The sequence below is a fragment of the Benincasa hispida genome, chromosome 7 (genome assembly GCF_027475165.1).
Source record: "Benincasa hispida cultivar pf3 chromosome 7, pf3_genome.v1.1, whole genome shotgun sequence".
Taxonomy (NCBI): Eukaryota; Viridiplantae; Streptophyta; class Magnoliopsida; order Cucurbitales; family Cucurbitaceae; genus Benincasa; species Benincasa hispida.
Window position 1 is genome coordinate 55,700,456 of NC_143484.1, and position 72,089 is coordinate 55,772,544.

At 33.2% G+C, this 72,089-nt stretch overlaps 5 protein-coding genes and 1 non-coding gene across 13 annotated transcripts; 2 read left to right on the forward strand and 4 right to left on the reverse strand.

The window, feature by feature from the left end:
* Window positions 1–12,416: 12,416 nt before the first annotated feature.
* LOC120081634 (uncharacterized) lies at window positions 12,417–18,982 on the reverse strand. The gene is made up of 4 exons (XM_039036670.2): window positions 18,233–18,982; window positions 13,894–14,496; window positions 12,897–13,188; window positions 12,417–12,801 (listed from the first exon to the last, which is right to left on the reverse strand). Exons 1-4 carry the CDS (start codon window positions 18,839–18,841, stop codon window positions 12,767–12,769), a joined length of 1,539 nt encoding a protein of 512 aa, XP_038892598.2. The 5' UTR covers window positions 18,842–18,982; the 3' UTR covers window positions 12,417–12,766.
* Window positions 18,983–21,812: 2,830 nt separating this feature from the next.
* CRR28 (Tetratricopeptide repeat (TPR)-like superfamily protein) lies at window positions 21,813–25,103 on the forward strand. 2 transcript variants are annotated; one of them, XM_090315311.1, is made up of 2 exons: window positions 21,813–23,886; window positions 24,929–25,103. In XM_090315311.1, the coding sequence occupies exons 1-2, from the start codon at window positions 22,073–22,075 to the stop codon at window positions 24,987–24,989; spliced, it is 1,875 nt and encodes a 624-aa protein (XP_090171437.1). In that variant the 5' UTR covers window positions 21,813–22,072; the 3' UTR covers window positions 24,990–25,103. The 2 variants fall into 2 exon arrangements, with proteins under 2 accessions (XP_090171437.1, XP_038892628.1); XM_039036700.2 differs by lacking the exon at window positions 24,929–25,103 and having other exon boundaries at window positions 21,814–24,194.
* A 5,879-nt stretch (window positions 25,104–30,982) lies between these two features.
* Window positions 30,983–33,533, forward strand: LOC120080744 (Protein kinase superfamily protein). Its single transcript, XM_039035368.2, has one exon. The coding sequence runs from the start codon at window positions 31,438–31,440 to the stop codon at window positions 33,301–33,303; it is 1,866 nt and encodes a 621-aa protein (XP_038891296.1). The 5' UTR covers window positions 30,983–31,437; the 3' UTR covers window positions 33,304–33,533.
* A 1,241-nt stretch (window positions 33,534–34,774) lies between these two features.
* LOC120081188 (Tetratricopeptide repeat (TPR)-like superfamily protein) lies at window positions 34,775–39,591 on the reverse strand. 6 transcript variants are annotated; one of them, XM_090315904.1, is made up of 15 exons: window positions 39,223–39,591; window positions 39,008–39,134; window positions 38,742–38,894; window positions 38,562–38,660; window positions 38,174–38,275; window positions 37,725–37,868; window positions 37,431–37,525; window positions 37,211–37,340; window positions 37,029–37,133; window positions 36,182–36,288; window positions 36,049–36,100; window positions 35,551–35,640; window positions 35,367–35,451; window positions 35,223–35,278; window positions 34,775–35,136 (listed from the first exon to the last, which is right to left on the reverse strand). In XM_090315904.1, exons 2-15 carry the CDS (start codon window positions 39,098–39,100, stop codon window positions 35,047–35,049), a joined length of 1,401 nt encoding a protein of 466 aa, XP_090172030.1. In that variant the 5' UTR covers window positions 39,101–39,134; window positions 39,223–39,591; the 3' UTR covers window positions 34,775–35,046. The 6 variants fall into 6 exon arrangements, 4 of the variants coding, with proteins under 4 accessions (XP_090172030.1, XP_038891808.1, XP_038891807.1 ...); XM_039035880.2 differs by having other exon boundaries at window positions 35,223–35,287; XR_005482704.2 differs by having other exon boundaries at window positions 35,223–35,287; window positions 35,551–35,633; window positions 36,049–36,288.
* A 1,830-nt stretch (window positions 39,592–41,421) lies between these two features.
* TRNAG-GCC (transfer RNA glycine (anticodon GCC)) lies at window positions 41,422–41,492 on the reverse strand. The gene has a single exon. It is a non-coding gene; the product is annotated as a tRNA-Gly (tRNA).
* Window positions 41,493–42,217: 725 nt separating this feature from the next.
* On the reverse strand, window positions 42,218–46,069 carry LOC120082138 (hydroxyproline O-galactosyltransferase GALT6-like). 2 transcript variants are annotated; one of them, XR_016530437.1, is made up of 7 exons: window positions 44,758–46,069; window positions 44,203–44,435; window positions 43,817–44,107; window positions 43,603–43,731; window positions 43,349–43,522; window positions 42,735–42,997; window positions 42,218–42,619 (listed from the first exon to the last, which is right to left on the reverse strand). XR_016530437.1 is itself a non-coding variant. In XM_039037377.2 (7 exons), the coding sequence occupies exons 1-7, from the start codon at window positions 45,629–45,631 to the stop codon at window positions 42,410–42,412; spliced, it is 2,019 nt and encodes a 672-aa protein (XP_038893305.1). In that variant the 5' UTR covers window positions 45,632–46,069; the 3' UTR covers window positions 42,218–42,409. The 2 variants fall into 2 exon arrangements, 1 of the variants encoding a protein (XP_038893305.1); XM_039037377.2 differs by having other exon boundaries at window positions 42,735–42,842.
* Window positions 46,070–72,089: the final 26,020 nt, after the last annotated feature.

Sequence of the window (72,089 nt, forward strand, 5' to 3'; positions counted from 1 at the left end):
ATTTTGCTGAGGAGATTCAAGCTCCATTTGAAGATTAAGAGAGTTCTTCAAAGGTATGTATTCTAAAACTCTATTCTACTTGATGAACATGCTTATTTAGATGCTAAAATTGATGAATTAGAGTGCTTATTGATCCTGATTTCTTCTGTTAATTGCTTGCTAACTCCATCCCAAATAATTTCATATCTAATTCTCACAAAAACTAACAGTTCTTATAAAATAAAAAGAAAATTTGATGAATGATTTAATTAAAACTATAATCAGGTGAAGAAAGTGAATGGTGAGGAGATTTTTACCTTAGATTATCCAAAATAAAAATCTGGTGTTTAAATTTTCCCTTTGATTCGTGCAACAGTGGGTTCGTTGGCAACAAAATCATCAGCAGCCGAAGTGTAGTAGCACGACCAGCCGTCGGCTCAATAGCAGCACCAGTCAGACGACGTGGACTCTCCAAAAAGGATGGTGTGGGCTCTCCGGTCGGCGTGGGTTTACAGAGAACAAAGGAGAAAAAAATAGGGTAGAAGAAAAGGGGTCTCAGGCGACTAATGAAAAAAGAAGAGTGAAAAGATAGGATTTTAATTTACCCTATCCCGACACCCTTAAAAGCTATCGTGCTAACGGTTGGGGTCGTTGCCGTAAATCTTGTAGGGTCCTATAGTTTGTAAACATTGTTGAACAAACTTTTTATGTAATTAATAAAATATTTGATATTTTATTCCTTGTCTATAAAATATGTTATATTTTAGTTGCATGAACTACAAAACAATAAACTAACATTCAAGGTTATCTTTGTAAATTAAACATGTATGTGGAGACATATGAATGAATCATATTTAAATGATAACCTAAAGGGTCTGTAGTAGATGGATAAGGATGAGTACTTTATCCTGGAGACACTACGAGTATGGCCCGCTTTGTAGGTGTTACAATTGTTGTAAAGTGTTACAAATGATTTGATCATGATCATTCATGTATTAGACTTGCGAGCAGAGATATTCTATACAAAGGAGCTTCTATAAGACCAGACCACGAAATATTTAGTCTGATTATATAACACTGTTCATGATAGAGACTTACATTTCACCAAGATAACCATAGATAACATGACATGAATCCTGAGTGAGTTGTGCACTCCTGCCTATGAGGGTGGTCCTTTGATTTTTATGGGTGAAAGTGGCCAGATCGCCAACTCAACAAGCATACCATTTTGGGATTTCATTTGATTGAGGAGCTGGAAACACAGCTACACAAGATGGAATTCACTCTTTCCCTGAAGCAGGGTAAGTAGATAAATTGCTCCCTTAAGGGTTGATTTCGAGTCTTGAACAATGTAGTGTCACACCTTCTCCTGGCTCGAGAGGGGTTTAGTCATAATAGGACTATGATCTATTATTTATTAAAGGGATCAGTTATACTTAAAGAGTTAGATGTAACTACAGGGACAAAACGATAATTTGGTCCAACTGTACTTATGAGCAATTTGTGAAGGGTCATCGTACTGTTGATTGGTTATATCCAATGGACACGAAAATATATCTATAGTACGAAGAGTGCAACTATCGATGTTTAGTAGAGTGTCCAACATTTAATGGATGGTGAATAATGTAACTACAGAGTTTAATTAATTATTCACGTACCATTGGAGCTTCAAGCTATAGGTCCATGAGGTCCCCTTCGTAGCTCAAAAGGATTTAGTTGAGAATCAATTTTTGGATTAGTTTGAATTGTTCAAATTAATAGAGAGGTTTAATTATATATGATTTAATTAAATTGTTTCAATTATATATAATATAATTGTAATAATGTATTTCATACATTATAGCTTATTGGGAGGAAATAAATATTTGTATGAGATTCAACTATATTTTCTATGAATGTGATTCATAGTTGTTAAATTTAATATAAATATGATTTATGTTAAATGCCATAAAATAGAGAAAAGAAACTATAATTTATATTGTATGTGATACAATATTAAAACTATAGGTTATATGTTATATTATATAACATATAATTTAATATAAATATAATATGATAAGTTAGTTTCATATTTATTTATATTTTATTATTATTATTTGAATAATAAGGAACTATCCTTTTCTCTCCACTCATATTAATGGGTGATGGTTATGTTTTATGGTAAGTAGATTAAAAGAAAAAATAGTTTTTCTCTTTTAGATTACTGAACAATTTGCGATTGAAGGATTGAGAGTTTTTTACAGAAGTGTTCTATGTTCTTGTGTTCTTGAGAGAATTCTCAATCCACCTCCTCCATCCAAACTTTCCCTCAAACCAAAATAGTCAGAGTCTACCATTCCTGGGTTCTCACCCCGAGAATACCAAGTACTCCATTGTGGTTGTGTCTGATTCCAGTTTGAGGTTTTGTTGAAGAATGTCTTCAAGAGGTTCGTGACTGTTCCAGAGATTCGTGAAGAAAGGTTCTTCAAAGGTGATATTTCTTGAACTTATTTCTTGTAAAAGCATGCTGTAATTTATTTTAAATGCTCACTTGTATATTTACTGTAAATTTTGTATTCAATAATTATGGAATTTGGACGATCCGCTTCCGTTCAAGGTTCTCCTCACCCGAGTTCCTTCAATTTAAACTACCGTCAAAAGAGCTTTAATTAAAATTTCCCATTTTTCTAAAACTCAATGCCTCTTTTATACCGTCGGAATAAGCATTATTTCCTGACGTCGCAATCCTAGCGTCGGGAGAGGCTAACAAATTTTTTTTCAACGTGTTTTATGCCGACGGTCCAAGAGAACAGTGTTGAGAGAGCGTATTTTTCCCAACGTTATTAAAACTTCCATCGAAAGATCATCTTTTTCCCGATGCCAAAAAAAGCATTGAGAAAAATGGGTTCTCCTTACGCCTTTTTTGGCATTGGGAAAACCAAAAATTTTAGTAGTGCAATTAAGCAAATCAATAAAATTTTTGCTAGCAAGTATTTTAAACAATAATTTCATGCAAATAAATTCAATTTAAAATAATCAAAAATTTAATAATAAGACTTTAAAACACCCTATTTGATTTTGATAACAAGATTGGTAATGTATGTAGAAGTGTACGAACTATCAAACAAAAAAAAAAACAAGTATAATCAATTGATTTCAAGAATAAATGTTGCAATTAATTTCATGCAATAGACTATAACAACATATTAGTTACAAAATTAAATAGGAGAGGGATAGAGAAATTGACACCGATAATTTTATAGTAGTTTAGCATAACTCGGTCTATATCCACTTCTCAAGCTCCTCTTAGATACTTCACTAGAAGACTTTGATTCTTTTCACGACGTAGAGTCAAACTATTACAACGTTTTTTCCTGATACAGAAATAAACCCGATCTTTTCCATGGTTGAGGATCAAACCGTTACAACAACTTTTTTCCGAGATCAAGAGCAACCTTTACAAAAGTTTGAAAAAATTAAAGAGCACACTTACAACTCTCTCAATAGAGTGGATGTACAATTATAATACACAACAAATCAATCCTCACAACATAAAATATCTCTCTCAAGAAGAAGATGAAAAGAAAAAAACTGAAGTTTGGAGAGGGCAACAATGGAGACTTTGTGTTTTTGGAAAGGATTGAAAATTAATGAAAGTTTGTTATTGAAAATTTGGAGAAGAAGATGAGATTAAATAAAGAGAGAGGTAAGTGAAAACTAAATTCAATTTGTACCATTGGATGTTGGTAAAGAAAATTGAATGACAAAGATTTAAACTCAACTAGCCATTAGACATAAACATAATATAATATTAATATAATATAATATTAAATTCATTTTTTTTAAAAAAATCAATCCAAAAATAAAATACCCACCATGTGTTACTCCTCCATTGCTTCTAGTGGTACCTTTCAATCGGTTCACTTTGATGGAAAAAAATATCATCAACTTGAGATTTTTTTATTAAGCTTGTTTGGTGATATCTTCTTCATTTGAGCTCTAATATGAGTACTCCAAATTATATTGAAATCGTTATTCCGAGCTCTACGCAATGGACTCTTCAAAACACTCAAACTGTTGATAAATAAAAGCAGATTTATTATCGTCAAAATATTAATTAATAAATTAATTAATTTGAGATTAAGGGGGAAAAAAACCAATAAATTATTACATTTGTTTTGTGGTATTGTAAGATATCCAAATATCTAGAGATTTTCAGACATCCTATGTAACATCCCGAATTTCAGGAAAATTTAAGTTAATTATCTAAGATTATTGAGTTTAAATTTCCCTTTCATTTGGAAAATTGGGGTTCAATTGAAATAATTGAAAAAGTTTTATTGGTTAAATTGAATTTAATTGATTAGATATTCAAACTGATTATCTTGAAAATATTGAATTTTGCTTCCCTTTGATTTTGGATTTTATGGTCAACTTAAAAAAAAATTAAAAGAGATAATTAATTTCATGTGGTTTTGAATTGATTTAAATATTTGGAAGGATTTAATTTGTATCGATCTTATACCCTCTAATTTTGGTTTTTGAAGCCTAATTAAGATAATTTGAAAAGTTAATTGATTTCTAAATTTAATAGAATCTTTGGAGATTTTGGAGATATTGTGATAAAATATTTTATCTATCGTTTCAAAATTTGGAAAAAATAAAGAATTGAGATTTTTTTCAAAATTAAATGAGAGTAAAAAAGGTAAAAAAATTGGGGAGAAAGCAATTCGATTTTTCAGCGACAGCTTTCACAAAATTGTCGATTTTCAGAGTTTGAACTGTGCTCAAATTTGGTCAGTCTATTCGAGACATATAGAGTTTCATTTTGAACGATTGGATCATTGTTTGAAGCTCTGATTTGTTCGTAATCGCTGCTGAATAAAAACTATAAACTAGAAACTCCCCTTCTCTCCCATTCTCGCAAACCCTCACTACCAACGCTAGCCTAAACAATTTATGCCATCCGACAGCAACACACGCTGCCTATCTATGGCAGCCACAGGTCGACGCGCCGTCGGCCGCCATTGCCCCAATCTTTGTCGGAATTTTGAGAAAAACATTGGGTAAGACTTATTTTTCCTTATAATTTGGGAGGTGAAGTTCACTCTTTTGGGTTAAATTAGTAACCTCTCTTTGGTTTGAAACTTAGATTCAACGTTTGGAAGTTTTGGGGCATTGACCATCAAGCTAGATACTATTTTGTTTTGCAGAAAATTGGTGAAGATCGTTAAGTTTTGTAAGTTGTTGGATGTTTATTCTTTTGGATTGAGAGTAATAGTGGGAAAATTAAGTTATTGATTTTGGATTTAATTCATTATTAGATTGGCTAATTAAATCGAGTATTGGAATTTGTCTTGGATCAAGCCACAACTTTAGGTTTATTCAAGAGTGCTAAATAAGTTCTAAGGAGATTTTGTTTTGCGCTTTTTTACCAAGTTGAGGTAAGCAATCTTACTACTGGAAATGCCCTAGTGCCTGACAATAACAATTATGATTTATTGAGGATTATTAATTAGCATGATATTTATGTCTGCCTTCATTGACTGAGGTTTGAAATGCCTGGAGTCAAGAATTGACAAATATGATTTACTGAGGATATATTGATAGTTTGATGTTTATGTATGTCTTGCTGATATGAGAGTTTAAAAGGCTAGTTGCGCATAGAGATATTTGAATACTAGTATGATTGGAGTATATTATTTTTATTGAAGATCCTACTGAATCTGAGGAGGATGAGATGCATACATATGTTGTAAAGCTATGATGAAGAAATTTATATGTATATTGTAGAATTATGATGATGAGTTGTATATGTATATTATAGAACCATGTTGAGATTGTGATAGTGATTTTACTGAATGCCTACCGGTTTGTGTTTCTTTCGAAATTCACCAGTCTGTGTTTCCTTCGGGATTCATCAGTCTGTGTTTCCTTCGGAATTCACCAGTCTCTGTTTCCTTCGAGATTCACCAGTTTGTGTTTCCTTCGAGATTCACCAGCCTGTATTTCATTCGGGATTCACCAATTTTTGTTTCTTTCGGGATTCACCATATTGTATTTCCTTCGAGATTCACCAGAGGTAGTGGGCATATTTAGCTACAGTAGGATAGAACTCAGTTTTTCATGTATATATGTGTCCCATGAGGACTAGGACAGTTTATATGTTCCATCAGAGGTAAGCAACTAGAGGACATAGATGTCTAACCTGACCCCAATAGTGGGGTTACTTACTGAGTATTTTATACTCATTCTTTCTCTTGTTGTTTCAGGTAAGGGTAGAGATGCACCGGCGATGGACAAGCGAAATTCGTGGTCGAGCCACTGGGACTAGTTTTATGCTTCCACTCATGAGATTTTGATTTCTTTTCATGTTTTTCTTAACTTTAAGTTTTGATGTTTGAAACTTATTATTAAGAATCGTTTTCAGGCTTATTTATTATCATTTATGATTTATGGGTATCCTATTGTTGTTTTTAATATTTGAATTTAATGAAAGCCTTTTGCACTTACCTTATTTATTTAGTATTTATTTCACCATAAAAGAGTATGGTTTTAAGTTCCATGCATGCATGTATTTAGTAACAGTCTAACTTAAATCCTAGAGGATCGGGTCGTTACATCCCAAAATGCCCATACGAAGGACATTTCGAGAGTTTTGGATGTCCTCCTAAAACATGAGTTTTCCAGATTCCTGAGTTAAGAGCATCACAATTTACTTTTTTGTCATTCCTTTTTTCTTATATGTATGTGTGTATAAATATCACTCTCCATTTACCATTAAAATAAATATTGTCAACCATATATATCACTTTTCTTTTCTTTTCTTTTTTTTTTTTTTTTTTTTTTGGTTATATCGTAGTTCTTATTATTTTTAAGCAAGATATTCAAATTTAATTTTAAACTAATATTTATTTTATAAAAAAAACTTAAATTATGATAAATTATTTTGTTGAGAAAAATAATTTATAAAATGATATAAATTGTATTAATTTAAAAAAATTAAATAAATGAAAATAAATATGTTATATAAGTTCAAATTATATCAAATTAATATAAATTAATAAATAGTCATAAGAGCATTCTTGGAACATTATGCAAATTGAAGACATTCTCGGATGGAAATCCTAAGAAATAAACACAATTATCAAAATATTTTTAAATATCTGCAAAAATATTCATACAAACCAAATATGGTTATCTAAAGATGCTAGACATTTATAACTTCGTATATTTATATCTATGGCCATTTAAATATTCAGATTATGTACCTTCCTTAAAAAAAGGGCCCCTTAAACTTTTTTTTTACCTAGTTGAGTGTTGGCATTACAATCTAAGTATAGATTTGTTATCTTTATAATTATGAAAATTGGAAACTAAAAAAATATATATCAATATGAAAAAGGTCAAAGAATAAACAGATGGGATATCTTCAAGGTGGATATGCCAGAAGTGTGTACCATAATTTCTTTTTAGAAAAAATATAACAAAAAAAAGATATCATTAAATGGTTTATACAAAATTGATTAATTAAAAATAAGTATATAGTATTGCACAATAGGATTGTATAACATAATAATATTCTTCATCTTCACTATCTTATCCCCATTCTATATGATAATTTATGTTATTATGCAATGTATTTGACCTTTATAATGAAGAGCAAGAAAAACAAAAGCTTGTAAGAAAAAAAAAATTAATGTACATAATTTCTTTAGCTTTAATGCTAATACAATTATAAGTGAGTTTCTTTCACTTGGAGAAGATTTCTTTGATGATAATTTAAAAATGGGTAATATTTGGTGTTAGATGAGTGAAAGATGGATATGAAATTTTGCCATTTATCTCGTAAAAATTGTAAACTTAGTCTCTTTATTTTGAAAAAAAAAAATAGAATTTAGTCTGTATGATTGGATAAAACATTTTTAAATAGCCCTAAAATAGATTATTTGTAAGAATTTAATCAAACTATAGAACTATTATTTATGAAATTTTGTCAAAATATAGAGACTAAATTCTGATTTTTTTCAAATTTTTGGGACAAAATTTATAAATTAATCTAATTACTTGAGAAATAATCTTTTTATATGGTTTATATACCCTCAAATCATCTATGTATGATATTAAGTCAAAGATACCACTCTTCCAAGATCAATATTACATTGTTTTTCCCCTCCCAAGTTCAAAAGGGAAGTTTTCTTTGTTTAGGTATGAAGAAAATCTAATAAATATGGTCTCTTCCATCTATTTAACAATATCCAACAACCATTTATCTACTCTATCATACTAAATTATTGTCGTTATTATTATTATTATTTAAAAAAAATCACATTATTTAATATTCATGTATCACAATTCTCAAATAACAATATACGTAAATGAAGTGGGTGAAATAAACTTTCAATAGGAAGAATGCATTTAAAAAACAAAGGATGTGTTTTTTTGGAGGAGACAAAAACACAAGATATAGAATGAAGAGTATATTTGGGTGCATTTAACAACACTACAACGGTAGATCTAGAAATTTTGTTGACAGGAGTTTTATATAATTTAATAAAAATAAATGTAAGTGGGGCATGAACTTGGATTTAAAAGGGTTATAAGATAGATTTTTCATTGAACTAATTAATGGTTTTAATATGATGTGTAACATCCCGAATTTCAAAAAAAATTTAAGTTAATTATCTAAAATTATTGAGTTTAAATTTCCTTTTTATTTGAAAAATTGAAAGTAAATTGAAATAATTGAAAAAACTTTTATTGGTTAAATTGAATTTAATTGATTAGATGTTCGATTTGATTATTTTGAAAATATTGAATTTTGCTTCCGTTTGATTTTGGATTTTAGGGCCAACTTAAAAAAAATAAAGAGATAATTAATTTCACGTGGTTTTGAATTGATTTAAATATTTGGAAGGATTTAATTTGTATCAAATTGATGGATCTTATGTCCTTAATTTTGGTTTTTGAAGTCTAAATTAAGATAATTTGAAAAGTTCATTAATTTCTAAATTTAATAGAATCTTTGGAGATTTTGGAGTTATTATGATAAAATATTTTATTTACCTTTTCAAAATTTGAAAAAAAAAATAAAAGAATTGAGATTTTTTCGAAATTAAATGAGAGTGAAAAGATGCCAAAAATTAGAGAGAAAGCAATTCGATTTTTCAGCGATAGCAAAATTGTCGATTGACGGAGTTTGAACGGTTGGATCGTACTCAAATTTGGTGTTCAAGACATATAGAGTTTTATTTTAAACGGTTGGATCATTGTTTGCAGCTCTGATTTGTTCATAAATGCTGCTGAATAAAATCTATTAAACTTGAAATTCTCCTTCTCTCACTCTCGCAAACCCTCCTCATGCAAGACCCTCGCTACCAGCTGCTAGCCTAAACAATTTATTCTGCCTATCTATGGTAGCCACGAACCAACACGCCATCAACCGCCACTGTTGATCTTTGCTGGAATCTTGAGAAAAAAACTTGGATAAGACTTATTTTCCTTATAATTTGGGAGGTGAAATTCACCCATTTGATTTTTGGTTAAATTAGTAATTTCTCTTTGTGTGAAACTTAGATTCAAGATATGGAGGTTTTGAGGACCATCAAGCTAGAGACCATTTTTCGTTTGTGGGAAAATTAAGTTATTGATTTTGGATTTAATTCTTAACCAGATTGGCTGATTGAATCAAGTTTTGGAATTTGTCTTGGATCAAGCCACAACTTTGGGTTGATTCAAGTTTTCTAAAGTGGACTTTAAAAGCATGATTTTGTCTTTGTGATATACTTGTTGCATGACAGTTATAAGTATTATGAGCATGTTCGATTTCTAATCAGTACTGAAATTATGTATGTGATGCATGAATAGACCAATAGGACAGTTTACCTTCTCACCTTGATGCATGTTTTATTTCAGAGGACCGACGGGTCTAGTTTCATATTTGACGGTGTGCCTACGGACCGCTAGACATGTGTGGGCCGAAAGGTTTACGTTCATGTTTTTTTTTCATGTTTCATGTTTGATAGTATAGGCACACTAGACATGCGTGAGCCGACAGGTTTACGTTTATGTTATTTTTCATGTTTGGCGATGTCTATGGGCCACTAGACATGCGTGAGCCGACAGGTTCACGTTTATGTTATTTTTCATATTTGACGGTGTGCCTATGTGTCGCTAAACATGCGTGTCAAGGTAAGACAATACGTCTTTTGGTTTCTTTTCATCATAAAAAATTGATGTAGCTATATGAGCCACGGGCCATCATTCTCTTCTCGTGGATGCATAGCCTGATCTTGATAATGAGATCACTTAGAGTATTTTATACCCAACCTTTCTTAATTTATGTTTTTCAGGTAATGATAGGAACGGACCGTGGGTGATGAGAGAGACCTGTGATCATGCCATATAGGACATGTAAATCACTTCCGCTTAGTTTACATTTTCAAGCTATTTAAAAGTTTTGATTTGAAACTCGATGTTGGTCAAAATTTTATTTGTTTAAGTTATTTTTTTTCTTCATTATTTTAGGGTCTCGAACAAAGGTTTTTTTTATTTGTTATTTATTTTGGAAAACTGTCTTTATTATTTTATTGAAAATTTATTTTCCTCAAGGTCAAAATGTTTTGAATGTAGATGTGTAATTATGAGTAACGACCCTTATCAAAATACTCAAAAGGTCGGGTTGTTACATGATGCTAGTTTATATATATAAAGAACATAAAGTTGAGGAGAGATTCGAGTACCTGATTCCCTACTCTAGATATACCTAAGTTTTCTTTTTTCTTTTTTTCCTATTTTTTAAGATAAGTGATAATAAATGGAGAAAAAAAAAGGGTAGCTGGATGGTTGAAAAGATGCATAAATCATTATGATTTCTTTTTTCTTTTTGGAATATGGATATTTTATCGCTTGGCTTTCCTTTTCTTCCATAGTCTCATCCTTTAGGATGAGAATTAAATTAAAAATAATTGAGGTGGCTATGCTAGCCGATTAAGAAGTCTATAGCCATATTTTAAGTCAAAAAAGAAGCCATTGGACGATTTCTGTGAAACCACTAGATGATTGTAACTTAGTCAAATAAGGTGGCTCACATCCAATACTTGAAATGAGCCTAATGAGGTTATACACTATAAGAAAATTGGAATAACTTTATAGTGCCTTACCTTTCAATTATACGTGAGATGGAAATAATTCACATTTGTAATATCTTAGTAAATGATATATGCATAAATCAGTTGAACTATGTTTAAGTTATCGTTTCAATATAACCTACCTACTCAATTACAATTACACTTTTGAGAAAGAATCTTTCGTACAAATGACCAAAATGAAATGTCCCATCTTTTAGAACATCATTTAGAAAAAAAAAAAAAAAAAAAAAAAAAAAAAAAAAACTTTTGCGTACATCATATTAGCATGAAATTAGTTAAACAAACCATTGTGCACATTGATTAAGATCCTTTCTTTTTCTTCTTTGGACTTTGAGTTTAGGTTTTTCGCCTCATTACTCTCTCTATTTTCTCTCGCTCTATTGAGTTTGGATTTTTTTTGTCTCTATTTCTCTCGCTCTCCCTCTTTGCTCTATAGTAGCAAGAGTTTAGCAAGTGTGCAATAATATTGTTTTGGTAATTTCCATAAATAATGACATAAACAAAAGGTTAAAAATTTTAAATTTTGAAAAAGTGGGGTATAAACAAAATCTTCTTTTTTCTTTGATAAACAAATATAATAGAAATGGATTAAAGGACTCCAGACATCTCATTGTTTTTGCAATCGACATTCTATCAATCTTTGTCCTTGGAGACAAGCTTCAATCTGGATTTATTATGAAATGGGAGACATGTTGGGTTTTAGATTTGTCCATTTGTAGCGCTTCCACTAGCTCTTTATCCTCTTCGTAAAGTTCATATCCATTTACTTTATCCATACTTCCGAAACTATTTCAAATTAATTATACTTGTCGGTGGAAAATGCCTTTACCAATCCCACCAACTGCACAGTTTATTCCATTGGAAATCAAGCGCTAACTGATTTTGAGTATAGCATTGAAGCTGTTTGAGAAAATGCCTCACAGAAGTTTGGTTTCGTGGGATGTGATGATTGATGCATATGTTCAATGGGTGGCTTTCTGGAAAATGCTCTCAAGCTATTTACTGAAATACAGAACAGTTTTGAGCCCGACGGGTATACAATGCGTTATTGCTTGGGCTGGTATTGGAGCTTTATCTCTAAGGATGTGGGCTCGTGCTTATGTGTTGAGAAGACCAGTGGCGCTATGGCGAGCAACCATGATAGACTAACCCTATAACATCAAACAACAATTGCGCTTAAGTTGCATAGTGAGAGACTTGCCATTACTTCTGGGTTACTAAACTTGAAATCCAGTATGCCGATGCACAGTGCTACCTAAACCCTATACTTTGTCAGAAGGTCGAGGCTTCAAGAGTCTTATCCCATCATATAGCAATTCGAGAAGTTGCAATTTTTTCTATGAATATCAATGATACAAAAAGCTTCCTAAATTTGGCTGCAATTACTAATATGAGAAATTACGTCAATTCACATTTTCTAAAAATCCCTAATTAACTAGTTGAACATTACACACGCAGAAATCAACTTATATGGTCTTCCACAAATGGCTTCAAGCTTCTTTTTGTTGTAATTATTTCAATGTGGCCAAATGAACAATGAATGAAGAATCTCAATGGCTAAGAACTAGGGTCATCAGGCACCAACCTAAGACTTGTCTGAGGAATGTAATGGCCACAATCTCTTGTTCACAATGTATCAGTATTCTCCTCTATAGATTTCATATTAAACGTTGTTTTGCAAGGTCCTTTCCCACTGAAAAACAAAAGATGTGAAGATTGATGTTAAGGAAAAAAGATCAAAACAAACAATAATGTCAATTCAACAATAAAAAGGTTTGAAGATCTCACATTTGGATGACTCAGGAACAGCAACCACATGCATGATTGCATTGTTGGGAGGAAGTTGCAGGCGAAGGGGATAAAGATTCCCATTCAATGGATTGCGAGTACACACAATGATACCTTCAATTCCTGTTTCTTCCTTCAATTTAAGAGTCAATTCCTCCACCCCATTTCCTTTGAATGTAAAAGAAGAACCCTCCACTGTATCTTCGTCTACATCTCCACTTTCATCAGCCACATGATAGTAAATGGTTCTTCCTTCAGATTTTGGAGGCAAACTAACAGTCGAATCAGTAGACTACAAGCAAACAACCAAAAAATCGCGATCAAAATTTGAAGGATGTTCGGGAAATTATGATTTATTCTAACTATGGATTTTTTTTTTGTACGGATGGCTCATTCACATACCATTTATGATTAATTACTCGTCCCTACAAATGTATGAAATCTAACATTCTATTTAAGTCGGAGTGTTCTACTGTATTTTATAAAGTATCACATAAGGGATGATCGTGTCCATCGTGTAGCACAATGACCATCTTTATGGCAATCCTCAATTTTTTTAAGGAAACCCCAACAAAGTGTGAGAAAAATGGGAAAAACATAACAAACATTTTATATCATATTGCGTTAGAGATGAACATGTAGCCCTAACGCGATGACCATCAATCTCTATGGTGTCCTTCATTTTTCTCACCTTCACAATAAATTATCAGAAAAATAGGATATCAAGTTAGGACTACGATAGACAAGACTATCCTTAACGCATTATGTTATAATGAAGTAATACAATTTGACGATTTCATACGTTTGTGGGGCGGAGCCATCAATTATAAAGGCCATTCTGAAGGGTGATTCGTCTCTTTTCTTTTCTTGTATTTTGGTGTCTATTTATTGTTTGATAACATGTTCATTATGCTGATTAATCAATAAAATCCACAAAACAACAAAGGACATGTAGTAAATTCGATCAAATAAAAGAAGTTTTATAGAGATCTCAAACCTCAAGTCTAGAGTAATGAGCCGGTTTGCCAGAGGTAGAAGGGGGCGAGCTGGGATTGAAATCTAGAGAATCCTGATGATCAATTGTGGGAGCTCTATGATTCACAGACACTTGAATCTCAACAACATCGATATCCCATAGAATCCAATCTTGTGTAGCTGTTCGACTCGGAATATCATGGGTCACCGAATTTCGCCACGGCGGTAAACCCCCATTGGCTCTCAAGAAGTTCCCATATCGGGTCTTGAACTTGACCTGCGACCCTTCTCTGACGGGTTCCCACTCGACGGACGAATCTAGCCGTCGAGGAAGAGTTTGAAGCACTTTCCGGCCGGTCATTCCGAGCAAAAAAGGCTGATTGCTGGCGGTCAAGTACTTGCCGTAGCAGCTTTTGAGACGGATGATAGAGTCAGAGTTGGCGCCGGAGGCAAACTCGACGGACCAACGAGCATTTTTTGAAGATCCTGCACGGTCTTGGTTGACGGAGTCTTGATCGTCATCGGCAACAAGGTACTTGTCGTGATGGCTGCGGAGGCGGACGGTCTTGGCTTTGCGGAAGAAATCCATGTCGGATCGGAGGTTGTTGCCGGAGAAAGATTTGAGCTGTAGAATAAGAAGAGGAAATCTTGAAATTTGTTTGGATATTTTTGTGCTTATAACAAATATTGGATCGTCCAATTTTGAGATTAGATTCCTAGTTGAAGTTGAACCAGGAAATTTCCAGGTAGGAAGGATAGGAATTGAATGAATGTTTGAAAAGTGGTAAAAGAAAGTCGAGCTAGTGGTCAAGTTGAAACCACGCGGTTTTCAATTTAAATATTGGACAAGTATGTCTGAATCTGAGTCTGACCGCCCTTTCCCGCCGTCGGACCGCCAGCCCAGACGTAGGTAAAAGCAACATCTTTAAACCTTTACTCTATAGTATATACTATTATTAAAATATAATAAATTTATGATAAAATAAAAAAAATATACCTCATTTTATTATATTTTGTGTTGTTTATTTCTATTTTGCATCGTTGGTTATACATGGACCCATTTTCAAACCTGTATGATTGACGAATAGAGTATGTTCAATCTAATTGCATCTAGTAATTATGTTGTATTGTTATTATTACGATTACCATTATCGTTATTATTTTAGAAGAAACATTATAAATTTTGACATTTTTACCATTCTCATTATTGTTTGACCCTCAGAAGTAACAATAATGATAACGGTAAATGTGACAAAAAATTCTAAGTAAATGCGAAAAAAAAAACAATTCAATTATATTTGTAATTCATACTCATTACAATTGATCAATCAATGGAATTTCATTACGATTATACCAATTTTCATTGCGATTTGGTAAACATGGTTGTATATACTTTCTCTAACCAAAATGGTCAAACTGATATTTCTTATCAATGTGAGGTATTCAACTTCCCACCTCGAGCAAAGTGTATTCATTCATTTTTTAGGCCATGTTTATCAATTCATAATGAAAATTTGTGTAATTATAATGGGATTCCATTATTAGATTTATAGTAATGACCTAAAATGGCAAATGTAATTTGATCATAAATATCATGTTTTCCTAGTTATGAATCTGTCATTTTTATCGTTACTATTAACATTGGACTCTAAATGATTAGGGTAACAGTAACTATAACGATAATTTAATTTTGAAATACAAAGAAATCGTTCACCCCCACTTGTCAATCAATTTGCATTTTTTTATTACATATTGAGTAGTCAGTCCCATGTGTCAATATACGTACATAAAATAGGATAAACAAGAATAATTGTAATTAATTGGGACCCACTTTTTGGATTACCATTAATTTGTTATTTATCCACATGGCTTTATATCCTTTGCCAAACAAGAGCCTAAATGCCTTTTTTATTACACCCATCTTCTAACATTTTCCTCAATCATTTTATAATAGTTCATTATGTGACAAATTTTTCTTACATTTTTTTTCGTGTGATTAAAGTGGATGTGTAAAAATGGATGCATTCAATATTTCACTTTTTCTAATACAACAGAAAATAGAAAAACCTACCGAGAGAGTTAACCAAAAAATATAAATTTATAATCAATTAATTAAAAAGATTTAAGGAAAAAAGTTAAGTGCAAAACATTTCAAAATCAACATAACTGAATGATATAAAGTTGTTCATAAATTTTTAATTTATGCATAATTTGTATTTAAGTTCTCAATCTTCTGGTTAATATAGTTCTTACTCAGTTGAAGATTTTGGCGGTCCGCACGTGACGGTGACAGTATAGTTTTTATAATATAATTTTTGGTATGAGAAAATTGTAGGAAACCCCGCCCTGGTTGTTTGGTGTAGCGTGGTAGGTAAACTTTTTCCTTGAAACAACAGAAATGGTGGAAAATTTTATGTTTTTTTTTTCCCTTTTAATCTTCAACTGAGTGCGATCTTCCTCATTTATTCACTTAATTTTCTTCTCTAAATAATATTTTATTGCTTAATCATAATATTTGGGACTTAAAAATGTAATTTTTAGGACGGCTTTCAATCTCAATAATATATACTTTTTTAACAATATTACTGTTTGGGAAACTATATATGTTTCTAGATAATTTTCAAAACTATAATACTTTTTTTTAAATCCCATTAAAAGGAACTTAACTGGTTAATTATGACAATAATATATTCAAAAATGTTTATTCACGTTTCAATATGTAGTTTAGGGATATTATATAATATAGTTAAATTTAGTTTCATCTTTCCGCTTAAGTTTTTGGATTAATTAATGATTTAAGAATTGAATTAAATTTGAAACCTAATAATTTTGTCTCCAAAATTTTAAGAACTATTTCAATCTCCATCATTGTTTATAATGATTTCAGGTTAACATAGAATAAAATAATTTAACCCATTTGTATTAATTTACAAATACGGACGTAGTTTTTTTCTTTTACTTCGAAAAAAACATTTCATTACTTTATATTCTTTTAGAGAGAGAATATTTTGACCGTTACTTAAAAATAAATCAATAAGTTGGATAGAGTTTTTGAACTACCCCAAACCTCTTAGTCCTAGTCAATGATATATATCTACACTTGAAAAATGTGTCTTAACCTTGCAACTAACATTAATGTAGCTATTCATTAGATTAAATGATATTCTATTAAGAAAAGAAATATTATCCCTAAATATTTGACATTTTCATAAGTTCATGAGTTTCATTTGAACCTAAATAATGAATCAACATTTATATTATAAATAAATTATAGACATAAGAGACAAGTATTTTGATTTATTTAAATTTTTTTGAATATTTATTAATAAAAAGAACTAGATCTTTTTTAAAATATTTTTTTAATAGAAATGGATGTCTGTTTTCTAAGGAAGTATTTAAGCTTATACAATAACTTTTTCTTTATTTTAATCTTTGAATTTTTAAAAGGACTATTTTAGCCCCTTAACTCAGAAAAAAACAACCATTTTGGTTCTTATTACTAGTAATGATATAACTTTGAATTTGTGTACAAAGGCTTAAAGAGTAAACAAATAGGCAAGTGAAATATATATATATGTATGTGAAAAAAAAAATTATATAATAATGGCAAAACAACAAAAAAAAAAAAATCAATTTAGAGGCTAGAATAGACATTATAAATAAAAAAAAAAAACCATGATAATTATTTTGATTTTTGAAAATTAAATCTATAAACATTCCTTCCACCTCTAAATTTTTTGTTTTGTTATCTAATTTCTATCAATATTTTCAAAAATCAAATCAAAATTTGAAAATTAAAATAATAGTTCTTAAAAATTTATGGTTGGAATTCAGAATTTGGCCAAAAAAAAAAAGATTCTATTATTCAAAAAAAGATAAAAACCGTGTAAGAAAGTAGAAAAAGATAGATAATTTTTAAAAATCGGGAACAAAAAAATGAACCGAATTGTTGGCGTGGCTTGGGATCAAATTGGACACTTTATTTTAAACCTAATTTCTTATATAATTCTAAATTTTAGCTTTTAAAGTTTTTTTTTCAATAACCCAACTAATTAAGAAATAATATCTTTTGACCAAAAGATCAATTCCTAATCTATGTTGATAGAACTTGAAAAAGACAATAATTAATTTCTTGAATTAAAAAATATAGACTGTAAAACAAGAATAAATAACAAACAATGACAAAAATAATTGTTTGTTTTCAATGTTGAGTTTTTGGCAATAAATTTTGACCTTTTTGGCAAAAGATTAGAAATGTATTTATTTTAGAAAGATTGAGTCAATAGCTTTGATTTTAAAAACAAAGGTGGTGTTCTCAAATTGGGATATGAAGCAAAGCAGTTGAAGGGAATCGTACGAACCTGGAACGTGGAGAAACGTCGCACGGGTTTGGGCGTGGCCGGAGAGCTTTTCCCGGAGACGGAAAACTCATCGGAATCCGTCAAAGAAAGGGCGGAATTAGACATGGACCATGTCCTTCGACTCATCAACAAACAATACTTAGGAATTTCAATAACCGGTTCGACATCCCACAAAATCCATCCCTTAGTGGAAGAGAATCGCGGCTCATCATGAGTAACAGAGTTCCTCCACGGCGGCGTAACGCCGTTCGCTCTCAAATAACTGCCGCACCAACTCATCAATTTCACCTGATCGCCGTCGCGTACAGGCTCCCACTCCACACTCCAGGCGGCGGTGGTGGCAAGTTTTTCGTGTTTATTTTGCAACATCACCTTCCTCCCTGTCGCACCGAGTAGAAAATTGAGGTCCGTGGCAGAGAGGTAGTGGCCATGGCGGCTCCGGAGGCGGATGGCACCGGTTTTGCCCTCGACGAATTCGATTCCCCAAATTGTTCCGTCGGAGGAGGCGTTGGTGGTTTGGCGAACGGTTTCGTGGTCGTCGTTGGCGGTTAAGTACTTGCGGAGGTGGCTCCGGAGTTTGATGGATTTGAGGAAGGTGAAAAACTCCATGGATTAGGAATTAGGAACTGGAAATTGGGGATTGGGGATTGGGGTTTGGGGAAGGAAAGAGGTAAATAGGAAAAGAAAAAAAAAAAAAAAGGAAGCGCAGAAATGGAAGGTTGGAGAGTGGAATTTTGAGTGGGTATGGACGCTGAGTGATACTACTGACAGTGAAGGACATAAACGATGACTTTTTTCAGAGTCAACTCTCCAATGGCCAACACTCGTGTTATGTGGAAATTTTTGTTTTTTCTATATTAAAAAAATATGTTAGAATTAATTTGGTATGTGACAAATTATAATAGAGCAATTTAATGGAATACACAAAGATCAATGAAGTATAGATGTACTAAGTATTTTTATCTACTCTTTTATCAATATATTAAAAAACCAAGTTAAAATATGACAATAAAAAAAATGTTTTTAATTTTAGAATTTGGTTAAGAGCACATTTCTCTAGGTAAATTTGTAAGAAATTAAGAGAAAATAAGTTTAATTAAAAAAATGGAATGGTCACAAAAAATTTTTAAAAAAATAGTTTTTCAAAAACTTGTTTTTCTATTTGGAAATTGGTTAAGAATTCAAATGATATAGGAAATATGAAAAATATGAGTAATAAATTATAAGAAAACAAACACAATTTTCAAAAACAAAAAATGTAAGGTTATTTCGCTCAAAAGTTGGTGTAATAGTAAACAACGCGACTTTAATAATAAACACTATTGAAGTTTGTATATTCATCGAGTAACGTCATCTTCTCATCTTATTTTACTTCTCATATTTATCGAGGAACTCCATTTTTTCCTTTCTCTCTATTTTCATATTTATGGAGTAACTTAATCTTTCTCTCTTAATCTACTTTTCACATTTATCAAAGGAATTACATCTTACACAACTCTACATCTCTAATGCAAACTTACATCTCCAACAAATTAATTCAAGAATTATTAACTTCACTAGGGGCATTTACGAATAACGAGGTAATAAACCTTTTTAATAATTGGTGAACGTAACAGTGAGTGGGATTTTTTTACCCACCCAACCCAACCTAACTTGTGGGCCAAACACCTCCTAAGTGGACCAAATGGCCCAAAAATGATTACTAAACAAATCCTAAAATTTTCAATTTTGTATCTAATAGACTCTTGACCAATTTGACATAAAAAAAAAACACTTATCTACCCAACATAAAATTGAAATTTTAGGGTTTAGTTCAATTTTAAGTCTAATAGATCAATCATCAATTGATTTTTTTTATAAAAAAAAAAATATTAAATATATCATGAACATATTAAATACAAAATTGAAAGTTTACAGACCTCTTAAACATGAAAATTAAACTTTAGAAAAATTAGACACAAAATTAAAAGTTCGATATCTATTATAGACTTTTAAAAGTCTAAGAACTGAATAGATATAAATCTAAATATTTAGGAGCCAAACTTATAATTCGAAAAATTAAGTGAAATTATATAAAAAGACGTATTTTGAAAAGAAAAAAAAAAACTTGGCTTTCTGGTTTTAAAATTTGTATTTCGAAGGTTTCTTTTTTCCATGGTATCAAATCCAATATATTATTTGATGATTTAAAAAAATTATTATAAGATTTGAAAAGATAAGTAAGAACATTATGATCTTGGTGGGTAGGTTTATTGGCCTCCTTAATTGACCATATGATGGAAAATAATATGGGGGAGAGAAATTTTTTTCAAAGGGAATTTGGAGATGAATTTTAATGGTAAGTATATAGTCAAGTTTGAGATTATGCAAATGCAAGTCACCATTTGACTAGACTATAGAAAATGTGCATATTCCTTCACTTTATTCCTCTCAAGATACAACAATATTAATATTATACTTTTTATTTCTCTCATTTTATTTTTAAAAGCAATTAACTAAAAAAGAAATGTCCTTGGATGTGTGTACTTTTGAGTTCAATATAAAAATGTAAAACAACTATTTCAATTGGGATATTTTATACATACTAGAAAATATTGATGAAAATATTGAGATCCCGATTTAATAGAAATATTAATAGAAATTTTAGAAAACCTTATGAAAATGGATGAAAATTATTTTAATTAATCAATAAAATTCTAATTATTTATGTTTTTCTTTTTGTAACTATCTTTTTTTTAATGGAATCTTATAAAAGTAGCATTTTTACACCTGAATTTCTTTGTTTTGTTGCATTTTTTTTAAAGCATTTTCAAAATCGAGCCGATTTTTAAAAACTAAAAAGATAGTTTTGTTTTTAAAATATGATTAAGAATTCAAGTATTTAGTAGAAAAAAAAAACAAAACAGTTTGAAAGAAATTATAATAAAACACATACGTTTTTTAAAAACCAAATATAGATTACGGAGTGGCCTATCAAGTTTTGCAAGCCTAAGCAATCTTCGAAGGGCTCAAGAATCTCTCCTCTCTGTCTTTTCCCCTTCCCCATCCTATTGAGATTGAATTTAATGCTAGGGAGGTGGTGATTAACAACGTTTCTGAGGACTTCACAGAGTTCAAGAATATTGTAGATGAGATCGTTGATTTGGCAAGGCAGATGGATATTTCCTCCTCTTTTTGCCCTTGTGCTTATAATCGTGTTGCTTATTGTATTTCTTTTTTCGTGGCGGATTTAGTTAACTCTTTTGATTGTTTTGATTCTTCCAATTTGGAGGATGTGGAAAATTTATGGGTTTTTTTTTTATTTTCCTTGTTGGTTGTTGGATATTATTAATCGAGACTAGATGGATTTGGTTTCCTATACTTCATAGGGTCTTAACGTTATCGTCTTCAAAAAAGAAAAAAAGAAAAATCAAATCTAGTTATCAAATTAGGCGTTATGTATTTATTTCTCAAAATTAATCCATATCCTCGTTCCGCGATATTATTTATCTAATGTGATAAAATATTTTAAAATATATTTTCTCTATTATTCTTTTCAAATCATTTTTCTCTATAAAAACAAACCACCAACTAATTTTTTTTTCCATGGTTTTGTAAATTGAATGTGGTAGAGTAAGAATAATAAGTGGAAGTATGTAATGAAGTGCTAACGCAAAAAGCAAAATTGACAGGGAAGAGTGAAGGAAAGAAGCAGCAAAGTTTGGACTTTGGAGACGCAGTGCCAAGGCTTTGGATTTGTCTATGTGTTGCGCTTCCACTAGCTCTTTATCCTCTTACTAAAGTTCATATCCATCCATAAGTTCTGAAACTGTTTTAAATTCTCATGCTTATCGGTGGAAAATGCTTCTAGCAATCCCACCAAATGCACAGTCTATTCCAATTGAAATCAAGCGCGAGACTTTCCATACCCATCAAAGTCGGCTTCTTCACTTGCTGACCCACTGTACTGATTTGTCAAAGCTCAAACAGATACATGCTCAAGTAATTCGTAACTTCTCAACCCACAAATCCTCTCTCTTTCTCTACAGCCGAATTCTCCACGTTTCGTCTTTAACTGATTTTGATTATGCCTGCCGTGTTTTTTATCAAATCGGTAACCCCAATTCATTCATGTGGAACACTCTGATCGGAGCCTGTGCACGGAGCTTGGACAGGAAAGAGCAGGCGATTGAACTCTTTTACGGAATGTTAGAAGAAGGCTCAGTTGAACCAGATAAACATACTTTTCCTTTTCTTCTTAAAGCTTGTGCTTACGTATTTGCTTTATCTGAAGGGAGACAGGCGCATGCTCATATCGTTAAACTTGGGTTAGATTCAGATGTTTATGTTGGCAATAGCTTGATTCATTTATATGCTTCTTGTGGATGTTTGAGTATAGCATTGAAGGTGTTCGAGAAAATGCCTCTTAGAAGTTTGGTGTCGTGGAATGTGATGATTGATGCATATGTTCAATGTGGGGATTTCGAGAATGCTCTCAAGCTATTTGTTGATATGCAAAACAGTTTTGAGCCCGATGGGTATACAATGCAGAGTATAATTGGTGCTTGTGCTGGTATTGGAGCTTTATCTGTAGGGATGTGGGCTCATGCTTATGTGTTGAGGAAGGCCAATGGCGCTATGGCGAATGATGTCCTGATCAACTCTTCACTGATAGATATGTACAGCAAGTGTGCTTCTTTGAGAATGGCCCAGCAGGTCTTTGACACAATGCCTAAACATGACTTGAATTCATGGAATTCAATGATTTTAGCACACGCCATGCACGGACGGGGGGAGGCTGCCTTGCAGTGTTTCTCTCGGTTGGTTGAAATGGAGAAGTTTCAGCCCAACTCTGTTACGTTTGTCGGTGTTCTTAGTGCATGTAACCACAGAGGCATGGTTGCAGATGGTCGGAAATATTTTGATATGATGGTTAATGAGTACAAGATTGAACCTCGGTTGGAGCATTATGGATGCCTTGTTGATCTTTTATCTCGCTCTGGTTTCATTGATGAAGCTTTGGAGTTAGTAACAAATATGCATATAAAACCAGATGCAGTGATCTGGAGGAGTCTTCTTGACGCTTGCTACAAGCAGAATGCTGGTGTTGAACTGAGCGAAGAAGTGGCATTGGAGATCCTTCAATCTGAAAAAACAGCTTCCAGTGGTGTTTATGTGTTGTTGTCAAGAGTCTATGCTTCAGCACGCCAGTGGAATGATGTCGGGCTCGTAAGGAAGGCGATGGTCGATAAGGGTGTGACAAAAGAGCCCGGCTGTAGTTCGATAGAAATTGACGGCATTAACCATGAGTTTTTTGCAGGAGACACATCTCACCCCAAGATAAAAGAGATCTACGGCGTTATTGATTTGATTGAGGAAAAATTAGAGAAACATGGTTACTCACCTGACTGTTCACAGGCAACCATGGTAGACGAGCCCGATGTCATCAAACGACAATCGCTTAAGTTGCATAGTGAGAGACTTGCCATTGCTTTTGGGTTACTAAACTTGAAACCTGGTGTGCCGATGCGAATATTTAAGAATCTTAAAGTATGCAACGATTGCCACCAGGTCACCAAGTTGATTTCTCAAATCTTCAACGTAGAGATTATCATGAGAGATCGTAATAGGTTTCATCATTTTAAGAGTGGAATGTGTTCCTGCATGGACTTCTGGTAATTTCTTTGTAGATCAACCATTAAAGTTATATGCAATTGTATAAAAAGGAAATGAAAGTATAAACTACTAATATGCCAAACCCACGTGAACTAACGGAAGGTGGAACCTTTCCGAAATTCATACCACTGTGCATAAACCCTAACAGGCGTTTGGCACGTAGGTTAGAAATAAAATGTAGAGCGTGGAGATTAGATTGGGAGACCTAGATAGTTTGGGTTTAAGAAAATTGGGTTTGGAGTGCATTAGCCAGAATGAAGTGTAGATTTATAAATATTTAATTTATGAAATATTTTTTTGTATTTAATCCTCGGTTAAATTTTAGATTAGTTTAAATTTGTCATCTTAATTATTGTATTATAGTTAAGTTTAAAATGAACTAAAAAATTTAGAATAATATTTTTTTTAAAAAAAATTAAATAGAGATTTTGACTAAAATTATAATTTTATTTAATCTATTATTTTAATATATTCATATTTTCATTTTACTCGATTTTGAAATAAAATTTCATAAGGACTTTTATCACTTTAGCTAACTTGAAAATAATCAATGTTTTTTACTATAATACGCTGAAAATTGAAATAAACTAATATTTTAATATTAAATTCAATGGTTGAAAAACTATACTTTCTTTTCCTATCAAATTACATTTGAGAATAAAACATAATAAATTTTGAGTTTTAGTTTTTATTTGGTCGTTAAGTTGTTTTAAACATTTTAAATCTTTACGTTTAGAAAAATGATTCTAGAGCTAGTTAAATTGACCAACAAAAAAAATTAAATGTTATTAAATTAAATTAGAGCTTGCAGACATACATAGTTTTACACATATAACCTAAACTGACGTGTTTGGAATGATTTAGAAAAAAAAATATCTTTAAAAATTCATTTTTAATTAAACACTTTCGATAAAAACTCATTAAAATAATAATAATAAAAAAAAACATACATGCATTGCAATTATTTCTTAAAAGTGTTTTTATATACAAATTTGTCTAGTTTGTTATATATTAAGAGTATTTTTATTGATGTTTTTCAAGGTTGGTGGTCGTCGGAGGTGGCAGTCGAAGGCAACAGAGTTGGTGGCCGGAATTTTGCTAGTGTGGGGGAAGGGGTTGCCAGAGATTGGTCGATGGTGGTTGGAGTTGGCCAGTGATGACTTGAGGTTGGCTAACGACGATCACCAAGGTGGCGGCGATCGCAGGAGGTGGCGACCGGAGTTGGTCGGTGGCGGTCGCCGGAGGTGGCGACTAGAGTTGGTTGGTGGCAGTCGTCGGAGGTGGTGCCGAAGTTAACTGATGGCATTCACCGAAGTTTGCCACAATGGTCACCGAAGGTGGTGGTCGGATGTTGGCCGACCAACTTCCTAAATTAAATTAGAAAGGAAAAAAAATGGTAACTCGTGGTTTGAATATGAAAAAATGACGTAGGAAGTCAAGCTAATCCATGTTCAAAATAAGGATTGGACTTAAGATGCCTTATTCATCCAATCCCAACCTTTCAAACAAACACCTCTAAACTCTATTAAAAAGTTGGAGTTGCAAGAGTCTTATCCCATCATATGGAAATTCAAGAACTTGCAACTTTTTCCATGAATGTCAATATACAAAAAAAAGTTTCCTAAATTTGGCTGCAATTACTGATATGAACAATTACATAAATTCACATCTTCTAGGAATCCCTAATTATCAAGTATTCTGAAAGGGGAAAAAAAACTTGGCTTTCTGGTTTTAAAATTTGTATTTCAAAGTTTTTTTTCCCATGGTATCAAACCAGTATATTATTTGAGATAATGCAAACGCAAGTCACTATTTCACTATATAATAGAACATAAGCTCCACAACATTTCAATTGAGATGTTTTATAATAGAAGGATATACTAGAAAATAACTAAGGATATACTAGAAAATAATGGTTGCACTACTTCTTAGTAATAAAATAGACATCACAAATTATTAAAGCCTCGTTTGGTAACTACTTTGTTTTTTATTTTTTTAAATTAACCATATTTTCTCTCTATTTCTTACAATAATTTGCATATTTATCAAATACAATGATTGAATTTTTAGCCGAATTCCATAAAACAAAAACAAATTTTTAAAAGTTACTTTTTTTTTTTTTAATTTTGATTTGGTTTTTTAAGCTATTGCTAAAAAGTAGATAACTAATAAGAAATTTAGAAGGAAAAGTAATGCTTATAAGCTTAATTTTTTAAAAAAATAAAAATAAAAAACAAAATAGTTATCAAACAAGGCCTTAGATAGAGTGAGATATTCTCATGTCTGAACCTAATTGTTTGACATATGGTACTTATTTATTTTTTAATGAATCTTATTAAAATAATATTTTTATACTTTAATTTCTTTGTTTTGTTGTATTTTGTTGGAGGTTGTTGGACAAGATTTCCAAAGAAATTTGATTAGTTGAATTTGAACTTTATATTTGTATTAATTTCACTCTTAGTGAATACAATCTCTAATAAATGACTATGTGATGTTTCCTCTCAAAAAGTGAATCTAACTTGAGGGCTTTACAGTTTATTTTCAAAGTTGCTTTATCTCGAGGGCTTTGCAACTTGTTATCAAATGTGGATTTATCTTGAGGGCTTTACAGCTTGTTCTCGAACGTGTATTTATCTCGAGGATTTTGTAGCTTGTTCTCGATGTTGATTTATCTCGAGGGCTTTATAGCTTGTTCTCGATGTTGATTTATCTTGTGGGCTTTGTAGTTTGGGTTTGGTTGATCTATGAATATGATCTTTGTGCTCAACTAATTTGATTTGAGTCTTAGTTGGTCGTTTGGCCAAATTAAATATTTTTTTGGCTCAATTGGATTTTAGCTCAAATAGTAATATAAAATTGGATTAAATTATTTTATTCGATCCAACAGTCACGATGAAAACACGTGACATTATCGGGATTTGTTAACTTATGTCTTCGGTTTTAATTTGGGATACATGTCAATTTGTGATTGGCCATGACGTTTTCAAAATTCAAGCATTAACCTATATTTGTGAATGTTTTTCTTTTCAAAGCCCGAAATTTTTAAGATGCTTTCTAAACTAATCACGTTTCCTTTTTTTTTTTTTCCTTCTCACAGACAAGCTTCGAAATATTAATGTCAATGAAAATATCGATATCGATAAAAATTTCGGGAAACTTTAAGGAAATTGATGAATATTATTATAATTAGTTAATGAAACTTTGATTGTGACTGATCTAGACTACAATTGACTATTTTTAATCATCATTCCTATAGAGTAAAACAACATTTAGATGTATATTGTAAAATATTTGTGCAAAGACAACATTTAGACATATATTGTAAAATATTTGTGCAAATGTCAATGCGGGAGTAGAGATTTAGAATAGTAAAGGAAAAATAACTACAAAATAGTATCAAATATCAAAATTAAACAACATGAAATATTTGCATATGAATTATTGTAAATTGTTTATTATAAATGAAGTAGATACAAAAATAAATAATAAATAATAAATAAATAAACTAACATAACATAATATGATAAAGATAGAAAAATTATAACATTAAACATAAGAGTGACATAAAAAGAAGCATTAAATATAACACAAGATAATGGAAGAGAAAGAAGAAATTTTTAGAAATAAATAGAGCTTGAAAAAAATGAGAGGAATATTAGAGAACTCACATCAATTTAAGTTTGAGATGAAATAAAATAAAAATTCAATGAAAAATATTTGAATAAAAATATGTAGTTTTTAAAAATAAATATTTTTAAGGTAAAAGAGAAAAGTCTACCATTGAATTTCCGTAGTTAATTGCTTAAAAAAAAGGAAATTTTAAGAAAGGAGTAAAAATCGAAAATTTTGGCCTACTAAAATTTTGAGCTTATAGGCTCGTAGATGAATGGCAGATTTTTATTTTTATTTTTTAAGGACAGATATTTTTTTCTTCTTGTTTCTGAAAAGATTAAAGGACAGATTTTAATGCTTGCTTTAGCCAATCGGTACATTCACATTATTATACATTGGGGCGTGACAAAATTCTGACTCTTGTTATCGGGCTTGCACATTGAATAGCCCCCAAATGTACATGTCCAATTTAATGGAGGGTTGTTTATATATACATAGTTCAATGTCAGGTTGCTTATTAAATGTTGTAACATTTTCTAAAAGTATATTCATTGAAGAAATATAATTCTTCTAAATTCCACAAAGCTAAGTGATGATTAATATCTAGTCTTACATGTAAGATCGAAGGTTCAAATTACAGTATTTTTAACTTATTGTACTAGAAAAAGTGAACGATTTTAGAGAGATGAAATATCATTAAGGTTTTTCAATAATTACAATAAGAGAAAGAGACTTAATACGAGAATTAAAATGGGCCAATAGACTTTTACCTACAACTAATTAACATAAAACAAAATGATATCACATTAATATTAAATACTAACAAATTAAAACATTGGTATCTAATACTCTAACAAAAAAATAAGGTAATTCTACCTTTTTTTCAAGTACAATATTTCATATCATTCACAACCACAAAATGGAGTTACATGTCCATTTTTCAATTAACTTTTTTTTTTTTTTTGACAAAGGTATCGCAATAAAATATAAGAGATTTCACAATCTGAGATCAAGGCACAATCAAAGTAAAATCATACAATAAGAAAAAAAGACAAGGAATACAACTATACAAGAAAGACCACACAACTCAAGGAAAAATTTCTCGGGAAGAGCCCACATGAATCCCCTAAATAGAAGCTCCAAACCACTCAGAACAACTAAAAAAAATATCAGATCACACAATATGACTCACCATCTAGGGAGGTCGTAAAGTAGCTTCATGAACACAAAGATGATGCTCTTTCAAAAAATATGATAAATAGTAGCACACCATACTACTCTCCAAGCCTTACGCGTACAACCAATTACCTGCACTCATATGACAAATCTAATCATGCTTAGTGTCCCAATGAAAAATCCTAGGGGAATTCATCCCTGCAAATAGTTCGGCTTAACATCATTAATACAAAGAATACAAAATACTAAGGATATTAGGACACTATCTATCGATACGAACATGGGTTTGTATTTGATTTCGAACAGTAAATCAAGCCATGAAAGAGACTCTCAAACATTATTTCCAAATAAAAAAAACCTAGATCAAAGTACCACAGGATGCCAAAGCGGAAGGACTCTTAAACTATCTTACTCACAAGATATTAGTTAGATGCTTTTAAATGCGAGAGGTCAAAATTCATGTGTGTTGTTAGGTTGAATTAATTTATATTCCTGGAATTTCAGTACATTATTGTTCATCTTCCATGTTATCCATTATATTTTCATGAAAGTTGGTTGTTATCACATCATCAATAATGTATATACACCAAAATGTTAAGCAACATTGTCCAACTTTTTTGGATATCCATTGATACTTTTTCGTATCCTAATAAATACAAAATTAATGTCTTTAAGACATTTTAACGTATAAAAGACGTGAATCTTCTTTTAAGTATGTCTCTACTGTTATATTGTAATGTCTCATATTTGTTGTCTCTATCATACCCAACTCATATAAAAAAAGATACATCACTTTATCGTGTAACCAATAATATGAAATAGTCGTAACAAGGTAAAGAACGTGACTTTTCTTAGGTCTTAATTTTTCATATTTTATATTTTAGATTATACCCATACACAAAAAAATATACTATTTCGTCGTATAACAATTTCGACTCGTACAATTGTAGCGAGGAAAATGACATGCCTATTTATTCAAGTATATTTTCACCATTAGATCATAATGTTGTATATCTATAATCTAGATCGTACTTGTACACGAAAAGATACACCACTTCATTGTGTATTATTAAAAAGTTGTAAAGAAAAAATAGGAATGCAAATGTTATCCTCCCATCACTCTTTTTTATATATAGTATAGATTAAGTTTAATTTAAAATACGTCATTAATGTCTTCTTGATGCAAATTAATTATCAAAGTTTTGAAAATGAGTTTAAGTTTATTCTTTAAATTTTATAAATTTAAAATAAAATGAATTTAACTCAACGATAACTAGCATGATCTTCCTTTCTAGAGATCATTCTCATTTAATTGTTATTATAATTAAAAAAAAATAGTAAATTTAAGTACAACACAATTTATTAAAACATCATAATCCCTCCCCAAAATACCGAAATATGAAGTCCTAATAATTTCTTTTACGATATAGCTAAAACAATAAAGACAAAACAAAAGGTCTCAAAAGACCAAAAATGAGCTCATATTTTCTCAAGAAAGAAAGAGCAAATCCATAGCTTAAGTAAATGAGCTCATATTTCACCCCTTCTAGAAATAATTATAATTCCCCTTCACATGATTCCAAATTTTCAGTTTACAGAACGATCTTCTTTTATTATTATTTTTTATATGACTTTATTTTCCCCTCCCAAAGTTGGGATTTACCTGAGTTAAGTTGGACGATGTTTTGGATTAACATAAAATTTCGGACTCATCAAGTTGGTTACCTTGATAATCTAGATAGGGTCTCCAACCCAACCCTTAAATTTCGAGTTAGATTAGTTGGGTTATCGGTTATTAATTTATTTTTCTTTTTTTTATTAACTTAAATTATTTAAATTTGTACAACACATATTAATAACTCAAATTTCATAAAACTCAAATATTAAATATCAAAATCCAAGATATCTATTATAAATTTCAAACTAAGCATCATAAAAATATATGAGTTAGATATATATATTAGAAATTTGAGTTAGATTTGGTCAACCAGAATTTTCAAAAGTGTAACTTGAACCCAACCCAACTAAAAAAAATCAATCCAATCTAACTTGAAATTAAAACTAACCTAAACTAACATTTATAACTTGGGTTGAATAGTTTGGATTATTAGGATTATCGGATGATTCGAACACTCTAGTTGAAATTATCCAAATGTTATAAGAAAAACCTAAGAAGAAGCATGAAATGAAAATATGGAAATATAACCAATAATTTAGCATTGAGATTGAGGAAGTGGAAGAAGTTAAACTTGCATTTGAAATATAGACATAAAAGTCAAGAAAAGAAAAAGGGATTTCCACACAAATGCTTACAAAAATTCAAAAAGGCTCCACCACATGTTACAAGAAGAAAAACTACTTAGGTCAAATTGAGAAATTATAGAGAGACACACACACACCAAAAAGCAAAAGCAAAAGCAAAAGCAAAAGCAAAAGCAAAATTGATAAAAGAAAAGAAATAAAAGAAGCAGCACACTTTGGGCTTTGGAGGCGCAGTGCTCAGAGCAGAGAGCTGTTTTTTTTAAGTTTTTTATTTTTTTGCTTTGTTTTGTTTTTGTCTTCACATTCCAAAATCAAAATTTGCTTTGAGGTTTTGGCCCTTCACGTGAGCCTTTCTTGTTTGTCGTCCTTTCACTCCCACACTGACCCCATTTCCACTCCTTTCTGATTTCAAACAACCATTCCTAAAGGAATCTCCTTTCTTTCTTTCTTTCTTTCTTTTGATTTCAGATTTCGATCTCTTCCATTTTCATCTTCCCATGCCTTCTCCATCTCCTTCTTTTACTCTTTCCGCCATTGTTCTCTTCTTCCTTCTCTTTCAGGTTCAGTCTTTGAGCTCTTCTTGTCCGCCTTTCTCTTCCCAACTTCGTTTCCCTTTTTCCTCTGTTTCTGGTCATGGCCATCCTTCTTTTCAGGTCCGTTGCTCTTCTCCTCACTCTGTTATTTCCATTAATGGCCTTTCTTTTTCTCTCTTGAGTTTCAATATCACCTCCACCACTCTCCTTCTTTCCCCTCTTTCGCTCAATGTTGAAGAATCCAATCACTCCTGTTTTTCTCTTCGCTCCTCCTCTATTCCCAGCCGTTCCATTGATTTCTCTGGCTCCCCGTTTCGAATCTCAGATGGGTATTGTTCTAGACTCTCTCTTCTTCGCCCCTGTTCGCCTCCGCATCTACCCAATTGCAGCCATTGTCCTTGGGAGTGTAATCTCATCAAGAAACCAGTTAATTTGCTCCATGGATGCGGCGTCGAACGTCAGTCTGTGTCGGAGCAAGGTTGTCAGGAGGAGGTTTTGGAGTACTTGGACAGAATTCTTAGATTGGGGTTTGAAGTTGAGTGGGATAAAGATCAGGACCCTTACTTTATGAAATGTAATGATTGTGAAGCTAAAAAAGGTGTTTGTGGGTTCAATTCTTCAGACCCAGATAGGCAATTCATTTGCTATTATACTCGAACTCGATACTCATACCCTAATAGAATCGCGATTTTGTCCTCTGTTTTTGCGTTGATGTGCTTGTTATTGGTTATTGCGGTAATGTTGGCTTTTTTTAGGTCGAGATGGCTGAGATCCCTCGCCATTGAAGTAGACCCAACAGCTCAGTTCCTTAGTCGTCATCGTTCACCTAATCTTCTCCCACCAGTTTTCCCCTACGAAGAACTTGAATCCTCAACTAATCGATTCGACCCAAAGAGAAAACTGGGCGACGGCGGGTTTGGGTCTGTTTATTTGGGTCAGCTCAACGATGGTCGATTAGTGGCCGTCAAGTACCTTCACAAGCACCACGCCGCCGCCACCGCCCCCTCCGGCAAGGCTTTCTTCACCAAATCGTTCTGTAACGAAATCTTAATTCTTTCTTCAATTAATCACCCAAATCTCGTTAGGTTACATGGGTATTGTAGTGATCCAAGAGGGCTTATTCTAGTCTATGATTATGTCCCAAATGGGACACTTGCCGATCATCTCCATGGCCCTAAATGCTCATACCGGAAGGGATCTCTGTCCTGGCAAGTGAGGATTGACATTGCTCTGCAAATCGCCATGGCTATGGAGTATTTGCATTTCTCTGTGGTACCGCCGATTGTTCACAGAGACATTACCTCTTCCAATATTTTTGTGGAGAAAGATATGAGAATCAAAGTTGGGGATTTTGGGCTTTCAAGGCTGTTGGTTTTCTCAGATACGACGTCGTCTTCATCTGGGTATGTCTGCACCGGACCCCAGGGAACACCCGGCTACTTGGATCCGGATTACCACCGGTCCTTCCGGTTGACGGAGAAAAGTGACGTTTATAGCTTCGGAGTAGTGTTATTGGAGCTGATTTCTGGTCTGAAAGCGGTGGATCAGAGTCGAGAGAGAAGAGAAATGGCGTTGGCGGATCTGGTAGTGTCCAAGATCCAAATGGGTCAGCTTCATCAGGTGGTCGACTCTGATTTGGGCGTCGACGGCGAGGTAATCGACGGCGTTGAGGCCGTGGCGGAGCTGGCTTTCCGATGCGTCGCGGCGGACAAAGACGACCGCCCCGACGCCAAAGAAATCGTGGAGGAGCTCCGGCGAATTCGGAACGGCACACGTGGAGGGGTCCGGTCGTCGATTTCAAACGGGAGTGCTGACGTGGCTAGAAGTTGATTGGTCGATGGGACGATTTGCGTGGGGCCCACTTGCGAACGTGGGGGGTTTGACCAGTCCACAGAACAGCGATAGGACATATTTTTGGATGCTTGCTTTGTAAATGTCAAATATCCACGTGGACTCAGCTCAGCTGAATCGGCTGAGAGCCGAGAGGTGACTGTAAAATGTAAAATCTTTTTTGTTTTTTCTTCTATTTTCTCAATTTTACATCTTTTTTCCCCTTAAAAGATCTCTCAATCCCAACCTTATCCATTCTGAGTCCATACAATAATGATGCGTTTGAAGAAATTATATAGGCGAAATAAAGATTTACTTCCTCACCTTTAGTAGGTAAATTATATAGGTGAACTCAATTGTATTTTTAAATTTATAATCATTTAATTCATAAACTTTAAATGAATAATTAATTATTTGAAATTTGTAACAATTTAGTCTCTATCATAAAAATTTTATCAAAATTAAGTGTCAATTTCTATTAAGTAATAATTTATTATTTATAATTTTATAAAAAAAGTAATATAAAAAATTAGGTTAAAATATCATTTCATTCCACTTGATTCAATTTTAGTTCACACATGTTCAATTGTTCAATTTTAGTCTATGTACTTTCAAATAAATATTAAATTTAGTCTCTTAAAGTTAATTTTTATTGAAATTGATTAAATAATAATAATGTGTATATATTTTTTAAAATTTACAGTAAAAATACTAATAAATAAAAAAAACAAAAATCAACAATAGACTAGCAATGAGACTAAATTTAAGGTTTGTTGGAAGTTAAAAAGTACAATGAGGCTAGTGTTAGTATAGAGAACAAATTGTTACAAATTTTGACTAAAACCACATTTACACCGATTGAAAAGTAGTCCATCAATGCTTGCTTTTTGTTATCGTAATGAGATGTGGAGCCCGCCTTGAAATTTATAATCAAATCGTGTAATCGGAGCAAGGAATAAAAGACGTTTAATCTGATTATGATTGAAAATTATGTAGGATCTACTACCTTTACAATTACCATTACAAAGTTACTGTAATAGTTGATTAGTTTCGTTGTTGTTTACATGCTATTATCGTAATGAGATGTGGAATCCACTTTGAAATTGATAATCAAATCGTGCAATCTGAGCGAGGAATAAAAGATTTCAATTTGATCATGTTGAAAATTACGTGGGACCTACTACCCTTATTGTTACTGTAATAATATGAAAATTATAAATTTACCACATTTATTGTTATATTTCCGTTACAGTAAAGGTCAAACAATAATGGTAATAATAAAATAGAACAGATTCATAATTTTAAGTAAACGCAATCAAAAAGTAATTTAATTGTATTTGCGATTGACTTATTACATTCATTCATCAATAAAATTTCAATTCGACTACACCAATTTTCATCGTAATTTGATACATGGCCTAGATGACTACCGACTGAAGAGTTCAAGAATTAAATTATTACTCCTTAACGGTTGAGGGATCAAAGTGTTCTTTGACCAATTTTATAATTCCACTTTTAGAGATAAATTACATGGCCGAATCCCATCCCTTTTCCTCGTCCTTATTCTTCAAAACCACTGGTTTGACGTGGAAAAGGAAAGTTCTGTCTTGTTCGAGACATATTTACACAGCAGATTACACAGGCAGTAATCTGTAACATACGTGGGTTAAATATGTTGTCCAAAGAAACACACATCATCTTTCATACAATACAAGATCATGAAGACTTGCAACTTCATGGGTTTTACTTGAAATGTGCCTTCTCCAAGCTCCTGGCTTTGTCTCTGGCAATGGCAGCTTCCTCCGGCCTTCCAATTTTGCCGAACCCTCTCTCCTGCAGGAATTGAAATGAACCATATGTTCATTGAAAAACTTGTAATTGTGATCGATAACAGCAGAACATGAGAGAAGCATTTGTACCAGAAGGCGCCACAGATATGGAACTTTTTCTCTTTTCTTGATCTGTTTCTCAATTACTTCGATCGCTATATTATGCAACTGTAGAAGTCATGTTTTGAAGAACCCTATATTTGGAGAAGGAAAATGAAAAGTGAACTTTCTTACCCTTTGCAGCGTGTCCTGTGTTCATCAAAATATCATACCAGACTTCATTAAATACGTCAAGTTGTTCGTTTGATGCACCAATCATCTAGAACATAGCCAGAAGATTATATCTTGGTCATGACCAGGGTGACTATTAAAGTAAATAGGGATGAAGAATTTATATAGCAGTGTTTGATATTGATACCTTGTAGTCATTTGCATCAAAATCCAGACCAAGCAAGTCTAATGCACATTCGTAATCTCCTCTCCCGTACTTGTAGAGAGCTTCTGCAAGCTGGGAATACACAAATAAGGCCACAAAATTGAAAAGGAAAAATAAATTTGTCTTGAGGTCCTGTTCACTAAAGCAGTTGACAAGATGGATTCAACAGATTTGTGCCGGCATAACATAGTTGAAAATTGAAAATGATCATATCAACATGCTAAATTTGGCAAGGAAATTTTTGCTAAAAAGAAGAAAACATTTTCGAACTTCTGAAGGTCAAATCCCTACTATAATGGAATAACAAGTTGAGCTTGCAACGTGAACCCAAACTGAAGGAAGGTTAGCTCTATCTAAAGTAGTTACAATAATAGGAAAGGAGCAAAAGGTGTCACAATCATACGTTACAAACAAAGAACACAACAGGTGTTATAAATAGACAGCTTAAAGAGTACAGGAGACTAGAAAAAGAAAACAAACCAGCATTCCTCTTTGCATCTTTTCTCGTCTCTTTGGTGTCATTTTCAACAATCTACGCAAAAACAACAGATAATATTGAGCCATAAAGCCACACACATGTAAATAACTAACTAATAAGAGAATGCTGCATGACCGGGACTTCAAGCTCCCAAGTAACTCTTCTGCTGCAAAAATCTGTCCAGCCTTAGCCAAAGCCCATGACGTCAGTACGTCAAAGTGCCACTCTAGATGCCAGTTAGCCTGGAAATAGTGGTTAACTCTTGGTTATTCAAGAATACCTCAGGTGAGATGAATATTTCAATTTCACTTATGAGATCTAATAAGATAATCTGGAAAAGAATGAGAATCAATCAGCTAGTTGATTGAATCCAAGCCTTGGATTTCTACAATCAACCATGCTACTCTAAACTTGACAACATAGACAAGCTTTTTAGTAGAGTAAGGAGGAATGAAAAAGGCTTTTCATTATCATGCATAAATCCTGTAAACAAGTTTCATAAAAGTATAGTATAGAATACCAAGCATGTAAAACTTATGTCATTTGGCATAAGTTTTACATGCTTATAATTCCCTTTTGTAATACCATCTCTCATCAATGAAACTTTTGTATCCCATCAAAGGGGGAAAAAGCAAAAAACAATAAACTTGTGCCGTTTAGCAGGAGGAAGTATGCAAGCAGAATTCCAGATGTATATAAGGATATCGTTCATCTCTCTGCTAACAATGAAAGATTGAGTAGGAAAAAACATATATATTTTAGACCAATAGCTAGAGAATTCTGGCCAAAGTGAGCAGCTCAACAAGCAAACATATGTGATAGCGACCAAGAGCGCTGTGGTTCAAATCCTCTTACCCCTATTGTACTTAAAAAAGAAAAGTCAGAGAACCCTATTGTGGTGTTTATTTTTCACACCATCATTATTATTAGTGTTTCGTAGCTTGGTTGGTTGTGTGGACGGGAGGGGAGGATTGCAACTCACTTTATCAGTTAAAACTTTGGCCAAGATCTTCAGACGACCCTCACATGGATCATATTCACCACGCACAAACAACCGCAACATCAAACCAAGGGCATTCAAGTATACCTGAAATGACTGAAATTTAAGACCTGAAACTATAGAATAATCAACTGCATACACAGTAATATTAAAACTAAGAGTACATCTGGTCCCATAGCATCGGGTTTTTCCAACTCCTTCCATATATAGTTGTCATATATTTCAAGGATTCTACTCAACCGAGAATTGGCTTCCAGGTAACACAGAGCCACATGCCACCAATTATGTGTCACCCTGAAAATTGATATTTTCCAAACGTATAATATATCAAACAGACAAATCCATTTGATAAAGACTCCAATTCACAAAGCTTAATGTACATACATGAAGGATAAACAGTCACTCCATGAAGGCGAGCATGCTTCCATAAACTCAACCGCTTCTTTAAAATGACACCGATATTGAAGAACATGGCATAACTGCAAAGATTCAAATATTAAAATACTAACCAGGATGTATTACTCAAGGACACAGATGTACAACCTATAGAACAGATCCTGTTCAAGTAAGGTCATAATGCTAACCAGGATGTAAATCGAAACATTGTTAACTAATGTTGTTTTCTTACATTTTTTTCATCAAATAAAGAAGATTATGTGGCTTTCGAATGACACTCACCGCATGCTGTGCCCAACCATCTTTCTTGTTGATATCAAGTCCTCTTCTTGCAGCCTTTTCAGCTTCTTCCATGTAGCCAAGTTCCAACAAAGAAAAAGCAAGCATGCCATAAATGAAACCTTCTTCTTGATTTTGGGGTAAAACCTGTAAAATTCATCTGTTGCTAAGCCTCAATATATAAAGAGAGGATGGAAATTTTTCAAGGCTTAGAATTTTATCCAGTCTTCATCTATTCAATAAGTGAATATTTGAAAGAAGCTATCATTCAAATTCATGCATTCATCACTTTGTAAACTGATCGAGTCTGAGCATTTCATTTTGTTGGGCAGCTTTTTATGCCCTTTTGTATTCTTCATTTTATCTCAAGCAGGTTTACAATTTTCTCTTTAAAAAAAAAACACTTATAAACTGATAGGTAGGAGAAGTACATTCTTAGGTAGAAAAGGCACCTGTTGAACCAAAGCTAAAGATAGATCAGCATTTCCCATGTAAAAGCATAGCAGTTGAGCCCTTTTCAAAGACAATAGATCCTTTGGGAACTTTTTAAGCAGCTGCGGAATCAAATAGGGGGAAAAAAATCAAGAAATAAGACTGTACCTCTGAGGATAGCTCTTAATAGAAAGTTGGCAATTGAATTTCCATGTGAACTGTATCACCACTGTAACTACAAACTATCCGAATTTTTAACATCATTACTATTTAAACGCAATATGTTCACCTTATTCTTGTTTAAAAGGAAAGCCGAATTGGTTTTCGACAGACGAGTTCTCAAGACAGAAAAAGAGACAGAGCAAGTCCACGGGTTCAAAAAAGTTCAAAAGATCAGTCTTCAAATACCTCACTATGCAGCTCAACGGCAACATTATCGTCTCTGTTATTGGACATTAAACAACTGATAGCATCGAAAACGGCTTTCTCATATGGGGTCGCACGATCCTTATCAAAACAATACAAGCAATTTGTCAACAAAAATCACCAAAATGAACATCTTCAAATAAAATAAAAATAAAAACTAACCAGACCGGCCTTGGCTGCTTGGAGATGATGATGAACTCGCGAAGGATCTGAGGATGAAAGAAAATGAACAGCCAAAACATTTGCAAGCACACAGTCTTTGTCATGGACAGTAGCGTCCAGAATCACAGACCTCTTCCTCCCGTAACTAAGCACCTTCACTCAATCACAGTACACGAATTACAAAAACCCCGAAAACCCCATTTCAGATTATCGAAAATTAAAGAACCCCAAATGGTGGAAAATCAAGGAAGAAGAAGAAGAAGAACCTGATCATAGAACGCATTAATGGCGGAGATGCAAGCGTCGGATGATGTTCTAATTTGATAACCCCATTTGGTCAATTTCACTCCGCCTTCCATGGTTCCCGGCGCAGAAGATTAATCCCCAAATCCCCTGCAATTTAAAGGAAAACCGACAGAATTTGTCAGAAGAGGCGGATAGAAGCGGATTCTAGTTTAAGTCGATATCCATTGTTACTTACGACGTGGGTCTGATTGAGATTGAAGCCGAAAGCCAACGAAAATGGAAGAAGCCAATGTCGGTCCAAATCGCATATTTATATATTATGAAGGAAAAGAGTGTGCGACAATGACAAGGATTATCGTTTTCGAGCAGTTCTTTTCCATAAAATAGCATTCGATAATTGCTTGCTTTCAGATTTACTGAGAGAGAGCGACTTGGGCTTTTGTAGAAGCCAAATCTCTGGCGGCGACATCACCGCATTTTTCTAAACAACTCAATTTTGGCTGCTTAACTGTTTCTTCAAAACTGTTTTCAGCAAACTTACAACAATTTAGTCCATTTTAACATAAATTTAAAATTAGAAAATTGTGTTACATGGCCAAAACACGAGTGCCGTTTTGAAATAAGGCCATTTTATTTTTTAATTTTTTGAAATATGGTTACTATATTTGGCGAGGGACCCACCATTCATAATGCTCTTCCATATTTACCTTTACAAATACTTTTCTTAATTCAGGAAGGATTTATGTTGTTACACATTTTTCTTAATGCTCTTCCATATTCACTGTCCACGGCCATTTTTTCTTAATGATTTTTCTTGTTAGTACAATGTTTAAACTTTTAGCTAAATTCAATAAGAATTATAATAAGTATAATAATTTGCGAGTCTTAATTTTTTCATTTTTATTTTTTAAAATTAAGTCTATAAACATTATTTTCATTTTCGTTGTTATCTATTTTTTATCAATAGTTTAAAAACTAAGTCAAAATTTAAAAACTAAAAAAGTAGCTTTTAGAATTTGTTTTTGAGATTTAGTTGAGAATTCAACTATTCTACTTAAGAAATATATAAATTATTGTAAGAAATAGAAAGAAAATATGCTTAATTTTTTTAAAAAAAAAAACAAAAATGACATGATTATTAAATGAGACCTAAATGGTTCCAAACCTAACCTAAAATTTTAAGGGATTTTAGTAAGGATAAACGGTTTGAAATCAAATGAAATTTAGCTTGTTGTTAACGTAACAAGCGTACTATGAAATTATCTATTCAACCCACGAACATGCTTGATAGTCTTAAGAGTGAATGCGGATCTCGTTTCTTAAAAAAAAAATCTTATCAAATCTACAATTTCTTTTTTTGATTTTTTCCTTCGTTCTACATGTAACACCTTTTATTTTTTCTCTTTGTTCTATAATTCTATTTTTTTTTTCAGTTCTGCAACATTTTTTCCTTGAAATTCTTCCTCTGCTTTCTTGGTCTAACTCTTCTTGATCTTATTTCAATTCACGTTCCATTTTCTATGTTTGATGAGAGAAAGAAAATAAGTTTAATTTTCAAAAAAAAAAATTATCAAACAACACCTTATAAATTACAATTAAACAAAATAAGAAATAAAAAATCAAAATAGAAATTGAGATAGTATATAGACTAAAATGCATCAAAATAAAAACAATAATAATAATAAATAAAGGGATCAAAGTAATTTTAAAGAAAAGGACAAAGGAAAAAAAAAAAGAGGTGAATGTAATAAACAAACAAAAGAGAGAAAAATCACGTGAAAAAATAGCACTCTATTTGGAAGAAGAGCAAGTTGCCAATTGAACACCAAACAAAAAACAAAAAGGTTTGTCGTTTGTGAGGAGTTCCTTTGCTCATCGCTTGCTTTCCGATTTCTGAGAGACGGCCACTGGAGTTTTGTAGAAGCCAAATCTATGGCGGCGGCGGCGGCATCACCTCATCCACACATTTTTCTAAGCAATTCAATCTGCCTCATTAAAGTTAAAAGATTTAATACTGTTTATTAGTGTGCCCATTAAGCTAAGCCCACAACTACTGTTTCTTAAAAACTGTTTTAAGCAAATATTAAATGCTTCTTCTTTTTCCTTTTTTCCTTTTTTTTATTATGTATCTTAAGATTTTCAGATAATAGTAATACAAAGGTTTAAATATTATTCAAGTCTCTGTAATGATTTGATTTGAGAGGAGGAAAGCATAATAGCTAGATGCCCCTAATCAACATGATGGTTAAGTACACCTAATCATTACAAATGCTCGCTTTAATTGTATACATGTTTTGTATTCATTATATCACGTACTTTATTTAAACAAACCAAACAAATATCAGGAAGGAGAAAAGAAAACGGGATGTAAGAGAAATGCAGAAAGAGAGAAAATCACACACACAAGTGCAAATGAACACCAAACAAAAAAGGATGCACCAGCCGGGAATCGAACCCGGGTCTGTACCGTGGCAGGGTACTATTCTACCACTAGACCACTGGTGCTTCATATTTCTTTATTCTAAATGTTTTTTATTGACATATAATATTTTCAAATGTACCCCCTAAATTCCTAAAATGTGACTTCTTTTTTGGATTTTGATCCTTCAATTTCTAAAAATAAATTTAAAAGGTCCCAAAAGTAACTTATTTTAACTTTTTTTTTTTTTTTTTTTAATTCTGTTAACTTATTTTAACTTTTTAAATTCAAAATGTCATATAAAATTTGTGGACTAAAAGAAATTTGAAAATTAAAAAAAAAAAAACTTGAGAGGTATGTTTGGAGGCAACAAGCAGCAAAATAAATTTGTTTTTCAATACTTCCATGTAAAATCATAAATGGCACTGTTCTAACAGTTGTTAAACTCAAGATTTAAAGAAAAATAATACAGAAAACTAAAGAAAATCTTGTCGAAGCTTTAGATCTAAAAAGAGACAGACCACTAAATTTGTAGTTAAGCTGAACTATGAATCTTTTGACAAATTTGTTTATATGAAAAAAAAGATCGGAATGAACTCAATTAAATGTTGGTGCCTTCATCTTGGTAATACTCTCTGCTCTATAATGTGTGTAATCTCTAAAATTAATCTTGAAAGTATTTGATTTGATAAGAAATTTTTACAGAGTGAACTTGAAAGTTGAGCAACAGCATTGAGATAATCTCACCTGATAAACCCATTTATAGAATAAATGGGATAAATGGGATAAATGGGATAACATAAGCTGGAAGTAAAAAGAAAGGGTAAAAAATGAATGAATTTATAAGGTAAAAGAACCTTCCTGATTAAATTTAACCAACTTATAAGTTATAATATAATATTTACAGAATTGGACTAAGGCTGCAAAACTTGTTTGTTCTTCTTCATCTTCTGTGCTCCTTTGTTCTGAAATCTCCAACTAGCAATCTGAAATTGGGTAAATATCATCTCATGTTGCAGCACTGAGGCTTTCTTTGTTGCATCAACTTTTCCCACAAGCACGTCATTTGTCTAGGGGATTGGTAATGTGCAGTTAAATAATCTTCAATGCAACCAAATTGGCAAAACCTTAGACTGTGAAGAAATTTCACTGGTCTTGAACTGTTGAACTGCTCCACCCACATTCCCATGCTCACATCTTCCATCTTGAATAACTGTGTGTGTTATTGTGCATTTAATGACACTATTATTAGCTCATCTCATCAAAACATTATCTTTATTTTTCTTACTTGGGGAAGGGGAGAAGAAAGAGAACTGTTTCAAACCTACCCTTAATTTGTGCTTCTCAAATTCAGATACAATATACTCTGCAATGTCGGATGATAAAATGTAACCCGGTCCATTTGCGTAAGCTGGGTAATCTTCTTCTGGCCATTCCTGGAATAGATTGAAATAATAAGTAAATGCCAATGAACCAATATAATGCTTCAAAATCAAAACCAACGGCATCTGGGTAAGATGGTAATGTATAATGCTCCCCCCTAAAAATGGAACATCCATTTGTGGAATGATGGGAATGCAAGGCAATGCACCTAATGAAAAAAATGTGATAAGGAAAACTTGATCAATAATCATCACAGAAAGATTGGTATAGACTAAAGATCCATTCTGCAAGCAATTATATATGTTGTTCAGGATGAAAAGCCCGTCATACCATGTATCTAAAACAAATGCACACAGGAACACATTATGAAACACAGAGAAAAAGGATAACGTAAACAAAGCCACAAGACATTTACTATGGTCGCCAAGAAGGATTAAGTTGCTTAATCACAATATCAAACACAACCACATGCACAACTGTCATCATATTTGAATCATCATGCTAATAAGGACGCAGACTGCAAAATGATATCACCCCGTAGGTATTCTTACAGTCATACCTCGTACGTCACTGCCCATTTCCCATGGCGAAGAGGTTTATGGTGATAGTTCATATTTCCAACATAAAGGCTCCTGCCAGCTTGGACCTTGTGAGCTTCATTCATCACTGCATCCACCCTGACAAATGTATCATCATCACACTTCATGATATATTTTGCAGCCACCGTGCGAACCTGCAAGATCAACATGGAATGATATTTCCAACAACAAAATGTGCAATTCACAAGGTTTGTATCTTTTTTTCACAACTCACCCCATATTCACAGATTGCAATTGTCTTCAGTACAACAAGGTCATAGTTATCCATGTAAGGAACGATGACAATATCCCCAAAGTACTCTGCTTCTTTCTTTAACTCAATATTTACTTCCTTTCTTCCATGCTATCAGAATATACATAGGATCAAGTTATTATCAGTACCATGATATAAATGATGAAATATAGCTGAGTAGCACACCATCCCTTACCATTGCCACAAAAAACCTAGCAACGACTAGTGAAGATCTGATCAACTTATGTTGCATCCAAGACTTCCTAACTGCCATTCGCTCTGCAAAATGATTGCCAGCAGAAAGGATGCCAATGAAAAGTTCCACATTTGTTTTGGGAAGTGCAGGGGCTTTCCATTGTGTTAACATCTCAATATGCTTCTGTGGTGCAAAGCTAGGATGTGCAGTGGGTAAGGAAGCAGCAAATACAGAGTGCACGTCAATATCGCCATTTACAGACAACCCAGTGGAATCCTCCAAAACAAACCCCTGTCATCATCACCTGATTTTAAACGTCTCCACAGTGTACCAAATTACAGAGTACCAACAAAATTTGAAACAAAAAATATAGGAAGTGTACTTACAGTGCGATATGGAAAAGACGTGACATGCCTTCCATCAACATTTATATGGTAACCTTCCAGCCCAGCACTCACAGTTAGAACAAATAGTCTGCCCTCCACAAAAGGATATGGCCAATCGATTGACACCTTTTTTGTTCGTCCAATTAACCTGTTTAACCACCATATTACCTTTGATTCTTCAGAACGGCTGTCATCATCACGAATCCACTTCTCACATTTTACCTGCCCGTCAACTTCATTCAATCCCAATAGTAAGTTAAGTAACGTCTCACTTGGAGAAATCTTTAGAAAAGAAGAAAGTGCATAGCAAAATCTACATCCTTCAAATATAAGCTTCAAAATCTTGATAACAATAAATTAGTATGACAAGTTTTCATATCACATTGCACAAAAACTTAATAAGACAATGGAGAACTTGCTAGTAAAGAATTCAGTTCATTATATCAATCATCTTGAATCTCTAAGACATAACAAAGCTAGTTCATTTCAATACAAAATTCTTATCAAAAGACAAGGAAAATAAAGTATTTTCAAACACCATGAAACACGACTTACCAGTTTCTTCATCCGCCCTGGATTTCCATCCCTCACATCTCAACGCAGTGCCCCATTGCATCCTATAACAAGTGTTCTGTTCGATTACAGGCTTACCACTCCAATCTCCCTTCAACCTTGGATTAAAATGAAGTATTCTTGGTGGGTCTTCACCATCCACAGTCTTCAGCCCTTGCAACTCCATCATAAACTGCGATACCATCACTGAATCATCCCCTTCCTTCAAGATTGAAATCTTGGGATCCTGTTCCGAGTGAGCCCAACGAGGTGTTCCCACCACAGTAATATGCGACCAAAGCGTCAAACCACAGGGGAGCTCCATAATCTGACTCTGTGCCTGAAATTCGGATCCAGAAAGCGTAATCGAATGTGGACATGACTCCGACTGATTCTCTGTCTTCATTTTAGGTTTGAGCTCAATCTTCCCAGACTCTAACTCCTCCCAGAGCTTTTTCCCCACAACCCAAGCTTGTTTAGCCGCTTTTTGAAGCTCAGAGAACTCTCCCTTACTAGCATTACGATCAAATGTGCTTTCATCAAACACTAAACCCGAAACTTTCCTGAACTCACCCATTCGTCTCTCAGGTGTCCGATGCGGTGAGCCATGAGAAACCCGTAAGGGATCATCAGAAGGTCTACGAGGGGCATCTTTATCCGCCATTTCCTGTTCACTTTCAAGCAGAAACGGCCTCGGCAAAGCGTCGCTGGTGAATCCAAATGTTCCATCACTAGCCACCGACCCATATCCGGTTCGATACACCAACGGGATTTCAAAACTCATGAAAAGTAGATACAAAAACACCAAACCCATCAAAATTTGAAGCAACCTGATTCGATTTCTTGATACCATTCCATCAAATTTCCCCCGTTTCATCCTCACCTTCTCCCCCCAAAAGGTTAACTATAAAGAAAAAAACGAAGAAGAAATCAGCTGTAAAGAAGAGAAAAAAATGTGGGGGGGTTTTTTTTTAAAGGAAACAAGTTTAACTCCCCCTTTGTACAAATCCCAGATTTCCCTTCGACCCTAACCCTAGTTCCATCCCCAGTAAATGGAAATGAATTCAAGCTCTGGAAAACTGAGCTCGAAAACAACACCACCCCGTTAGAAAATTCCGTTCCCGTAATATTTATTCCTCACATTACAACAATAATAAAATAGAGATATATATTACATTACATTACATTTATAGGAAAAAAAAATTGGGATTGAGGTCTGTTAGAAACTTAGAATTAGAAAGAATTGCTAGAAAGGAAAGACGATGAAAACGACAGCGTGTTGTAGAGCTCACATGGCATGATTTCTGCACGCCTTGCATTATCAACCTGTCACAAACATGTTATAATCCAATATATACCCTTAATTTATTATTATTACCTCTTTTAATTATCAATTAGTTAATATTCCTTTTTTTTATATAAATTTATTAAAATTTAATAAATGGAAAAAGGCAAGTGGTGGTGGGGAAGCACACCTCATCCCACCTCTGCTGAACCTTTGGTGGTGCGCCTCCCTTAGGACGTGTTTGGTTGTGCCCATTTTCAAAACATATATTATTGCATTCTTCTTTTTTTTTTTTTTTTTTTTTTTTCATTTGTATCCCTAAATTTGTAATTATTTATTATGTTTAAATTTTTGTGGTAAAAATTAGTATCTTCAGAAATTTTTTTTTATACAAAATTGATAAAATAATTATATGTTCTATTTTTTATAAAGTACAAATCGACATCATAAAAATAATAGAAATTGACGTCTAACTGCAATGAGTTTTTTTTTATATTTAGGATTCAATTGTTATAAATATGAAGTATAGTGATTTAAATATTATATACTAAAGTCAAGGGATTGCATTGTTACAAATTTGAAAGTATAGAGATTAAATAGTCATAAATCAAAACAAACCAATACTCAATAATTAAGACACTTTTTAGTAATCATTTCATTTTTTGTTTTAAGTTTTTGAAGATTATGTTTATTTTCTCTCATCTTTTTACTATGGTTTACATTTTTAGATACAAAAGTTGGATCCTTAACCAAATTTCAAAAAACAAAAACAAGTTTTTTAAAACTGTTCTTAAATCATTAGTAAACATAGTTAACAATTGAATAAATTTTGGATGTAGAAGTAATGTCTATACGTTAAATTTTCAAAAACCAAAAATATAAAACGAAATAGTTACCAAATGGAACTTAAATTTCAAATTTTGGATTGACTTTTAGAAACATGAGTAAAAAAACAGATAACAAAACAACAAATTTAAAAGTAGAAGAAGTATTTGTAGGCTTGATTTTCAAAAACCAAAAACCAAAAATAAAAAACAAATGTCCCATTAAGTAATCATTTAGCTTTTGATTTTTTGTTTTTAAAAATTAAACCTATAAATACTACTTTCACTTCTAAAGTTATTCTTTTGTTATCGATCTTTTTAACAATGATTTAAAAAATTAAGCCAAAATTTGAAAACTAAAAAAAATATATTTTTAAAACTAATATTCAACTATTGTACTTCAGAGAATGTAAATTATCGTAGATGAAATAAGTTAATTTTTAAAAATGAAAAAAAAAATAAATAAAATTATATCAAAAGGACACTAAAGTGATTATTCAAATATTAAATCTTACCGTCCCTACAAAAATATACACTCTGAATTAAAAAAGTTGAAGATTCAAACGGTTGGTTTTATAAATGGAATGAAAAAAAATATTATTAAATTGAAAATAATTAAACTTGTATAAAAGACCCTCCTCCAACCTTATATATAGGTAAAAACTTAGACATATTTGATGGAGAAATTATGAATCAATTATTTTAGTATATAGTCGGTTGATTAATGTGGTGATATGTGTTGAAAATGGATTTTAGAGAAAGCTTGGTGTTTAAGGATTTATACTTGTGGACGGTGATCGGGGGGTTTTAGAGGATAGGTGTAAGAATTTAAAACTTTTGAACACGTCAGTTTCTGACAGGTTTCCATAAAAGAAGAAAAAAAGGATGGCAGGTTGGGGTTCGGATGGATGACACGTGTCCCCAAGCATTCATAAATTTTGAATAAAGAAAAATGAAATTGTTTCCGTTGCATAAATGCGTCAACCTGAAGAATTATCGATTTGGTCAAAAGTCAAAACATCCGATGGTCATACATTCTCCCATTTTTTCAGATCTATGAAAATATATTGCATACATGCAAAGCAATGACGTATTGCCCTTTTTTAACTTTTGTTTTGAAAAAACAAGGCTTTATTTGGTAGATAATCTGAGAATTTCTGAAAATAATTATAGTTATATTTCATGTTTGAAGGAGGGTAGAATTCACAAATTTAATTCTAATTTAAATAATTATAAATTAATGATTATTATCCATTAGATATTAGTTGATAATAAATTATTATCAATTTAATTATGAATATGTTTTATATTAAAAATATTGTATAAGTATTGTTTTGTAATATTATATAATTTATAGGGAACATTGAAATTTTAGTCTCTATGATTTGGAGTAAGTTAACATTTATGTCTTATGATTTATAATTCGAATTTAACAAACCATAGAAATTATATAAAGTTCAATTAAACAATAGAAACTAAATTATAAATTTTAATATAACTAACTTTATCCAAACCACAAGGACAAAATTTAGAAAACTTAATTTAATTTATAATACATTACACAATACATATTTAAATTTCTTTAAAAAATAAATTAGATTCATAATATGACATATTATATTTTTAAACGTTTTATCTTTATTTAATATAACTTTGTATTTTAAATGTTAAAATTCAAATTCAGGATACAAAGAAAACATAAAAAAAGGTTGTGTTCTGATTTTATACTATTTGGATCACATAATTTAATAACAGTTTTTATAAACAGAAATCAAGTTGTCTGTCGAGCATATATTCACCAAATTCAATGAATCTGAAAACTTAAACAAAATCCGGATCGCAAACCAAATGAGCTCTAACTTTCTCAAAGTTTTTATTTGATATATAGATTCTGATAGAGGTGTATATGGGTTGGTTTAGGTTGGGTTGTGTTGTTTTTTTAGACTAACTCAATAATTTTGGTTGGTCAACTTGGTAACTCAAATGACCAAAATATGGTCTCCAACCCAACCCTCAAATTTTAGGTTGAGTTGAGTTGAGTTGAGTTGGGTTAGGTTGTCGGTTTATTATTATCATTTTCTTAATTTAAAATACTTAAATTTATCTACAACTCATATCTAATAGTGAAAATCTCATAAAACTAAATTCTTATTTATCAAAATTCTATGATATCTATTACAAACTTTATACAAAAACAAACATTCTTAAAAGAAAAACATAAAGAATTCACAAATTCATCAATTTTAATATATATATATACACGTGTGTGTAATTCGTGATGGATTGGGTCAACCCAAATTTTTTTATTCAACCATAGATCCAACCCAGTCCAAGAAAAATATATCAAATTCAACTCAACCCAACCCAAAAACAAAACTAATGTATTGGGTAGGGATTGTTCGGACTGTCGGGTCATTTGAACACCATAGATTCTGAAATATTATACTTTTACCATAGTTTTAAATTTATCTTTAGTCGATCTCTATATTTCAATATGTCACATTTGTATTATTAAATTTTGAGTTTTGTTTCAACTTAATTCTTAGAGCTTTAAGATTTGTACTTTCATCTTTTATTTTTCATTAAATCTCCACTTTCAACCATAATGTTAATATTTATTAATTAATTTTAAAAAATAAATTAGTTTCCCTCATTGTTCGTCATTATTAAAATGAATAAGAAAATCATATTGTAGTTATTTTAAATTAATTAATCAAACGTTAACACCAAGATAAACATTAATAAAAAGACAAAAGTGTAAAATATTGAAATGAGAGATCAAATAAAAACTAAACTAAAATATATAATTTAGAGGAATATATTAGTTGAATTTTCACCGTTAATATTTTAACTATTTTTAAAATGTAATTTGATTACTAATGATCATTTTTAGTTAAATTACCAATTTGGTTTCTATGTAACAAATTGGTTTTGTTAAACTAGCAATTTAGTTTATAATTAATTTTAATAACTTTTAATTTCTTTTAAATGGAAATAACTTTTAATTTTATATCATTCATTAGTTGTCGGCTTCCAATTTTGTAACTAAATTAATATTAAACTTTCTATCATTTTGCAGCCGTTTACCTATGAAGCATTTTTCAAAATGTGAATATTTATTGCGTCATAAATAAATGATAGGACCATTATCTTTCAATTTTGTAATGAATAGGTCCATGTGTCATAAAAAGTTTTGATTTGATCTTTTTCAATTTAGATGTAATTTTAGCTTATCTAGTTTAGGGTTAATTTGAATTTGTCAATTTGGTCGATCTTGTCTTAAAATTCTTAGCTTTATTTTTTTAAAAAAATATAACTTAAAATGTTATTCAAAAATGATTTACAATACTTTATATTACATTTTTACAGTGATTATCTATAGTTTACAACTAAATGCGATATATAACTAACTAAACCTAAAATACCGACGAGATTTTGGCTCAACGGGCATGTATTTGTGTAGTAGACCAAGAGGTTTGTGGTATTCACTTACTATATTTAAGGAATTTTAATTCCATCCTCATAGCTTGTGTGGTTGTGCGACTTAGAGCCCGTAAATATATATATATATATATTTATTTATTGTAAACAATTATTTTTATTCAAACTCATTTGATAAAAACTATTTTAGTACACTTTTTTAAGTGTTTTAAAAATTATCGAGTGGCTATTAAATATTTCAATGTTTTTAAAGAACTTATTTTCAAAATTAAAAATTAAACTAAGCACACATTTAATTTTAATTTAATTTTTACGTTATCGAGTTTGGTTTCATGAATCTTGTTGGAGTGGTAATGAGATCAATTTGAAACATTTTAAATCACATTGGTCAATTGAAAATTATTTAAACAGATGTTTCTTTTTTGTTTTTATTATGAAGCTTTCAAGAGTCAATGACATGAAATTTTACGACTATTAAATTGAATTACTTTTATTAAAAAAATCATTAGTTATAAAAATTATTTTAAATAATAAAATTATTAAAAATATTTAAAAATAATAATAAAATATCACAGTCTATCTACGATGAACTATGATATATTAGTATTTGTATCTATTATGACACATATAAACATAAATAATAATTTATCATGGTGATCACAATGAAACTTTATTATATCAAATAAATATTTTTATTAATTTTGTTATATTTGAAATCACTCCTATTATTTAATTTTTTTAATGGGAAAGGGGCCTTTATGCATTGTGAAATTTATAGCCGTATTTTATTGGACCAACTCAATTATTTGTATTTTAAAATAGAAATTGAAGTCTGGAAGGAGGAAGTATAACCAAAATCGGTTGCCATTAAACTAAATCATGACCGGCTTTAATTAAGATTATTAAACCGATTTGAAATTACCTTTCCCACCATCGCTTTGTATTAATTTCCAACTTAAGCGGTGTAGTCTTCCTTCATTAATTAATATTTAATACTTACACTGACATTTATTTATTCGCAATTACCAATAGCTCACCATCGCCAACAAAATAGTGTGTTATACAACTTATATATTTGTTGGGTGTTAATCATAGGAGACATTTTATCTATAAATAAATAAATAAATAAATCATAGGAGACATTTATTACCTTTCAAATGTGGGTTGATGCTTCTACATAATTCGAATAATTCTCCTTGACTAGTGGAGGAGACATGAATGAAATCCTTAGGCATAATGAAAAATATGGTGGTCCTCAAAAGGACCAATATTTCCTTAAAAATTTGGAAAAACCTTGGATGATTGCGGCTTAAGAGATAGTGATTTTCATGATCCTAAATTTACTTGGTATAGTAGAAGGAAAATTAATTGTACTTGGAAAAAACTCGATCGTTTCCTTTGTAACAATTCTTTTGATAATATTGTTATAGATTTCAGAGCATCTGGATTGGACTAATTTTGACCATAGACCTATTGAATTTTCAACTATTTTATCAAGACAGGAAAGTAAAAAACTTTTAGATTTGTGGAAAGTTGGACCCTCCACCCTGAACGCAAAAATATTATTCTTGAGTATTGAAAATAGAATAAAACCTCCTATTCTTTGAACCAAAATTTAAATTCATGTGCTTTTGCTCTCGACGATTGGGGTAAAACTATTAATTTGGAGATGAAGAATGGTATTTCAAAATGTAAAAGTCTTCTTAAAGATGCTAATAAAAATATTTCAAATATTGACTTCAACAAAATTCATGAAATCGAGTTTGAACTTGATAGGCTTCTAAAGGAAGAAGAAATTTATTTGAAGCAAAGATCTAGAGAAAAAATGGCTTCGCTGGGGAGATTAAAATTCCAAATGCTTCTACAAGAAAGCTACCAGGAATTTATGATGAAAATGGTAATTGGTCAAATGACCCAAATTTTATTGCTGAAACATTCATTTCTTATTTTCATAATCTGTTTACTACTTCTAATGTGTAACAAACATGCATCAATGATATTCTTCAGTTTGCCAATCCTAGAGTTGATACTAAGACGAATGTCATCCTTCTAGCTCCTTTCACTCATCAGGACATTGAAAAGGCAATTAAAGAAATGTTTCCTACTAAAGCTCCTAATCTCGATGGTTTTCCTGTCCTATTTTTTCAATGTTTTTAGGATGTGATTGGCCCAAATATAGTTAAATGCTTCTTTGATATATTAAACAAAAAAGTCAGTATCAAAGAATGGAATGATACAAATATTGTCTGAAGCCCAACAATAAAAATTCTATAACAGTACGGAAAGACCTATCAATTTGTATAATGTCAAATACAAGATCGTGATTAAAACTTTAACAAATCGTCTGAAAATCATCCTTGATAAGATTATCTCTCCAGCACAGTTGACTTTTATCCCAGGTAGAGCAGTAACTGATAATATAATCATTGGTCATGAATGTTTAAACCTTTTAAAGAACAAGAAGTCCAAAAAAGATGGATTGGCAACAATCAAACTAGATATCAGCAAAACTTATGATAGAGTTGAATGGTCCTTCTTAAAGGACATTATGAGTAAACTTGGATTTGATCAATGGATTTCTCTTCGTGTGGATTGAATTACTATTGTTAATTTTTCTATACTCACAAATGGAGATGCTAAAGAATCTATGTCTCAAGTAGAAGGCTTAGACAATGAGATCCTTTATCTCCTTACTTATTTTTGTTAATAACCGAAAGTTTATTTTCACTTTTACAGGATGCTAACAATATTAGAGCACTTTCTAGAATTGAATTCTCTCCTCAGAGCCCTAGAGTTTCTCACTTATTACTTGTATATGACAACTTAGTTTTTTGCAAAGTTGAGGAAAACAATTTCAACCTAAAAAAGGTCGTACGTCTTTTTGAAGCGGCTTCTGGTGAGAGCATAAATTATGCAAAGTTCACAATCATATTCTCATCAAATATGGATTTAAATCATGAAATCTATCTCAACAACATCTTAGGAATAAAAAATACTAAGGATTTGGGATTATATTTAGGACTATCATCTTCATTTTCCAGAAGTAAAACCAAAATTTTTCAACATATTTTAGACAAATTCTGAACAATTGTTCAAGGCTGGAAGCAATCATATTTTTCGACGGTTGGCAAGGAAGTACTTGTAAAAAGGAAAATTGACAAAAATGACCTTTTTCAAGTTTTCATTTTGATTTGTGGACCCTTTTTAAAAAATAAGTTTTTTTGACCTCACAATTTTGAAAATGAATGAAAATTATCCTAATACCCTTCACATTTCAAAACTCACTTAAACCCTCCAAACCCTAACTTTTCTTTTTCATTTTCACTCTTCACCATTTCAAAAGCTCAATCTCACTCCATTTCACTCTTCCCATTCCACATTTCCTTGTCATTCTCCTTTTCATTAAAGATCATTGGGATTTTTCAATTAAGGTATGGATTTTCATTTTGTTTCCCTCAATGTGTTAGTTTATGTTAGGTGTTCTTGTGTGAATATTTGAAATCTATGTTAGATATGTTGAATGTTATTTTTTTTTCCCTAAAAACATCATGTTCGACATTTTCTGAATAAGTGAGCCTAAAATGCGTTTCCGGAAATCGGTCTTACCCGGTCGGGCTTCATAACATTGTGACCAGGTATGTGACCGGGTGGGCAAGTTTGAGGTTGCTTGAGGATAGATTTGGGGAAGAGGGATGTGCTCGGTGGTAGACCGACCGAGCCATAAGTGATTTCGACTGAGTATGGGTGGGAAAGATAGGAAAGGACGAAGGAGAAGAAGGCAAAATCAGGTAGTAGTAAGTGGCACCCGGTCTCGGCCCGACCAGGTATTGGACTGGGTAGGGGGAGGACACCGGGTAGAGAGGGGGCACGTAGAGAGGGGGTGGGTATGGGACTAAATGATCGCTTAACACTACTAAACGATCACTTAGCTATGATCGATGGGAACGGGAGGGCACCGGGTAGAGAAGGGGTGGGTATGGGACTAAACGATCACTTAGTAGTATAAACGATCACTTAGTAGTTCTAAACGATCGCTTAGCTATGATTGATGGGAACGGGAGGGCACCGGGTAGAGAGGGGGCAGGTATTGGGACTAAACAATCGCTTAGTACCATCGCCTAGTACTAAACGATCGCTTAGCTATGATCGATGGGAATTAAACGATACGTTGGATTTTCTAAATGATGACACTACACGATTGCGCTAAGCGATGCGATGAAGTGCTATGCGATAGAATTGAGCGATCGTTTAGATGCAGACCTAAGCGATTGTGGCGTGGAAACTAAACAATACGTTGGATTTTCTAAATGATGGCACTATACGATCGCTTAGCTACGACGCATGCTAAGCGATGCGATGAAGTGCTACGCGATAGAATTGAGCGATCGTTTAGATGTAGACCTAAGCGATCGTGGCGTGGGAACTAAACGATACGTTGGATTTTCTAAACGATGGCACTACACGATCGCTTAGCTACGACGAGCGCTAAGCGATGCGATGAAGTGCTACGCGATAGAACTAAACGATCGTTTAGATGTAGACCTAAGCGATCGTGGCGTGGGAACTAAACGATACGTTGGATTTTCTAAACGATGGCACTGCACGATCGCTCGGTCGGGTATTGGACTGGGTAGAAAGGGGCGGGCCGTGGGGGTACTTCTGGAGTTTGGCCCGGTCCGGCCCGGCCGGGTAGGGTATTCTATTTTTTTTTATTTATATTTATATATACTTTTTTATTTTTTTTATGTATGCATTGATGATCATTATGTGTTGTCTTCTAATTTATCCATTTCATAAAAAATGTAGGTTATAATGGAACTAGATATGAAGGTACATCCTAATAACCATTTTCCTGCAGCCTTTTCATGTTGTTCCCACATAGGAAAGGCTATCCCTAAAATTAAGAAAAAACTATCTCCGACATAATTAGCCATGTTTAGACAAACATCTTTTGGTCATCTCTTTGACACAAACATCATATTCAATGGACCACTAATTCATTATATTTGTCTTCAGGAAGTAGAGGAACCTAGGAGAGATGTGATTAGCTTTAATCTTATGGGGAATAAAGTATCCTTCAATCAAGCAAAATTTAACCTTATCACAGGACTAAAACATCAAACTAGAAATGTGAGGGGAGAAAATTCTTTTGTTAGACTTATAGCCAAGTATTTGAACGACAATAAGGGCATGAAGGCATAGAGTTGGAATTTATTTTTCCAACCCTTGAGTTTGAAAATGATTTTGATGCAGTGAAAATTGGATTGTTTTATTTTATTGAGTTTGCTATGATGGGTAGAGAGAGGAAAAAGCAAATAGATTTTGAAAATTTAGCGATCATAGACGATTGGAATAGATTTTGTAACAAGGATTAGAGCAAGAAATTTTTTGTCAATACAATTAAACGATTCAAACAAGGATTGAAAGATAAAGCACTGGCTTATAAAGGCAATGCAGATGAAAAACAACAGATGTACAGTCTTTACGAATTTCCCCATACTTTTCAGGTAACTTAATTTGTTCGAATTACACTTACATTTGTTTGAATATTCATAAAAGTACACCACTGATATACATTTACATTTCATATAGGTATGGGCATAAGAAACGATTTCATCATTATCTGGACATATTGCAAACAGATTGAATGACAATGCGATACCACACATTTTGAGATGGTCGTGCTCACATTCTCCTCCATATGGAGTGATTAGAGACGAAGTCTTCGGGCCAGATGCAGTATGTTTCTTCTTAATTTTTTTGGGTTAGAATTATCTTGATACTTATAGCTTCTTAGTTTATTTAGTCATGATTATAATTTTTTGTAGGTGTGAATTACATTGGAACTCGTTCCTTCTGAGGAAGAGATCCAGTTTATGAATCGTGTTATGGAGCTACCCATCCCTCCATTTACACTAATTGCACCATCTGCACCACCTGTACAACCAAAACCCACAAAATGATGGCGATGTTGCTAGACCTTCGAACATTAAGGAGGTCGATGACTGTGACAATCAATAAAGACATAACGAGAAGTCACATACGAAACGGAAGAAGTACCACAAATTGGTTAAGCTAGTCAAACATCTTGATCGTTGCGTGGAAAGTGTGGAATGTGATCTAAAAAGCATTAAAAAGTACTTTCGACGATTATCAAAAGTAAGGATATACCATTATGATGCTTCTTATATGTTATCTTCATAACTAAGCATGCAAGGATATACCTAAAAAACATTAATAACTATGCATACAGGGAAAAGACTTTGACTGCACTAGAGGTGGGGACCATGGAGGTACGAGTAATCATGCTGTGGCCAACGATGGTGATAGGAATGGTCATTCTTTCGGAGCTGAAGGTGTTGTAGTTGGTGATATTGTACCTGTGGTGGTTCCAGGTGACGATGTTGTAGATGAAGGGTCCGCCATTGATGGATAGAAGGACGAGGTATAACCTCGTTGAGAAGTTAACGACCAAAACTGTTGATGTAATATTGTCATTCAGAATTGAAAACGGTCGGGCGCATGTAAGAATGAAAAAAATATACAAATTCCCAGCCGGACATATACAAGTTGGTGCCAATTCCTGGTCGGGCGCATGCAAGAATGAAAAAAATATACAAATTCGCGGCCAGACGCATGCAAGTTAGCGCCAATTCCCAACCGGGCGCATGCAAGAATGAAAAAAAAACAATTTCCTGGCCGGACGCATGCAAGTTGGCGCCAATTCCCGAGCGGGCACATGCAAGAATGAAAAAAAAAAAACAATAATCTCATCCAAATTCACAAAAATATCATTCAAGTTCACAAGAATCTCATCCAAATCCACAAAAATATCATTCAAGTTCAAAAGAATATCATCCAAGTTCACAAAAAAAATCTATACTTCACTCGATAGTATTAAGAGGTTGATTGCATGTCGTTTGTTGTGATCCCATTGACCACATCTAGAACACCTGTGGACTTGACGAAATTCACATGTAGAAGGAAATCTTGTTGTTCGTGGGCGACCTACTCTTGGAACTCTTTTTGGAGGCGATATTTCAACATCGACGAAGGCCGATGATTGTTTCCACTCCGAAAAGTGTCCAAGTGGTCGTAGGGGTTCAGCATACACAGTCAATACTGCATCAATAGAGTATACTCGTGAACAAAGAGAGGTAGGATCAATATTCCGAACCCTGCATGCAGCAATGGCGTGTGAACAAGGGATTTCATAATAATCAAACTTACGACAAGTGCATGTTCTTGCGTGAATATTTACACGACCTTCCAATCCTTTATCTATCACCTCAAACTCATGTTGGTCAATTGGCCGAACTTTATATCTGCTCGCTTTGTCCGCCGCGTCACGAATTATTGTCATCGCGTAGTCCGACAGTCTTGATGTACTGTTTGATGCTTCCGTTCGACGCCTGTAATATAAATTCGATAACCAACATCTAATATGGTGTAGAAATGAAGTGATTGGTAACTGTCGTGCATCTTTTAACACTCCATTTATGCACTTGGCGAAATTTGTTGTCATCTGATTGTATCTTCTATTACATTGGTACTCCCTAGCCCACCGCTCAAGACCGATATCCTCTAGGTATTTGCGTGCACCTGGATACCCTGCAAATTGACTCCAATGGTACTTGAACACAGACTCACGACTTGCCTTCGCTGCTTTATCGAAAATATCGAAAATATCTTTATTCTTAAAATTCATTAATAAATTAGCTTTCAAATGATGGATACAGATACCATGAAATGCTTCTAGGAAGACCGTGATAATTTTCTTTCTTATGCTAGGGTGTCTATTTGATACTATAACCAAATCATGAACTTGCCCAATTGCACATCTTAATTACTGAAGAAACCATACCCAAGATTCATCAGTTTTTCCACCAGATATACCGAATGCGGCTGGGTATTTTTTATTATTTCCATCAACCCTAGTCGCAAATAGGAGTTTACCACTGTATTTACCCTTTAAATGTGTTCCATCTACAATTAAAACAGGGCAAATGCAGTTCAGAAACCCCCTTATGGAAGCACCAAGAGCCATAAAGATGTGCTTGAAATATTTATCTTCTTACAGAGCATAGTTAAAGGTTGAACCAGGATTTTCAATTTGTAAGGCTTTACCAAATTTAGGTAACTTCTTGTACGATTCTTCTGGTTACCCCAAACAAGCACTAACGCTTCTTCCCTTGTCCTCCATGCCTTGTCATAACTTAAACTCACACCATACTCTTGTTTTATATCCTTGAGAATGTCTTTCGGTCTATATGAATGACTAACATCTTCAAACTTCGACGAAATTAGATGTTTGAGAACCCAACTAGAAGCTTGTCTATGATCGTTAATCAATATTTCGTTTCTATATGTGTGGACATTGTCATACTTAGAGATCTTAAATATTTCACAATTTTTCAATTTAACGGCTCGAAGTCTCCATTTTCATTCTTCAACTAAACATATAACTTTGTATAATGTTGTGGTCGACTTCTTCACCCTAAACTGAAAGTTACCTTTAATTGCTAACATAGATAACCGCATCTTTAAATCCTTCTTAGATATAAATATGTCACCAACTTGCACATCTTTAGAAGAATATTGACCTGGCATGGTGATTGTGCTACTAGAAGGATGTGACAAGTCACGACCTGTTGCATGTGACGAGCCTCCGTAGTCTTCGATTATTTGTTCTTCTGCATGATGTGTTTGGTGGGTGTTAATCTTGGGCTCCTCTTCATCGTCATTCTCCCTCCAAGACCAATCATTGAAATATTGACCTTGGTCTGCATCATCCCCTAAGTTATGAGTCGCCAAATTACTAGGCGACGAAGTAAGTCATGGGTTAAAATATGTAGGAGAAAATTGACTATCCGACTCCATCTTCTACAATACTGGTCTAGATGTTGAAGAGATTTCTTCAGTTCGTCAGACATATGAATTATTTGGATGAAATCCTTGATTTGTTGAACACTTTGGAAGCGTGGATACGTAAAGAGGTATTACTGAGACCTCTTCCCATGTAAGGAATGTGTGTAGATCTTCATCATTACGAATTACAAATATAGGGGCTTTGGATCTCAATTGAAGTATACATCTTATTACAAGATCATACTCATCCGACATTATACCATTTATCCTATAAACTTCGGTCAGGAATTTATTATAGGTCGTGGCCAACTCAATGTCAAACCGCCGCAACTCTTCTCCATCGTAATCCTTTTCCCTTTCATTCCAAATGCCACCGAAACAAATCCAAACACGAGGCATTCTCCTACATTTTATATAGAAAATGTATTAATATAATACAATAAAACAAATTAAAATTAAAAAAAAAACATGATTATGTTTTTTGGGCCGGTAGTCCACTCAGAACACCGGGCCAAAAAACAGAAACATGGTCTTTGTGTGCGTCCAGTCGGGTAACCCGGTGAAGCACGACCGGGAATCAAAATTTTGCTTCTTACTCGGTGAAGCCCGACCAGGTATCAAAAAATAATATATTTTTTTAATGTTTTTCTAATAAATTGATAAATAAATATCAAATGCAAGGCATAACAAAAAAAAAAAAAACATACAATTAACAAAGCAACCATAACTCAAACTCCAAAAATCAACCTCCAAAAATTTATAAATAAATATCAAATGAAGGACATTGTCAATTTTCCTAATAATTAGTGAACTATTGAGAATACATATAAAAATGAACTACATACCTTCTTATGACGGAGTGTACAAAATTACAACTTCGTGAGATTCAAGTTTTGGACTTTTGATGAAGAGAACTTCTTAGTGGAGAGAAACAATTTGATGAAGAGATACAAGTCTAGCAATGGTTTTTGGATAAATTAATTTTAGGTGGAATATGAATTAATTTGTTAGGTGGGTGGTTGAAATTGAAAGTGGGCATTTAATAAGGGTCTGAGCCGGATTGCACCTTGAGAAAACCGGTCGCTTAGCTCCATCGTTTAGAAAATACAACGTATCGTTTAGTTCCCACGCCACGATCGCTTAGGTCTACATCTAAATGATTGCTCAGTTGTATCGCGTAGCACCTTCATCGCATCACTTAGCGCGCGTCGTAGCTAAGCGATCGTGTAGTGTCATTGTTTAGAAAATCCAACGTATCATTTAGTTCCCACGCCACGATCGCTTAAGTCTACAAACGGTCGCTCAGTTCTATCGCGTAGCACTTCATTGCATCGCTTAGCGTGATCGTGTAGTTCCATCGTTTAGAAAAGCCAACGTATCGTTTAGTTCCCATTGATCATAGCTAAGTGATCGTTTAGTCCCATAACCGCCCCTACTCTACCCGGTGCCCTCCCGTTCCCATCGTTAAGCGATCGTTTAGTACTACTAAGCGATCGTTTAGTCCCATACCCGCCCCCTCTCTACGCGTCCCCTCTCTACCCGGTGCCCTCCCGTTCCCATCGCTAAGCAATCGTTTAGTACTACTAAGTGATCGTTTAGTGCCATACCCGCCTCCTCTCTGCGCGCCCCCTCTCTACCCGATGCCTTCCCGTTCCCATCGCTAAGCGATCGTTTAGTACTACTAAGCGAACGTTTAGTACTACTAAGCGATCGTTTAGTCCCATACCCGCCCCCTCTCTGCGCGCCCTCTCTCTACCCAGTGCCCTCCCCATACCCAGTCCCAATAATCGCTCAGCTTCGGTGAATATTCGTCTAACTTTTCTCCCCATGAAGACGATCGTCTAACTATTTTTTTCATATTTTTTATATAAAATATCATTTTGGAAATAATTTGATGTAGATAACTTTTTGTGGGGTTGTAAACAAATTAAATTTGATGGAGGAATTTTTAGTGTTGGAATGTGTGGATAAAATAATTTTTTTTGTGAATAAATCTTTGAGGTGGAGAATTTTTTTTTGTATTAATTTGGTAGGTTGGTTGTTGAAATTGAAAGTGAGAATTTAGTAAGGGGCATAAGAGTAATTGTACAACTATTCTTTTCCATGCTTACATCATTTTCATCATCAAGGGGGTAAAAAAAACTTGTTTTTCAAAAGTATGTCAAAAATACAAAACCATATTCCAAATAGGTCATTTTTGTCAATTTTTCTTTGCAAAAGTGTGGGGAAAGCATTGCCAACTTATGCAATGAGTTTATTTCAACTTCCTAAGAAATTATGCGAGGAAATTACAAGGCATTTTCCAAAATTTTGGTAGGGATCTACAGAAGAGAAAAGGAAAATACATTGGAAGAAACGGGAAAATCTATGCCTTTCAAAGGCTTTAAAAGGCTTAAATTTTAGAGACTTAATCGGGTTCAATCAGGCACTTATAACCAAACAAGTGTAGAGGTTGCTTATAAATCCTAACTCATTAATGGCCAAAGTTTTGAAATGTATTTACTGTTAGAGTTAAACAACATGCAACAGAAGAATTAAGGATCCATAAGCATTCTAATTCACTAATTTTGGCAAAAACTAAAGCATGCTGTTCATAAAAAAGGGTTTTCAGAACATACCTTTGAAGAACTCTTCAAGAAAATCATTGTTCAACTATTGTTTTCATTTAATATCAACGTGAACCACCTTAAAGCCTTCCCTACTATATTCTTGGAGCTTTAGGCAGAGTTGTAGGACTCAAGAACAGCTTATAGATGTGGAGAAACAAGGGAAGCTCACAATAGTATGTTGAAGAAGACAACTTCTTCTTCACCACGATTTTTCTCTCAAAATTCTGTATTAAGCTCATTTTTTCTTTCTCTCTCCTTTCTCCAACAACTCCAAACTTCTTTATATATCAAGATGAACATGCAAAGAGATGGAGTGCATGGATTGCAGCTCATGCTTGAAGAATCAAGGTAGAGAAGATCATGGTTTGTGTGTGAGCATAAAAGATGATGATAATGGAAGATACTCTTTTTCCATTATGTGCCATGCAAAAACGATTTTTCCATTTCATTTTTAAAATACAAAATGACTTTTAAATCATTTTAATTTAAAATTTGATTTTCTTAAAATATTTTCATAAATTCATTTTTGCACAATAATCATCTTTATATATTTAAATCATATTTAAATATTTTTTCTCTTGTTCCGTTTAATTTGAACATTTCAAATTAATTTCTCAAGCTACCCTAAAGCGTACCTATTTACGAGCTGGTAGGGGAACCTCGCAGACCTACAGATCATGGGCTCCAACGATCCGAGATTAATCGGCTAAACTCATTGGACCGATCTAACCCTCATTCGTTAACTAATGGGTGATTCCACTAAAGCCCATAGCCGAACTCCCCTCACTGTAGATATATTATGTCCACTCGATATAACCATGATTAGTAAGTTAACCCTTGACAGGTTGCTCGTAATAACGACTGGGTTGAATCTCTGTTTTACCCCTAAAATTACCTCTTATTCCTTAAGTACTACTGATCCCCTAATGAACAATTGATTTGTGATCCAACCAACAAATTGAATCCTTATCAGGTCAATGAGAGGGTGAGACCTCTTGTTCAAGACCCAGAATCAGCACTTAAAGGGAACAACCTCTCTACTAACCCTAATCGGTTAGAAGTGAATTCCCTCTTACACCCTATGCTCCCGGCTATTCATTCGGTCTTATTCCCAAAATGGTATGCTTATTGAGCAGAGGCAATTGGTCTACTCTCACCGTTTGCAGATCAAAGGATAACCCCAAACAAACAGGAGTTCATAGTTAGCTCAGGATTAAGGTTAAGTTACCTAGGTTATCGCTTTGAAATTGTCAGTCTTAAACAGTAAACAACGTTATATAGTAAGAGTGACAAGTTTCGTGGTCCGATCTTGCACAGGACACCCCTACTCCTCATGTCTTCACATGCACGAATTAGGATCACCTCGTATGTAGTACTTTACAACTCTTTGTAATAACTACAGAGTATGTCGCATCCAACAGTGTTACCAGAATAAGGTACCCAACCTTTTCATATACTATAGATCATTTTGACTATTTACCCGAACCTGATCTACTTATATGTCTCCACATAAAGTTCAAGTACTCATATAATAGTCAAGGGACTTTGGTTTATTGGATTTCTAAAAAAAATATATTCAACAAAAACTTTATTGAATTATCAGAATAAGTTCTAATATTTACAAACCACGAGTTTTCGGACATAAAACCCAACAAACTCCCACTTGGACTAAAACTTCAGTGGTAACTTATATATCTGATATATAAGACTGAGTTTCTGAGTTTTGTAGGGAAATACAATAAACTAGGGCATCCCATACCCATGGTTTTTGCCATTTAGTATCTCATACCTGATATTTGAATAAGGTACCCAACCTTTTCATATACTATAGATCATTTTGACTATTTACCCGAATCTGATCCACTTGTATGTCTCCACATAAAGTTCAAGTACTCATATAATAGTCAAGGGACTTTGGTTTATTAGATTTCTAAAAAAAAATATATTCAACAACAACTTTATTGAATTCTCAGAATAAGTTCTAATGTTTACAAACCACGAGTTTTTGGACATAAAACCCAACATTTACTTCCAAAATTAGTCCATTATGGAGATTGAATTAGGACCTAACCGTTTGTATCTTTGGAAAAAAATTTATTTGGGGGAGAGAATTAATTCATAAAAGCCTTAGATATCGTGTTGGAAATGATAAATCCATCTAGATATTTCAAGGATTCATGGATTCTAAGATATTCCACTTTTAAACATTCTTGTATTATTGAAGAATCAAGTGATGTACTTGTTTCAGATTTCTTAAATGAGAAAGGTCGATGGCAAGTGATTAAATTAAAGAAGATTCTTCCTGAGGAGGATGTTGAGATAATTCAAATGTTACCAACAAATATTAGAGTCCAAGATAAATGGACTTGACACTTTGACAAGAAGAGTAACTACATAGTTCGCAGTGGTTACAAAGTTTACTTAAATTCTAATATAATAGTAGCAACACCAAGTAATAATAGTTAGAGAAATAAAGGAGCAAGAAAAATGAAAAGGCAAGGAAGAAGACGAAGCGACAGTGAGATGAAAAGGTTTCCTTGCAGAATTTGTTTTTTGTGTATTTATTTTATCTTGTTTTCTGTGTAGGTATACAGAGGCTTAAATAGTCTTATACAATTTTGTAATAAATGAATAACAAATATATTTGTACACTTTTGATTGGCTGAATAAAATATTCCCTCTAACAACTTTTCCTTCTAGAAGAATGATGACATGGATTGAGGGTGCTGACTGTTTATCCTTGCGTGCTGCTGACATGTTCTTCTCTTTCTCTAACATCCCCCCTCAAATGAGAGGGTACATCAAGTACACCGAGTTTGGAACGAAGAGACTGGAAGTGAGAACGTGTGAGAGGTTTTGTAAGGCAATCAACAAGCTGACTTGCTGAATGAACGTATTGAATTTCCAAGGCTCCACGATGGACATGATCTCGTACAAAGTGAGCATCGATCTCAATATGTTTGGTTCTAGTATGGAACACTGGATTGGTGGCTATGGCAGCAACGCTTAAGTTGTCACACCAGATAATTGGTTTGACAGAGGACAACATCCCAAGTTCTGACATTAGTTGAGTTAGCCATATGACTTTAGATGCAGTGTGTGCTAAGGCCCGATATTCAGATTCAGTACTAGATCAGGCTACGGTTGTTTGTTTCTTAGATAACCAAGACACTAAGTTGTTTCCAATAAATACACAGTAGGCTACCACGAATTTTCGATCATCAATATTAGAGGCCCAATCTGCATTCGAGTAGGCAGAGAGTGATAGGTTAAAGCTTGGTTGAAACAATAGACCAAAGTGTTTGGTTGCACTAATGTAACGAAGGATGCATTTTACAGCTTGCTAGTGGACATCTGTTGGTTTCTGAAAAACTGACTTAGGTGATTAACAATATAGGAGATATTCAGCCGGGTTGTGGTGAGGTACTGCAAGGCTCCAATGGTGCTTCTGTAAGTAAATGGATCCTCAAGAGGAGTGCCATCAGTGATTGATAGGTGCTTTCCAAGAACACTGGGGGATGGGGTGAGTTGTAAGCGATGTAGAAGATCATCAACATATTTTTCTTGATTTATAATGAAGCCAGAATCAAGGTAGTGAACTTGAAGGCCCAGAAAATAGGTGAGTTTGTGAATCCCCATCGAAGAAGCTCCCTTGTGAGAGCAGCATTCTAGACTCGAGGTGCCTGTTTTAGGCCGTAAAGGGCTTTGTCAAGCTTGCAGACGTGATGTGGATAGGATTGATTTACATACCCGGAGGGCTGTGGCATATACACATTTTCTTCTAGAGTTCCACTAAAAAATGCACTGTCAAAATCTAGTTGCCTTGGACTCCAACCATGAGAAGCAACAATGCTAAGAATCACTCGAATTGTTGAAGCCTTGACAACCGGACTGAATGTTTCAAAGAAGTCTATGCCTGGATTCTGCTAAAAACCTTTAGCTACAAGTCGTGCTTTGTAACGTTGTACTGAACCATCAGAGTTGCGCTTAGTTCTGAACACCCACTTGTGTCCCACTATATTCATGTCTGGTGTAGGAGGTACAAGCTGCCAGGTTTGGTTTTTCATCAGTGCAGCATACTCGACATCCATGGCCTGCTTCCATGGAGGGGAAGCTAAGGCATCTTGAGTTCGGATAGGTTCGGTGGCCAACCAGTCAACAAAGGATGAAGTAGTAAGGATTTTTTGTTTGAATATACCAACTTTCCCTCGGGTTATCATAGGATGAGTAGGTAAGGGAATAGGTTTGGCTGATGAGGTATTGGTAAGGTCAAGTTGAAGGTATTGGGTGGAGGAGACAGGGGGTACACGATCGGGTGGTGATGATGTTGGTAGATGATCAGGTATAGGTGAACGATCATTTAGAAAAGAATTTAATAGACGACCGGGTGAGGAAGGGACAGGTAGACGATCATTGGATGTAGATAAACGATCGTGTAGGTAATCAGGTGTGGGTAAACGATCGTTTAAGGATGAGAGAGGTGAGCGATCGAGTTAAATTGATGTTGATAGATGATTGTGTAAAGATGTTGTTGGTAAACGATCATGTAGACGATTGGGTGGTAGGTGAGTGATCGTCAAGAGGTGAACGACGTTTAGAGATAGATCGTGTAAAGATCGGGTAGATGACCTGGTAGGGGTGGGCGATTGGTTGAATGATCATATAGTAAAGGATTTGGCAAATGATCGTGTAGACGATGTGTATTTGGTGAATGATCGTGTGACAAGGAATTTGGTAGACGATCGGGTAAGAAATTTTGAAAAGGTGAGTGATGGGTAGTAGGTATGCGATCAGGTGATAAATTTGGTAAGCGATGAGCATTTTGTGAGCAATTGTGTAGTAACTGGTTTGATACACGATTGGATAGACGATTGGTAATGGATAAGCGATCAGTTGGATTGTATGGGCGATGGGCAATAGGTAAATGATCGTGTAGATGTGGGGTAGAAGATCATGTGGTAAGTGGTAAATGATCGGGTAGACGATTGGTGATAGGTAAACGATCAGTTGGATTTTGTGGGCGATGAGCAATAAGTGAACGATCGTCTACTTGTGGGCATGGATTATTGGTTTGAATGATGGATAGAGTGAGTATGGGTGAGGGATTGAGCTGGTTTTTGGTATTGGACTGAGATAGATGGGTGAAGGGAAACTCACCCTTATTGAAGGTGACATGTCGAAAGATGATGATCTGGCCATACTTGGTTAAACATTTGAATCCTTTGTGCTGTTGACTGGGGCCTAGATACACACATTTTTCTGAATGAAAGTTGAATTTGTTGTGTTGAAATGGCCGAAGGTATAGAAAGCAGGCACAACCGAAGGCCTTTAGCTCTACAAAATTTAAGCTCTTGTTAAATAGAATAGAAACAGGGGATTTATCTTGTAGTACCTCTATTGGGAGTCCATTAATTAGCATGGTGGCAGTGAGGAAGGCATCCCACCAAAAACTCAAGGGTAGGCTGGCCTGTGCTAGTAGTGTGAGGCCGGTTTCTACCACATGTCTATGTTTTGTTTCTGATCGGCCATTTTAAGCAGAGGTGTAAGGGCATGATAGCTGGACTAGGATTCTACTTGAGTTGCATAACTGATAAATCTTAACATACTTACCTCTATTATCAAACTGTAGAGCTTTAATTGTTTTGTTGAATTGATTCTTAACATAGATAAGAAAATGCCGAAACGCTTCCAGAGCACCACTTTTTTGTCTCAAGGGATAAATCCAAGTATATCTACAATAATAATCAATAAACAGTATGTAGTATCTAAAACCATCTGATGAAACAATAGGGGCAGGTCCCGATAGGTCGGAGTGGATCAGTTCAAAGGGTTTAGTAGCATGGCTTTCAGACTTAGAAAATGGTAGACAGTGAGCTTTACCCTAATGACATGATTCACAAAAAAAATTCTCTTCATTGCTTTGAACTTTCAGACTACATTCATTAATGATAGAATTCAAAATTTTCATTGAGGGATGACCTAGACGTCTATACCATATGGCTTTAGAGATAGCTACATTTATTCTTGCTGTTTTTCCAGACAAAACTAATGCAGACTTGTTCTTATTTATGTTCAAAGGCTTTCTGTCCTCAATGTTCTGGTTCTTCCATCCTTCTTTCCTTTCAGTAGCTACTTGGTTCAGGTGATACAACTCATCCTTAAGGTTTCCTTTCAGTGGTGTTTGACCCGTATGCTTGTCCTTAACAAAGCAATGCACATCATTAAATTCAAAGTAGATGTTATTATCTTGGGCTAACTTAGATATACTAACCAAATTTTTTGTGATTTCAAGAACACATAATACATTCTCAAGTATGACAGTATTCTTTCCATCAGATAACAAGGTATCACCAACACAGGATATTTGTAGTTTATTTCCATTTCCAACTATAACCTTCTCATTACTTGAGTATTCACCTGGATTGTTCAAGTTTGCAAAATCAGCCGTGACATGGTTTGTAGCTCCACTGTCCACATACCAATTCGGATCAACCACTGTTTCTGGACCAGCAAAAGGATTAGAGCTTTGGGCAGCTATGAATGCAGTGGGTTTGGGTAGGCCATTATTACCAGGATTTGAGCTCTGTCCTCCCCTGTTCTGTCCAAAATTCCCAACAAATTCTTTGTTAAAATGATTATAGCACACAAGGGCTGAATGCCCATATTTACCGCAAACTTGGCATGTAGGTTTGTTGCCACAACCACGACCTCGTCCTCGACCAGTGTTGGAGTTGCCACTGCCTCCTCCACGTTGTTGATTAAATGAGGGTCGAGAGCTGGTATGATGGTAGCTGTTCATCTGTTTGGATTCATTAGAGTTTCGACTTTGAACCATGTTTACAGCAGGGACAATGTTACCAAGGTTTCTTTGAGCATTTTGGTGCTCCAACCGTTTCTCATAGATGAGGAGCTCGGATTGCATATCCAACTAGGAGATATCCGGTTTGCCTTGAATGACAGCAATGACCGGATTGTAGACTTCTTCCGGACTGAGAAGAATCTGAGATATTAAACATCTTCTAGGTACAGGACTTCCAGCCTGTCCTAAATTATCAGTATTAGTTTTCATAGTGCGTAAGTAGTCCTCCATTTTAGAGTTACCTTTCTTAGTAGTCTGAAAAAATATGGTGAAGAAAATCTTCTTCTGCTCTTGATTATACACCAAAGAGATCTTGGGTAGCTTCCCACAAATCCTTAGCGTTGTTGAAGCCTAACAGCTACAAGGCTACTTTAGGAGTCATCGAGTTATAGAGCCATTCGAGTAGTAGAAGATCGACTGTGACCCATTGTTCGAACAGAGAATTTACTGTTCTGGAGCGAGCGGAGCTCGACGAGGCTTCATCGGTGCTTTCGGCAACATCCCCACATTGAAAGAGACCAGAATCTTTAGTTAATGCTGAGATGAACTTCGGAGGACAGGATTTTTCACCTGTGAGATGGCCTTCTAGTTTATGGCTTCTTAGGATGGGTAATGCGAGGGTTTTCCACAGTAGATAGTTGTTTCGGTCAAGTTTCACCGAGGTGATTTGGTTCAATAATTGATTCAGAGGTAGGTTGGTGAAAATGGCGGTGGTTGAGGAAGATGAAATGTTTGAAGAGGCATTGGCCATTAATACGGCTCTGATACCAAGTTAGAGAAATAAAGGAGCAAGGAAAATGAAAAGGCAAGGAAGAAGACGAAGCGGCAGTGAGATGAAAATGTTTCCTTGTAGAATTGGTTTTTTGTATATTTATTTTCTCTTGTTTTCTGTGTCGGTATACAGTGGCTTAAATAGTCTTATACAATTTTGTAATAAATGAATAACAAATATGTTTGTACACTTTTGATTGGCTGAGTAAAATATTCCCTCTAACAACTTTTCCTTCTAGAAGAATGATGACATGGATTGAGGGTGCTGACTGTTTGTCCATGTGTGCTACTGACGTGTTCTTCTCTTTCTTTAATAATAATAACAAGGAATCGTTTTGGAGATCAATATGGATCTATCAGTACCAAGGAAAATTAAACCTTTTTTGTTGGAGAGCAGTTCAAGAAATAATCCCAACAAATATCGATCTACCTAGAAGAGGTGTTAATATTTCACTTTTTGTCCAAAATACAACTCCTTTGAAGAATCCACTGACCATGCCTTATTTAGTTGCTCTAGCCTTAAACATCTTTGGCTCATGATTAATCCATCTCCTCTCCTTCTCGACAATTTTCATAACTATGTACATGAGAGATGGTTAGCCATAAGTTCTTTTTTCAACAATAAGCAAATGAGTATTATTGCATCAGCTTGTTGGACTATTTGGAATGATCATAATAGTCTAAGGTTGAATAAATCAATTCTAGATGTTGTTTCAAGAAAAACTTGATTCTGAAATATTATGAACAATACTTTCATTCTCAAGCTGAGTCTAAAATAACAGTAAGGTCACCTCAATAAACCGACAAACTCATTAGCGTAAATGGAAGGCTCCTCCTCCAAGTTCTTTCAAACTCAATGTTGATACTGCATGAAAATTTGGGACATCTTCAATAGGAATTGATGCTATAATTAGAGATTCTAAAGGAAAAACTCTTGGAATTTCTAGATTTCAAACCACCTCTTGCTGAATTTTTAGCTATTCGTGAAGGCTTAAGATTTGATGTGAATCATCATTGCTCAAGTGTAATTGTGGAAAAGGATTGTATACATGCATTAAACTCAATTTCAAAAGAAACTTGTGGTGGAAGAGCTACTAATTGTTGGGTTGACGATATACGGAATTTGGTCCAGGGTTTCGTTTCAATCGATTTTTCCTATTGCCATCGAGATGGAAATAAAGTAGTTGATAAGTTAGCGTAATGTGCTTGGTAAAAATGGCTTTTATATTGATTGGTCATATAACATCCTTAATTGGATTTGGTCTTGAAGGACTTGTCTTCATATTTAGCCCCGACTTATTAAATCGACTTTTTTCTTCTAAATAAAAAAAACTGGGCCATTATTAATAATTAAAATGAATTCAATTTTCTTTTTTAAAATATAATGAATCCAATAGTTTGAGGTATAATTTTTACCTTTTATCATAATTTGAGGTTTAATTTTTATAATTAAAAATTTAAGGTATAATTTTTACGGTCTTAAAAGTATGAAGGTGATAACCATTTGATTTTTTAAAATTAAGCCTATAAATATTATTTGCACCTATTGATTTCTCTACCATGTTGTACATTTTACAAATATTTTTAAAATTTAAAGCCAAATTTTAAAAACTTTTTTTTTTTTAAATTTAAACTCTCTTTATTTTAAGAATTTAGTTAAAAATTCAGTTGTTTACTTGAAAGAAGATGAAAATTATAATTAAGAAATTATGATAAAACAAACACAATTTAAAAAAACTATGGTCTATTTGGTAACTTTTTTATAAAAAAAATAAATTAATTTCCTTTCATTTCTTACCATGATGTATATCAATCTTAAGTAGAATTTAGCCAAATTAAAAAAACAAATAAAGTTTTAAAAACTATTTTTTTAGTTTTCAATTTTTGACTTGAGTTTTGAAAATATGGGTAAAAAATAGATAAAATAAGAGATATTTATAAGCTTATTAAAAAAAAATGCATATTTCATAGTTGATTTTTGCAATTTATTTTAAAGTTAAATTATATATTTGATCTTTATAATTCGGAAAAAGTTAGAATTTAGTCATTACAATTTTAAAAACTAAGATTTAGTCCTTATAATTTAATAAAACATCATAAATAGTCTTAATAGTTCGATAAAATTCTCATAAATAGTCTCATCGTAGAGGCCATTTATGAGAATTTAATCAAACCATAAGAGTTAATAATAAATTATAGGGATAAAAATTCTAATTTTTTTCAAAAAAAAAAAAAAAAAAAACTAAACTTGAACAATTATCAAGTTTTAAATAATAATTATCAAGTTGATATCAACTTTAAATTTATTGATAGATTAATTTGGTTCTATTAGATTTCAATTAACCAAATCTGTAAAATTTGAGTTTGAGTTTAAAGAACTAAATTTAGATTAGAAAGAAAACGAGCTAAAAGTGAAAATAAATTTAGGTTAATAATAAATGTATAAAAATTATGAAAATATATATTGTTATATGTTTGGGTTGGTTCAACCCAATGGATCCAAGATTGAATCAACCCACTAAAGTTTAGAAAAAGAAAATGGACTCAATCTCTAACCCAAATGGTGCAAGTTGGGTTGAACTGCAGATAATTACATTAAAGAGGCTTCATATAAAAGACTCTTATTTTTTTTTAAAAAAAAATTTATTATTATTATTTTGAATTTCTATCCAAATTTT

Coding starts and splice junctions, on each gene's coding strand:
- LOC120080744 (XM_039035368.2), top strand. CDS start 31,438: ATGCCTTCTCCATCTCCTTCTTTTACTCTTTCCGCCATTGTTCTCTTC.
- LOC120082138 (XM_039037377.2), bottom strand. CDS start 45,631: ATGAAACGGGGGAAATTTGATGGAATGGTATCAAGAAATCGAATCAGG. Junction 44,436..44,757: donor CAGGGCGGATGAAGAAACTG/GTAAGTCGTGTT, acceptor GATTGAATGAAG/TTGACGGGCAGGTAAAATGT. Junction 43,732..43,816: donor CTAGGTTTTTTGTGGCAATG/GTAAGGGATGGT, acceptor ATATTCTGATAG/CATGGAAGAAAGGAAGTAAA.
- LOC120081188 (XM_039035878.2), bottom strand. CDS start 39,100: ATGGAAGGCGGAGTGAAATTGACCAAATGGGGTTATCAAATTAGAACA. Junction 37,869..38,173: donor CTTTAGCTTTGGTTCAACAG/GTGCCTTTTCTA, acceptor TGAATTTTACAG/GTTTTACCCCAAAATCAAGA. Junction 35,452..35,550: donor TTGATGCAAATGACTACAAG/GTATCAATATCA, acceptor GCTATGTTCTAG/ATGATTGGTGCATCAAACGA.
- CRR28 (XM_090315311.1), top strand. CDS start 22,073: ATGCTTCTAGCAATCCCACCAAATGCACAGTCTATTCCAATTGAAATC. Junction 23,887..24,928: donor TGTTCCTGCATGGACTTCTG/GTAATTTCTTTG, acceptor ATGTTTTTCAAG/GTTGGTGGTCGTCGGAGGTG.
- LOC120081634 (XM_039036670.2), bottom strand. CDS start 18,841: ATGGAGTTTTTCACCTTCCTCAAATCCATCAAACTCCGGAGCCACCTC. Junction 14,497..18,232: donor GACGTTTCTCCACGTTCCAG/GTTCGTACGATT, acceptor CTTATTCTACAG/CTCAAATCTTTCTCCGGCAA. Junction 12,802..12,896: donor TGTTCCTGAGTCATCCAAAT/GTGAGATCTTCA, acceptor TTTGTTTTTCAG/TGGGAAAGGACCTTGCAAAA.